Source organism: Narcine bancroftii, chromosome 2 (genome assembly GCF_036971445.1).
Source record: "Narcine bancroftii isolate sNarBan1 chromosome 2, sNarBan1.hap1, whole genome shotgun sequence".
Lineage (NCBI taxonomy): Eukaryota > Metazoa > Chordata > Chondrichthyes > Torpediniformes > Narcinidae > Narcine > Narcine bancroftii.
Genome location: NC_091470.1, coordinates 95,164,960 through 95,237,048, shown reverse-complemented (window position 1 = coordinate 95,237,048; position 72,089 = coordinate 95,164,960). Strand labels below are relative to the sequence as shown.

The 72,089-nt window shown below is 41.7% G+C and overlaps 2 long non-coding RNA genes across 2 annotated transcripts in view; one reads left to right on the top strand and one right to left on the bottom strand.

Moving 5' to 3' along the window:
• Window positions 1-13,557: 13,557 nt before the first annotated feature.
• LOC138752416 (uncharacterized) lies at window positions 13,558-48,923 on the top strand. The gene is made up of 2 exons (XR_011350625.1): window positions 13,558-13,811; window positions 48,623-48,923. It is a non-coding gene; the product is annotated as an uncharacterized lncRNA (long non-coding RNA).
• Window positions 48,924-66,919: 17,996 nt separating this feature from the next.
• The window catches only part of LOC138752415 (uncharacterized), a 9,651-nt gene continuing 4,481 nt past the window's right edge, over window positions 66,920-72,089 (bottom strand). The window contains exons 2-3 of the long non-coding RNA XR_011350624.1: window positions 69,027-69,210; window positions 66,920-67,756 (exon numbers count right to left, since the gene is read on the bottom strand). This is a non-coding gene — a long non-coding RNA (uncharacterized lncRNA). The remainder of the gene's footprint in view (window positions 67,757-69,026; window positions 69,211-72,089) is intronic.

Sequence of the window (72,089 nt, the reverse complement as noted above, 5' to 3'; positions counted from 1 at the left end):
ATAAAGCCCACCCCCTGATTAAGTCCACAACTTTCCTGTTATCGGTGGAAGCCCAAGCTGCATTCTACCAGATCTGAGAAGACATCATAAAGGCCACGAGTCCATCCCCTTCCAGGTGGAGAGAAATGCCTCTGATTTCGCACTGGCCGCCACTCTTAACCAGGCTGGCAGGCCAATAGCATTTTCTCCTGCACCCTGCACGGTCCTGAGGCATGTCACTCCTCGGTCGAGAAGGAGGTCCAAGCGATCGTTGAGGCGGTGCGCCACTGGCGATATTACCTGGCCGGTAAATGTTTTACCCTGCTGACAGACCAGAGGGCCGTGGCCTTCATGTTTATACCAAACAGCGGGTTAAAATTAAAAATGACAAGATTCTTAGGTGGAGGATCGAGCTCTCCACCTATAATTATGTCATCTTGTACCGACCAGGTAAACTCAACGATTCCCCCAGATGCCCTATCCTGGGGGATGTGCACCAGCATGCATCTCAACCACCTCCAGACCCTCCATGACAGTCTGTGCCACCCCAGAGTCTCAAGGTTATACCACTTCATCAAGACTCAGAACCTTCCATATTCCATTGAAGACGACCAGACGCTGCCAGATCTGTGCTGAATGTAAGCCGCAGTTTTTCCGGCCAGAAAAGGCACATCTCATCAAGGCCACACGCACTTTTGAATGGCTCAGTGTCAATTTCAAGGGCTACCTACCCACTACAAGTAGGAATGCCTACTTCCTGACAGTGGTGGACGAGTTCTCCAGGTTCCCATTTGCTATTCCCTGCCTGGATATGACCTCGGCGATGGTAATCAAGCCTCTGCGCAGTATCTTCACCCTGTTCAGGTACCTCAAATACATCCACAGCGATTGGGGGACCTCATTCATGAGTGAGGAACTGCAACAGTACTTCCTGGCCAGAGGCAGAGCCAACAGCAGGACCACCAGCTATAACCCCAGGGGTAATGGCCAGGTGGAAAGGGAGAACGCCACCATCCCTGGTCCTTAGGTCCAAAATCATGTCGGTGTCCCACTAGCAGGAGATTTTGCCCAAAGCGCTCCACGCTATCTGATCGCTCCTGTGCACCGCGACTAACACCATCCTGCATGAACGTTTGTTTGCTTTCCCTAGGAGATTGGCGAATGTTTCCTCCATTCCTCCTTGGCTGGCAACCCCAGGGCTGATCCTGCTATGGAGACACATGAGGGGCCATAAGATGGATCCACTGGTGGAAGCGGTACACCTCATACATGCCAAACCACAATACGCATTTGTGAGATACCCTAATGGTCACGAGGATACTGTGTCTATCTGAGACCTGGTGAGGGCCGGGGATCCCGAACCTGCCACAGTCCATCCATGGAGCAGTCCACTTTTCACGGGAGCGCAATACTGGAGACCAAGCCACCCAGCTCTCCTCTGCAGGAGTCGGTCCTCTGGGAGGCATGAAACCCCCCCTTCCTCCTGGGAGCCCTCAAGCATCACCCCGACCCAGTCAGTTCCCTCCCCTGCCCCCCTCCCCGGGATCGCTTCCCCTCCCAAACATCAGAGCATGGACACGCCTGCCCCTCCCAGCAGTCCCACAGAAGGAGGAAGTCACCGGTGCGGCTAAACCTCCAGTTAGATTTTAAAAATCTCTTGTTGTGTCGAAAGAGGGGGGGGGTTCTGTTTAAAAAGAGGGGGTGAATATAATGGTATGGATTGTATGTACTCATTGGTCGGTAAAGGCTTGGGCTGGCCTGTCCCCTGATGACACTCTCCCCTGGACTCCTCCCCTGGGATCCAGGCCATAAAGGTCAGGCCACCTCTCCCTTCCCTGCACTTCCCTAGCTTGGATCTGGGCCAGCTCAAGTCTTCTGTACAATAAAGCCTATCGTTCCCCTCAGTCTTTGTCCTTATAATTATTGGGGCAACTGGTAGTGCCCAACAGTCAAGAACTTCAAATTTGTGGGTGTCAACATCTCCGAAGATCTGTCCTGGATCCTCCATGTTGATGCAATCACAACGAATCATAGAACCATAGAATGTTACAGCACAGAAAAAACAGGCCATTCGACCCTTCTGGTCTGTGCTGACCAATGAAACTAGCTAGTTCCACTGACCTGTTCTCATATCATAACTCTCCAGACCTCCCCGATCCATGTACTTATCCAATTTATTTTTAAAAGATTGAATCTACATCAGATGGCAGCTCATTCCACACTCTGAGTGAAAAACTTTCCTCTAATGTTCCCCTTGTACCTCTCCACTTTTGGCCTAAAGCTATGACCTCTCGTATTTATCTCCCTGAATCTAAGTGGAAACATCCTACTCACATCTACTCTGTCTATACCCCTCATAATCTTATAAATCTCTATCAAGTCTCCCCTCATTCTTCTACACTCCAAGCAATAAAGTCCTAACCATTCCCGATAGCTCAACTCCTGAAGACCCGACAACATCTTAGTAAATCTTCTCTGCACTCTTTCAATCTTATTGATATCTTTCCTGCTGCTGGGTGGCTAGACTGCACACAATATTCTAAGTGTGGCCTCATCAATGACTTGAATAACTTCAACATAACATCCCAACTTCAAATCTCAATACTTTGAATTATAAAGGCTAACATGTGAAAAGCTTTCTTTACAGCCCTATCCACCTGTGACACCACCTTCAAGATGTCGTATTTGTATACCCAGATCTCTCTGTTCCTCCACACTCCCCAATGGCCTACCATTTACTATGTATGTCCTACCCTGGTTTGCTCTTCCAAAGTGCAACTTATCTGCATTAAATTCCTTCAGCCATTTACTGGCCAAATTTCTCAGCTGATCCAGATCCCTCTGCAACCTTTGAAAATCTTCCTCACTGTCTATGACGCCTCCTATTTTTGTGTCATCAGTAAACTAGGTAATTTATATAGTTAACAAACACAGATCCTTGAGGCACATCACTCGACACAGGCCTCCAGTTTGAGAAGCAACCATCCACCACCACTCTTCCACCAAGCCAATTTTGAATCCAGTTTGCAACCTGTCTTTGTATACTGTGACAGAGTATTCAGAGGCGTTTGGGAGGAATTGTTAGAGCAGGTTGCACACAAACATTTTAAAACACAGAACCTTTGCAGGACTTTTGCAGAATGCTTTTTGCAGAAAGCAACAAAGTAGCAACATACAGCTTGCCTGGGATCATGTGATCTTTGCAGGCAGCATAGAACAGTTTTGCTCTCAGAGAGGGAGGGAGTGAAACAGAGAGGAGAGACACAGAAATTGGTTCCAGAAGGACAAAGCTGGCAAACTTTGGAAGGCTGTCTGGTGAAAAGAGAAGGCTGGCAGTCTGAAACATGACCTGAAAAAAAGAGGATCATCTGGAGAATCCTGAAGAGGGCAAGTTTCGTCAGCAAGACTGATTGAGAAGGAATCAGTTGCGGATATCCTGGAAAAGGAATCCCTCTCTGAAAACCAACAAGAACCCTCCTCAGTGGTAACCATTTGCCTGTTAAGCACCAAAGATTGGTGAACTTTGTTAATGCTAACTTCTGTGCACAGTACAAGAATTGCCTGCAGCCAGTGAGATTGGGCTGTGACCCAAAGAACTTTTCTAATCTTAAATATACATTGCACACACCAGCGCTTAGTATTAGAGGGGGGAATTAAGTAGTTAGGTAGGTTAAGTAATAAGTTATAGTTTAATTCTGTTTTCTTGTTCAAATATAATTAAAAACTACTTTTGTTTAAGTAACCCTGTGTTGTGGTGCATATCTATTGCTGCTTGTTTTTGGGGGCCTCTGGACTCCGTAACAATGCCTAGAGTCCTAACGTTCTGAACTAACCTCTCATGTGAAGCCTTGTCAAAGGCCTTACTAAAGTTCATATAAACAAAATCCACAGCCTTTCCCTCATCAATCTTCTTGGTTCCTTCCTCAAAAAACTCTACAAGATTTATTAAACATGACCTACCACACTTAAATTCATACTGACTGTCCTTAATTAGCTGATGATGGTCCAAATAACTATATATATCCTATCTCTCAGAAATCCTTCAATTAATTTACATGCTACTGATTATAGATGACTCTTTCCTTATTCTAATATATCCTCATTTCAAAGCATCATCTTCCAAAAGCATGAGCTATGATATTCTGAACGTTGGTCTCGTTAATCCAATAAATCCAATACTGTGACTGTTACTTTAATTTGTTGTTAAAACAGATAAACATTTTGCATAACTTCTCATTAAGATTTTTATAACGATGAATAACAAAGCATTTTCTGTATGATAGAGATATTAAAAAGCTCAAACTTTAAAGGGATACATAACGTTATTTAAAGAGATACACAGAAAAATTCAAAGAAAAATGTTTCATGCTCACGCTTCCTTCACACGTTGCTGAATAATGAGCAAGCCATTAGTTTGGGTTGATATTATGACATATTACATCATAGCCACTATGGTAACACTATTAACAATAGTCTCTTAAAGAGGTAGGCACAAAATTAACTAAGAGTTAAAAACACAAGGTTTTAACCTTTATACTGATGTCAGGCTCACTGGCCTATAATTGCCTGGTTTACTCTTAGAGCCTTTCTTAAACATCAGGACAACATGAGCCACTCTCCAATCCTCCAGCACCTCCCCCGTGACTAAGGACATATTTAAAATAAATTTTATTTAATTGTTTGCATCATTACAGGAGAAAATGAATAAAACATTAATCAAATATTCATAGCCAAGTATACAAAAAAAGTACTTTTATATATTTTCTCCCCAACCCCCCCCCCACCCAAAAGTAAGAAAAGGAAAGGAAAGAAAGAAACACCTACCATTTATTAGACAATTATTAATTGTTATTAAAAACTACTAATTAAGAGGAGTAGATAAGATGGAAGAGATGGACAGAAAATTATCCATAAAATACATTTATTGTTTCCAAATACTATAAAAATTTTCAACTCGATTCCTTAAACTATACATAATTTTTTCCAAAGGAATACAATTTTGCATTTCATTATACCATCCACTTAATAACACTTCTCTATCATCTTTCCATGATATCTCTATACATTTCTTTGCAGTCGCTATTGCAATACTGAAAAATGTTTCTTGGTATTTGTCCAATTTCAGTTTAATATCGTTTTCATAAATATCTCCAAGTAAAAATATTCTTGGATCCTTTGGTACCTTTATCTTCATAATGTGGCCTAATAATAAACTTAGTTCATTCTAAAACCTTTCCACTTTTTCACAAGACCACACTGAATGCAAAAAAGTCTCTATTTCTTTTGCACATCGAAAACACTTATTTGAATAATTAGGACTTGATATCTAATATTTACTGTATTCAAAACACTTTCATAACAAAATTTTGATCAAATCTCCTCCTGAATTTGTATATTTAAATCTTTCTCCCATCGAATTTTTGATTTATACAAATTTTTTTTCTTTACAGTCTCTTGTAATTTTATATACATATTAGTAATAAATATGTTATATCTGTTATTATATCTTTGTATTGGCTTTGTTTATGGAGTCTCAAATCTACTCCCAGTCTATTTTTCAAATACATTTTAATTGATAATATGCAAAAATTGTATTATTATGTATATTGTGTTTATCTTTTAATTGATCAAACATTAAGAAATAAAAATCCTAAGAAACAATCTTTTATTCTCTGTATACCTTTACTATACCAATTAGCAAATAAATAATTATTCAAAATAAAAGGAAAGAAGTTGATTTTGTTTTAACAACATTTTAGGTAATTGATAATTTTTAATTCTTCTCTCAATATGAATTTTATTCTGTATGTTTAAAATATGTTTCAATGGGGAAAAATCTTTAGTTCCTTTAAATGACTCACTGTACCATTTATACAAAATTAACTCCAGAATTGTTTCCCCAATTTTATTCATTTCTATTTGAATCCAAGCTGGTTTTCATCCCATTGATAACAGGAGGACAAAAACCTCAATTGAGCTGCTTTAAAATAATTCTTAAAGTTTGGTAGTCTTGGTCCATCCTGGTCAAATTTCCACATTAATTTTTCTAAACCCCAATTCTTGACATCTTACCTATCCAAAGGAATTTATGTATTATTTTATTCAAGTTTTGAAAGAAAAATTCTGGGACTTGAATGGGCAATGATTGAAACAAATATTGTATTTTTTGGAAAATATTCCTTTTAATACAATTCACTCGTCTTATTAACATTATTGGTATATCCTTCCATCTTTTCAAATCCTCTTCTAATTTTTTTAACAGTGGCAAATAATTTAAACAATTTACTTATATTTCAACTCATTTTAATTCCTGTATTTAATTGCTTCATTTTTCCATTTAAATTTTGTCAATCTTTTACATTGACAGTAATCCATACCCACCATACACATTACTTCACTTTTATCAACATTCACATTAATAACTCAATATTAATCCATATTCTTTTAATCTCTCATTCAACTTATTTAAAGATATTTCTGGTCTCATTAAATATACTATAACATCATCAGCAAATAAACTAATTTTATGTTCTTTTTTTAAACTTTATTTATTCATTCAAAAAACAAATAATATGACATTTACAACAATTAACCATAAACATGAATGTTACTTTTTATATATATAAAAAAAGAGAAAAGAAAAGAACCCCCCCCCCCCCCACTTCAGCCAACTCTCCTAAGGAGAGCCATAAAGAAAGAAAAAAGAAAAAACTATTAAAGAAAAATTAAATATACATATTAAGATCTAATCAATGTAAATTGAAATGTAAATATTCTGAATATAATGTCCACTTATTAATAAAAAAATTATAATTATCACGTGAAACATATGTAATTTTTCCATTATTAAACAATATTTCATCTTATTATGTCATCTATTAATATCAATCATATTTATATCTTTCCACATACTAGCAATACATTTTTTCGCTACAGATAAAGCTAAATATACAAAAGCAAGCTGAAACTTATCTCATCCCAAGCCTTTCAAAGGTTGTAAACTACCCAATAAAAATACTGTTGGATCTAAAACTATTTTAATCTGATACAGATATTCTAAAAATGATTGAATTTTCTTCCAAAAAGATTGTATATGTATACATGACCAAATGGCATGAAAAAAAAACATCTAAAACACAAGTCTGATTCATGAAAACCATACTTTTTTAATTTTTCAGGTGTTAAATATAATTGATGTAAAAAATTATAGTTAATCATTGCATAACGGGCATTTATCAATCTAGTTACACTATCATAACAAATATCTAACCAAACATCCTCAGAAAAAATAAAACCAGTATCCGCTTCCCATTTACTTTTAGATCTATCCCAACCCTTTTTATCCATACCATCTTGTAATATTTGATACTTCTTTCTTTGGCTTGGCTTCGCGGACGAAGATTTATGGAGGGGGTAAAAAGTCCACGTCAGCTGCAGGCTCGTTTGTGGCTGACAAGTCCGATGCGGGACAGGCAGACACGATTGCAGCGGTTGCAGGGGAAAATTGGTTGGTTGGGGTTGGGTGTTGGGTTTTTCCTCCTTTGCCTTTTGTCAGTGAGGTGGGCTCTGCGGTCTTCTTCAAAGGAGGTTGCTGCGCGCCAAACTGTGAGGCGCCAAGATGCACGGTTTGAGGCGTTATCAGCCCACTGGCGGTGGTCAATGTGGCAGGCACCAAGAGATTTCTTTAGGCAGTCCTTGTACCTTTTCTTTGGTGCACCTCTGTCACGATGGCCAGTGGAGAGATCGCCATATAACACGATCTTGGGAAGGCGATGGTCCTCCATTCTGGAGACGTGACCCATCCAGCGCAGCTGGATCTTCAGCAGCGTGGACTCGATGCTGTCGACCTCTGCCATCTCGAGTACTTCGACGTTAGGGGTGTAAGCGCTCCAATGGATGTTGAGGATGGAGCGGAGACAACGCTGGTGGAAGCGTTCTAGGAGCCGTAGGTGGTGCCGGTAGAGGACCCATGATTCGGAGCCGAACAGGAGTGTGGGTATGACAACGGCTCTGAATACGCTTATCTTTGTGAGGTTTTTCAGTTGGTTGTTTTTCCAGACTCTTTTGTGTAGTCTTCCAAAGGTGCTATTTGCCTTGGCGAGTCTGTTGTCTATCTCATTGTCGATCCTTGCATCTGATGAAATGGTGCAGCCGAGACTTCTCCTCCAGGAAAAACAAGGACTGGTTTGACGAAAACAGCCAGGAAATCCAGGAGCTGCTGGCAAAGAAGCGAGCTGCCCACCAGGCTCACCTTACAAAGCCGTCCTGTCCAGAGAAGAAACAAGCCTTCCGTCGCGCATGCAGCCATCTTCAGCGCAAACTCCGGGAGATCCAAAATGAGTGGTGGACTAGCCTCGCCAAACGAACCCAGCTCAGCGCGGACATTGGCGACTTCAGGGGTTTCTACGAGGCTCTAAAGGCTGTGTACGGCCCCTCACCCCAAGTCCAAAGCCCGCTGCGCAGCTCAGATGGCAAAGTCCTCCTCAGCGACAAGATCTCCATCCTCAACCGATGGTCAGAACACTTCCAATCTCTTTTCAGTGCCAACCGCTCAGTCCAAGATTCTGCCCTGCTCCAGCTCCCTCAACAGCCCCTAAGGCTAGAGCTGGATGAGGTTCCCACCCTGGATGAGACATATAAGGCAATCGAACAACTGAAAAGTGGCAAAGCAGCAGGTATGGATGGAATCCCCCCAGAAGTCTGGAAGGCTGGCGGCAAAACTCTGCATGCCAAACTGCATGAGTTTTTCAAGCTTTGTTGGGACCAAGGTAAACTGCCTCAGGATCTTCGTGATGCCACCATCATCACCCTGTACAAAAACAAAGGCGAGAAATCAGACTGCTCAAACTACAGGGGAATCACGTTGCTCTCCATTGCAGGTAAAATCTTCGCTAGGATTCTACTAAATAGAATAATACCTAGTGTCGCCGAGAATATTCTCCCAGAATCACAGTGTGGCTTTCGCGCAAACAGAGGAACCACTGACATGGTCTTTGCCCTCAGACAGCTCCAAGAAAAGTGCAGAGAACAAAACAAAGGGCTCTACATCACCTTTGTTGACCTCACCAAAGCCTTCGACACCGTGAGCAGGAAAGGGCTTTAGCAAATACTAGAGCGCATCGGATGTCCCCCAAAGTTCCTCAACAATATTTGATACATAGATGAAATATAACCCTTCTCTGTTATCTTCATAAGAAAAGTCTCAAATTTAGTCATTTTAGGTAAAATCATATCTCTACCAAACATACCAAAGATCGAATTTGATAATATAAAAACAAAGAATTCTTATCAATACCAAAACCTTCCCCCATCTGATTAAAAGATAAAAAGTTACCCTCTTTAAAACAATCTCCCAAATTTTTCACACCTTTAAATCTCCAATGCAATAAACTTCGATTATGTATTGAATAAGTTGATTATTATACAATGGAGTCAAAGCCGATAATTTACCCCTAGAGCCTGTCATTTTATTTTTCTTTATCCATAACTTCATTAAATGTTTTAATATAGGCACATTATATTGTTGTAACAAATTTATATTCCATCTAAACAAAAATTGATGTATTTCAAATTCAGAAATATTTGCCATCTCAATTTTGGCCCAACTAGGAGGCTGTACCAAATCCATCAATGAACTAATAAATTTAAGTTGGGCTGCTTCATAATAATTTTGAAAATGTGGTAAACGTAATCCCCCTAACTCATATTTCCAAGTTAATTTATTCAAAGCCACTCTTGAAAATTTACCTCTCCATAAAAACTCCCTAACCATTTTATTAAAATCTCGAAAAAAAATTATCAAGTAAATACGGAATAGATTGAAACAAATATTGTATATACAGAAAGATATTCATCTTAATTGTATTTATCCTACCCATTAAATTAATAGGTAAATCTTTCCATTTGATCAAATCAGTTTTACTTTTTTTCATTAATGGAACATAATTTAATTTATATAAAGATTGATAATTAACATTCAATATTATACCCAAATATTTAATTCGATCAGTTCATTTCAAATTAATAATATTCTTATAAACTGAATAATCTCCTTCACTTACCGATAATATTTCACTTTTTTCCCAATTAACTTTATATCCAGAAAGACATCCATATTGTATTAAACATTCCTTCAAGTGCAAAAGTGACTGAGCAGGATTTATTAAATACACCAATACATCATTGGCAAATAAATTAATTTTATACTCCTCATCTAAAACTTTCATACTTTGTGTCTGTGTATTTTGTCTTATCAACTGTGCTAAAGGTTCAATCACTAACGCAAACAAAGCCAGTGATAAAGGACAACCTTGACGAGTTGATCAAGGGTTCCAAAATCAAAACATTCGTCAATACTCTAGCTACCGGTTTACAATATAGAACCCTAATCCAACCAATAAAAAAAGGACCAAACTTGAATTTCTCCAAAACTTTAAACAAAAGGTTCCATTCAACTCTATCAAATGCCTTTTCTGCATCTAGAGATATCACCATCAGATGATCTGGAGATTGTCGAAATCTATTAATCAAACTAATCACTCACAAAATGTTATCTGAAGAATATATATTCTTTATAAAACCTGTTTGATCCATATGAATCAACTTAGGTAAAAATTTAGCCAATCTATACACTAATATTTTAGCTATTATTTTATAATCTAAATTTAACAACAAAATTGGTCTATATGAAGATACCTTCAAAGGATCTCTATCTTTTTTTGGAATTACTGTAATTGAAGCACTAGAACAAGACTCAGGTAATTCATAATGTTCTCCAACGATGTAATACATCCCCAAACACTGCAGATAAATCATCATAAAAAATTTTATAAAATTCAACCGAAAATCCATCATCACCAGGCGATTTACTGTTCGGCATTTCCAGCATAGCCATTTTAATTTCCGAATCAGTAAATGGTTCTTCTAACTCCTGTATATCTACATCCTCTAATATCAGTAAATTCAACTGTGATAAAAAAAGATCAATCGATCCAGTTTCTTGTTTTCCTTCAGATGTATATAACTTTTTATAAAATGAGTAAAATTCATCATTAATCTCATGAGGTTTATAAGTAATAAGGGAATTCCATCTAACAGGATTAATAGTCCTCGAAATCTGATCTTTCTTTAATTGCCACATCAGTACCTTATGTGCTTTCTCTCCCCATTCATAATACCTTTGCTTAGTCCTATTAATCACACATTCAAATTGATAAGATTGCAAAGTATTATATTCCAATTTCAACCTAGATAATTCTATTTTCTGATCTTCTGTAGCATCTTTCTGTAATTCCTTTTCTAACTCATCAATCCGTTTCTCTAATTCAAAACTCTGATTTAATCGATTCTTCTTTATTTTAGAAGTATAAATAATTATTTGTCCACTCAAATAGACTTTCATAGCATCCCATAATACAAAATTACTTTGAACAGAATTAGAATTTTCCTTAAAAAAAATTAATTTGTTTTTTCAAAAAATCAATAAATTCCATATTTTTTAACATTGTATTAAACCTCCAACGATAGGCCACTTGGATTTTCTCAGAAGTTGCATATGTAAAATATAACAAAGAAATATCTGAAATCATCCTACTTTTATATTCCACTTGTTGTATTTTCCCTTGTAAATGTGCCGATATTAAAAAGAAGTCAATCCTTGAAAACGATTCATGTCGAGATGAATAAAAAGAGAAATCTTTGTCGGATTAAGACATCTCCAAATATCTACTAAATTAAGATCTTTCATCAACACTTGAACCTGAACTGCCATCTTGGATTTCTTAACTTTCTTCGGAGATTTATCTAATAAAGGTTCCAAAACACAATTAAAATCACAACCAACTAAAACATTAGCCTGACCCAAACATAAAAATGCATCTGAAATAAATATTTCATCATCTACATTTGGGGAATAAATATTAAGTAAAGTCCAAAATTCACTAAAAATCTTACAATTCAATTTAAGAATACATCCTGCCTATTCCTCCATTGATTGTAATTCAAAAGATAAATTTTTATGTATCAAAATTGCTACACCTTTAGCCCTAGAATTAAATGAGGAAGAATATACATGGCCTACCCAGTCCCTCTTTAATTTCATACTTTCCTTCACATTCAAATGTGTTTCTTGTAAAAAAGCAACATCAATTTTCATTTTCTTAATATATGCCAAAACTTGCTTATGCTTAATTGGACTGTTTAATCCTCGAACATTAAAAGTAGCGAACCTCAACTTTGACATATCTACTATTGTTACTAAATACCAATAATATCTTGAAAACTCAAATCAACGTATATAGGCCCTCCAATAGGAGAAAAAATAATCACAAATTAAAAATTAACTAAAGTGAAAATAAAAAAATTAAGAAAAAAAAGAAAATCCCCCCCCCAAAAAACTACCAAAAGGTAGTAATCCCCTAAACAAAAATTGAGTGTGGGTCACCTACCAGTGGCTGATGACTAGTAAAGAACTTAGAGAAAATCTCTCCCTCCCCAGCCAAACAATCAATAACATCAAAATATCATAATAACAAAAAAAATAGAGTAAGAAAAATAAATTCTTCTTTTCATCCAAGAGATTCCAAACTCAGAGATCCCATTTCTGAGAAGTTGGACTCTTTCCATTCCCGTTTTTCCCATTTCTCCCATTTCTTCCGTTTCCAGAACAACCAGATTTTTCTTTAGGAGATAATGGTGGACTACATCTTTGTCCTCTTACATCTGGCAATGAATCAGCAAAAATCATTGCTTCATGATCATTCTCAAAAAAACGAAATTGATAGTCTCCATAAAACACCTTCAACACTGCAGGGTAGCGAAAAGTAGACTTATAACCTTTATGTCACAAAACTTCTTTAACTGGATTAAATCGATGTCGACGTGAAAACTCTGCTATTCTGAATCAATAACGGAGTTTGTCATTGTCTCGCATTCTGCACTGCAAGTCGAAGTATTGCTTCTCTGTCCAAATAATTCAAACATCGAATTTTACCGGTCTCGGTGGTTGACCAGCTGAGGGTGTTCTTCTTAAACTCTATGGGCTCTTTCCAGTACCAATCCCCCAGAAAAAAAATCTTGCCCTAATACTTACGGGATCCAGTCTTTAAAGAAACAAAGAGGATCTTGTCCTTCTATACCTTCTGGCAAACCAACAGTTTTCACATTATTCCTTCTGCTTTGATTCTCCAAGCAGTCTATTTTCCTCTCTCGCTCCTTCTCGTGTTCTCCCAATTCTATGACTGATTTTTCAACCTTCAGCACTTTTTCTATGTTAGAAGCCACTTGCTGTTTACAGTCCAAAAAAGCAGTCTGAATTTTTTTAAATACTTCATAAGATATACCCACTTGTGTCTTAACCATATTTAATTCTGAACTTATACCAGCAGTCATTTGAGCCATTTCATTCATTTGAGATGTCAAAGGGTTAATAACAGCTTGAACAACATTATTTAATTGAATACACTGTAGGTCAGAAAAGCTCAGCTCTGCTCTCTCTGATGTAGTGACAGAACAAGGTAACTGCAGCTCCTGCTGCAACTCAACAGAAGGCATTTTAAAAGTTTTACTGCGGGTCTGGACTCCCAGTGACGGCACTCCAACTTCCTCAGGAAGTCGCCGCTGGTCTCCCCCACATCTCGTTGTTGTTTCATGAAATCACGAAGAAAAGCAATTTCTTCAGATTGAAGTACTTCCTGATGCATTTCCAACAATGGAGTCATCTTCCTGTGTGCTCCCTCTGTTGAAATCAAAAGGCTTTCCAAATCAGGATCCACTTCTTGGGAACATGCACCTTCTTCCAGAGAATGAGTAATTCCAGCACCATCCTTCACTTGGTGAGTAATAGACATTTTTTTTCAACTCCCATGGGCAGTCTTTGAGGTTTAGACACTGAAGAGACTAAGCCTGAGGCTGTATCAAGTCGTCTAGGCCCTAAATCTTCAGCACTTTGAAAATGTAACTTCTTCTGTACTTGAGGTTTAATCTTTTTACCATTAGTGGCCATAATAATTCCTTGATACTTTAAACTAAAATTTAAAAAGTTTAAACTTGAAAACAAAGTGTTAAAAAACAGGTACTTCAAAGTCTGGCCAGAGAGGTTAAGATTACACGTCTAGACTCTACGCCATCTTGCCACACCCTTCTTTTTTTATGTTCTTTATTACCTACTTCAAATCCTTTATTTCATTATTACTTCTAATGACTTCTGCTGTTAATTCAATCGTTAATGCAAATAAAAAGGGTGATAATGGACAACCTTGTCTAGAAGACCTTTCAAGCAAAATTTGTTTATTCATAATCATTTTTGCTTTTGGTCAATCATACAATGCCTTTATCCAGTTTATAAAAGTATTTGAAATCCCAAAAGCATGAAGTGTCTCAAATAAAAAAATCCCATTCCAATTGATAAAATGCTTTCTCTGCATCTAATGCTACCTCTACCACAGGAATCTTCCTATTTTGTGCTATATTTACCAAACTTAAAAATTTAACTATGTTATCTGCTGCTTTTCTATTTTTAATAAAACCAGTATAATGTAAATTTATTAATTTTGCCAAAAATTCAACTACCCTTTTAGTGAACAATTTTATATTCTGTATTCAAAAATGTTATTGGTCTGTATGAAGAAGGCTGTAAACAATCTTGCCCATTTTTTTGGAATTACAGATATTAATGCTGTTTTAAAAGATTCAGGTGGATCATAAACCTCTTTCATTTGACCTAATACAGGAATTAATAGCTCCTTAAACTCTTTATAAAATTTTGGTGGGAAACCTGGTGCCTTATTATTCTGTAGAGACATTTAAGTCTAATAAACCTCTTTTTCTGAAAGATTCTCAGACAAATCTATATTTTTGTCCTCATTTAACACCAGTAATTTAATTTGTCTCAAATAATCTCTTACTTTATTATCATCTCTCTCGGGCTCTGAATGATAAAATTTAGTATTAAAGTCTTTAAAATTGTCATTTATTTCCTGCATTTTATAAATTATCTGTCCTGATAATTTCTTAGTTGTTCTAAAAATTTGTTCCATTTTTAATTGCCATGCAAAACCTTTATGGGTCCTTTCACTCAACTCGTAATATTTTTGTCGTGTTCTCATTATATCTCTATCCACTCTCCAAGATTAAGTCTTAATTTCTTCAACTCTAACAATTTTCTCTTCTGCTCATCTTTATGTACTTGAATTTCTTTCTCCAATTTCATTATTTCTTTATCTAATTGAGTTACTTCTTTCATATATTCTTCATTTATTTTTGAAGTATAACTTATTATTTGACTTCTCAAATATGCCTTCATTGAATCCCATAATACAAACTTACTCGCAACTGAATCCTTATTAGTATCTAGAAAAAAATGTCATTTGTTGCCTCATAAAATCACAAAATTACCTTTTCTTCAAAAAAATAACATTTAAACTCCATCTATAACCTATCTTTTGTTCTTCTTCCAATGAAATAGACAAAATTAAAAATGAATGATCTGATAAAACCTGTACTTGATATTCTACTCTTTGTGCTCTACATTGAAGTTGTGCAGAAATTAAAAACATACCTATCCATTAATATGTTTTAAATCGAAAAGAATAAAAAGAATAATATTTCATTTGGGTGGATTTTTCTCCACTTCTTTCATGAAGTCTGCTGCCATTTTTTCTACCTTATTTTTCATCATTCTATCTCCCGATCTATCTAAATTAGGGTCTAATGCAAAATTAAAATCCCTTCCCTTGGCATTTGATAAATTCATAAAGACATCTTGCATAAATTTTCCATCATCTACATTTGGTGCATACATATTTATTAAGGTCCATTATTTGGAATAAATCTGACAATTCACCATAACGTATCTCCCTGCTACATCTATATTAATATCCAATATTTTAACTGGTAATTTTTAATTATTTAACATTGCTGTACCTCTAGCCTTAGAATTAAAACATGATGCTATTACTGTTCCTACCCAATCTCTTTTTAATTTTTGATGTTCTTTTTCCATCAAATGTGTTTCCTGTAAAAAAGCTATGTCTGTTTTAATTTTTTTCATATCAACTAATAATTTTTTTTCCACTTTATTTGATTCTGCATCCCATTAATATTAATACATAAAATTCAATTTATCAGCCATCTAAACTCTCATAAAATCCAAAACCATTCAACTTTCCATCTCCACTCCTCCTACATCCAAAATACTAACTAAATATTTTATAATACAATTATTAAATATAGGTGTTTTAAAGAGAAAAAAAAGAAAGGAATCAAAGAAAAGAACAGAAACCCTACCCCCCCCCCCCCCCCCCCTTACCGACTAAAGACATTTTGAATATATCTACCAGGGGCCCTGCAATTTCAGCACTTATCTCCCTCATGGTGTGGGGGAATATCATATCCAGTCGAGGGGATTTTTCTACCTTTATTCATTGCAAGGCACCAGGCTCCTCCATCTCCTTAAACTCCATATGTTCCATGCCACTTCTACTTGTTTCCCTTGCATCCTTATTCATGATGCCAGTTTCCTGAGTAAATAGTGATGCAAAAAAATTGTTCAAGATCTCCCCCATTTCGTGAGGCTCCACACATAGTTGACCACTCTGATTTTTCGAGGGGTCCAATTTTTGAGGGGTCCAATTTTGACCCTTACTATACTTTTACTTTTAATATACTTGAAGAAATCTTTGGATCTTCCTTCACATTATCTGCCATGTCTTCTTTTTGCCTTCCTAATTTCCTTCTTCTCTTACATTTTATATACTCTGCATATATTGCCCCCTCCTTTTCTTAACTAGCTCTCCAATATCCTTTGAAAACCAAGCTTCCCTGTGTCTGTTAACTTTGCCCTTATTCCTGGTAGGAACATGCAATCTCTGTCCTCTCAAAATTTCATCCTTTAAGCCCTTCCACCAGAAAATAACATTCTAATTGACTCTTCTGAGTTCCTTCCTCAAAATTGGCCTTTCTCCAATTCAGAACCTCAACTCGAAGACCAGATCTATCCTTCTCAATAATTAACTTGAAAGTAATGATATTATGGTCATTGGACCCAAAATGCTCACCTACATATACTTCTGCCACCTGACCTACCTGGTTCCCTGAAAGAAGATAACTTCTCTTGTAATTTCTCTTGTTGGTACCTCTACATATTGATGTAGAAAACTTTTCTGTACACATTTGACAAACTCCAACCCATCCAGTCCTTTTACTGTCTGAGAGTCCAAGTCTGTGTGAAAAGTTAAAATCTCCTACTATCACAACTTTATGTTTCTTACACCAGTCTGCTATCTCCATACAGATTTGCTGCTCCAATTCTGTCAGACTATTGGGCAGTCAATAATACAGCCCTATTAGCATGTTCATGCCCTTCCCATTCCTCAGCTCCACCCTTTTGGCCTCTGCAGATGAGTTCTCAGAGCTGTCCTGTCTATGCACAGTGGTGCTATTTTCCCTTGCCCTCTATCCTGTCTGAAACAATGGAACTCTGGAACATTCAGCTACCAATCCTGCCCCTCCTGCAACCAAGTCTCACTAACAGCAATAATGTCATAATCCCACATGGCAATCCTCGCTCTAAGCTCATCCGCCTTACCAAGAATACTCCTCGCATTGAAATAGATGCATGTGAGACCATTTCTTTCCTGTCCAATCCTGTCCTTACATGACTCTCATTGTCCTCCACCTTACTAAATGCTCTAACACTCTGGTTCCCCACACCCTGGAAATCTAGTTTAAACCCACCCACGCAACACTAGCAAAACTACTCACAAGGATGTTAGTCCCTCTCCAGTTCAGGTGCAAACCGTCCCACCAGACAGGTCCCACCTTCCCTGGAGCGGAGCCCAATGATCCAGAAGCCTGAACCCCTCCCTCTTGTACCATTGCTTTAGCCACGGGTTAAGCAGGATTTTCTGTGTTCCTCGCCTCACTATAATGAGGTGTGGGTAACAACCCTGAGATGGCAACCCTGGAGGTCCTTTCTTTCAACTTTGCTCCTAACTCCTTAAACTCTCCTATAAAGACCTCCTCACTCATCCTGCCCATGTCCTTAGTCCCTACGTGGACTATGACATGTGGTTGCTCACCCTCCCTTCTGAGAAGCCTTGCCAGCGACTAAATTTTGTGAAGATTTTAAGAAGATTCAGTATGTCATCGAAGACTCTCAAAAACTTCTACAGGTGTAGCATTGGAGACCATTCTGGCTGGTTGCATCACTGCCAGGTATGGGGGTGCCTACGCTCAGGACAAGAATAAGGTCCAGAAGGTTGTTAACTTGGCCGCAGATGACATCATGGGATGGCATTTGATGCTCGTGCCCCCCCAAATGAGTTACTGTGCCTCCCCCACCCAACACGCTAGAAGGTTGTGGACCACATAGGGTGATGCCATCAGAGAGGGTGTCACCAAAATGATCAAATGGTTTCATCTCCACACACTATAAGCACGCACGTTTGTCTGAAACGCCAGACGGAGGGGGAAGTGTGACAGCACGGTGGACAGAGGAGATCCATGGCAGGTATGGCACTCAGTTACTCCCCCCACCAACTGAGTGAGTTCTTGAACAGAAGTCTGTCATCCATTCCCACCCCCCAACGGTTACCCTAAAGACCCCCAATTAGATCTCTTCTGACATTGACTCTGCAAAATCACGGGCACCAGACTTCATTCCATCGAGGACATCTACATAAGGTTCTTTCTTTGGCTTGGCTTCGCGGACGAAGATTTATGGAGGGGGTAAAAAGTTCACGTCAGCTGCAGGCTCGTTTGTGGCTGACAAGTCCGATGCGGGACAGGCAGACACGATTGCAGCGGTTGCAAGGGAAAATTGGTTGGTTGGGGTTGGGTGTTGGGTTTTTCCTCCTTTGCCTTTTGTCAGTGAGGTGGGCTCTGCGGTCTTCTTCAAAGGAGGTTGCTGCCCGCCAAACTGTGAGGCGCCAAGATGCATGGTTTGAGGCGTTATCAGCCCACTGGCGGTGGTCAATGTGGCAGGCACCAAGAGATTTCTTTAGGCAGTCCTTGTACCTTTTCTTTGGTGCACCTCTGTCACGGTGGCCAGTGGAGAGCTCGCCATATAACACGAGCTTGGGAAGGCGATGGTCCTCCATTCTGGAGACGTGACCCATCCAGCGCAGCTGGATCTTCAGCAGCGTGGACTCGATGCTGTCGACCTCTGCCATCTCGAGTACTTCGACGTTAGGGGTGTAAGTGCTCCAATGGATGTTGAGGATGGAGCGGAGACAACGCTGGTGGAAGCGTTCTAGGAGCCGTAGGTGGTGCCGGTAGAGGACCCATGATTCGGAGCCGAACAGGAGTGTGGGTATGACAACGGCTCTGTATACGCTTATCTTTGTGAGGTTTTTCAGTTGGTTGTTTTTCCAGACTCTTTTGTGTAGTCTTCCAAAGGCGCTATTTGCCTTGGCGAGTCTGTTGTTATCTCATTGTCGATCCTTGCATCTGAAGAAATGGTGCAGCCGAGATAGGTAAACTGGTTGACCGTTTTGAGTTTTGTGTGCCCGATGGAGATGTGGGGGGGCTGGTAGTCATGATGGGGAGCTGGCTGATGGAGGACCTCAGTTTTCTTCAGGCTGACTTCCAGGCCAAACATTTTGGCAGTTTCCGCAAAGCAGGACGTCAAGCGCTGAAGAGCTGGCTCTGAATGGGCAACTAAAGCGGCATCATCTGCAAAGAGTAGTTCATGGACAAGTTTCTCTTGTGTCTTGGTGTGAGCTTGCAGGCGCCTCAGATTGAAGAGACTGCCATCCGTGCGGTATCGGATGTAAACAGCGTCTTCATTGTTGGGGTCTTTCATGGCTTGGTTCAGCATCATGCTGAAGAAGATTGAAAAGAGGGTTGGTGCGAGAACACAGCCTTGCTTCACGCCATTGTTAATGGAGAAGGGTTCAGAGAGCTCATTGCTGTATCTGACCCGACCTTGTTGGTTTTCGTGCAGTTGGATAATCATGTTGAGGAATCACCCTCTAATCTCAAGGACCTCCACCACCCAGGCCATGCCCTCCACTCTGCTACCATTAGGAAAAAGGTATAGGAGCCTGAAGACGAGCACTCATCAACACAAGGGCAGGATCTTCCCCGCTGCCAACAGATTCATGAATGGACAATGAAGCACAGACACTGCTCACTTTCACCTTCTCTTGCACTATTTTGATTTATGTTTTTTAAGTGGTTTATATAGATGTTCGCACAGTGAAACTGCTACTGCCAAACAACGAATTTCATGACTTGCTCAAGACAATAAATTCTGATTCTGAACTGTCTACCAACACATTGAAGGTTCTAGGACCTTTTAAGTGTGAATCTGGAAAGGGTAGATATTTACATTTTTTTCCAGGATGGGAAGGATTAATACTAGGCAGGCAGCCTAGCTTTAAGCTGAGAAGCAAGTGATAGGGGCCTGAAATGCATTGCCCGGGAGATGGTGGTGACCTTTAAATAGCATTAGGAAAGTCATATAAAGAGGCAAGAAGCAGAAGAATATCCCCCCGTGCAGACAGATGGGATTAGTTAGATTAACATCATGATTGTTGTGGACATCAGGGCTGACAGATTTGTTCCTGCCTGATCCTGTTCTATGTTGTTTGAAATGGATTTTTCTTTCCTTTACAATAAAATTCTGATTATCCGGCACCAATTGGACTTTAATGATGCCGGACTATTTTCTGGATTATTGGATGTTATTCTGTTGATAACTAAATGCATTTTAATTTCATTATGCTTTAAATTTAATTTTAGACATACAGCACGGTAACAGGCCCATGAGTCCATGCTGCCCAATTGACCTACAACAGGTGTACGTTCTGAAAGGTGGAAGGAAACCAGAACACACAGGGGAAACCTACACAGACATGAGGAGAACCTTACTGAATTCGAACCCTGGTCACTGGAGCTGTACAGCCTTGCGCTAACTGCTACACTAACCTTGGGGCCCAAGCGACACGGTAGAATAATCAATCTTCCCCAGAATCTAGTGAGTTTAACGGGAACAAGACATATACAGCTCCTCATCCTGGGTTCCAGCCATAATGTAGCAGGTGTTTTGGACTCAGACCCTAGCTCCAAGTGTGCACCCACGCTTCAGAATCAGATTCAGGATTTATTGTCATGAACAAGTCATGAAATTCAGTGTTTTGCGGCAGCGTCATAGAGCAAACATTCATATTATAACCATCTTACAACATTACTATATTAAAAAAAATAATAGTGCATGAAAAGTAAGGCAGCTTCTGTGGTTCATTGATTATTCAGGAATCTGGTGGCAGCGGGGAAGAAGCCGTCCTTGAGCCACTGAGTGCTCGTCTTCAGGCTCCTGTAACTTTTTCCCGATGGTAGGAGGGTGAAGAGGGCATGGCCTGGGTGATGGGGTCTTTGAGGATAGAGGCTGCTTTTTTAAGAAACTACCTCATGAAGCGTCCTCGATGGTGAAATCCGGTGCCTGTCATGTCACAGGCCGAGTTAACAATCTTTTGGAGTGTATTCTTGTTCTGAGAGTTGGTGTCTCCATACCAGACAATGTCGAAACCGGCCAGAATGCCCTCGACAGAACACCCATAGAGGTTTACGAGAGTTTTCTGTGACATACTGAATCTCCTCAGACACCTCACAAAGTATAGCCGCTGGCGAGCCTTCTTTGTGATTGCATCAACAGGACAGATCCTCGGAGATGTTGACACCCAGAAATTTGAAGTTTCTGGAAGTCTTGAAAGAATTTAGAATTTGAAGGAACTTCACACCACTGGCTGTGACTGCTCAACCCATATGTACTCTGGGCTCTGCCTCACATTCCAGAGGAATGACTGAACTAAATGGTGGACAGTTAGGTTTTCTGAACAATTGGAGGCTGGATGATTGGAATTTGTAGTTGGAATGATGCAGAGGTCTAATGGAGTGCCCTAACAGTTTGAGAAGCTGGCTGATAAATTCCTGCCCTTACATTTTGACCCATACTTTGCAGCCAATATAGGTGATCACCTGAAGAAAATGGTGTGTGATCATGAGCAGAGGATGTGAGAGTTAACAGCAAGGGAGAGGGAGATTTGGAATAGTTCGGGAGGGTGTTATGCCAGAGATCCCATGACTCTGGTGAGGAGCTGACCTGATATCTTGCTCCATTCTCTGCCAGCCCCAATGAGGGTTCCTACTGTTCACTGGCAACACCAACTAAACTATTTCATTTCTGCTACTTTATAAAAGGTAATGCCAGTTCTTTTCAAATTTAGTTTCCTGAAATGTATTAAAAAATGTCTGTTGCAAAGCCTTGCATTGTTGCCTCGCTTAGCACTGGAAGTTCCTGCATTGTATGGATTTTCACAGTGAGCCTTTCTCTGTTACTGTGTTGATAACGTCTCATTGCCTCATTATAATGTGCCGTCATCAATAATAAACTTCCTGGTGCCTTTGTGAAGGCAGTCAGATATTTCACAAGGCACTGGATATTAACGTGATGAGATCAACCTGGTTTGCAGAGTTGACTTGGCTGCTACTCTGTAGAGATCATAGACTGCATTCTCGGCTGACTGCCGTCTTTTCCTGAGAGAGAAGGAAGTATCCCAATGACTCTTGGGGATCCATGGTTCCCAACTGTTTGATGTTAGAACCTCAGTCGTGCACCGGGATAGCTCAGAGCTTTGTGTAAGTGGAGAAAGGAGCATACTGCATCGCAAACCACACACCCCTGACTGTGGAAGAGTTTGCAGTCCCTTATTATCTGCCTCAGAACCTGCAAAAGGCATCCCTAACCCTGAGAGTCACCATGAGATGAAGACTGAAGGAGGGTGGATCAGCCCTATGACACCACAGATGCTGCCTGGGTCACTGAGTTCCTGCACAAAGCTTATTGTTTTTCTCTTTGAATGAAAAGGAAGTGAACACAGATTCACCAGACTGGTTCCCACTGAGTAGGTTTGGCTTCTATTCCCTAGAATTTAAAGAATGAGAGGTAACTTCATTAGAAACATGTTAATTCTCAGAGGGCTTGACTGAGTGGTTTGCCCTGGTTAAGGATTATGGAACTAGGATTCAAAATCAAAATGAGGGTTTGGGCATTTTTGAACTGAGGTGAGAACAAAATGTCTTCATGCAGAGGATTGAATCTGTGGAATTCTCTGTTCAGGACAGTAGTGGAGGTTAGGTAAATGATTACATTCAAAACAGATTTCTGGACATTGGAAAATGGAGGGAAACAAGGAAACTACAGGAGAAAGCAGTGAGGTGAAAGATTGGCCATGGTCTTGTTGAATGATAAGGCCGGCTTGAGAGACTGAATGGCCTGCTCCTACTTCTGTTTCCTTTGTTCGTAAGTTTTCAGTTGGTTCGGCAGCAATGCAGAAAAATATACATCTCAGGCTAATTTGGACCAGCCAAGGAAAGTGCTGTCACAGATAATGAGTCACCACAGGGCAACCCACAGATTTTATTTAAATTTTAAAATGTAGACATTCACCATGGTAACAGGCCCTTTCAGCCCAGGAGCCCATGTAGCCCAATTACACCCAATTGACCTACAACCTCCGGTACATTTTGAAGGGTGGGAGGAAACCGGAGCACTCAGAGGAAGCCCACGCAGACACGGGGAAATCGTAGAAACTCCTTACAGACAGCGCCAGATTCGAACCCCGGTCACTGGTGCCGTAACAGCGTTAAGCTAACCCGTTACGCAAACCGTGCCACCCTCTAATCGGGAGGAGGGATCTGATTACACAATTTCACAAAGGGATAACATCACAAATTAATGGTTATGATGAAGGAAATTTACCAGGAGTGGCCTCTGTAACCACAGCCCTAAACAATTCAGGCTTTCCATTCTCATCGAGTTCAGCATTCTGGTTCTCAGCCAAGACTGTGCAGCAAGCTTTTTCTCTCATTTTTCTTGCAGAATTTGTCAGCCTCTTCTGTGGGCTAAATGTTGACCATTGGCTACAATAATCTTTGGATTTTTTGGGGATGATAAATGGTGCAGAAATTCCACTTCACTAGCAGCTACATGTAACGTAGACATAGGCACATCACTCAGAAGTTTATTTTTAATGCACATCTTCAACAATTCTTAGTTGAAAGGACATACAATGAGACTCAATAAAAGATGTATTTATTTAGCAGCTGGAACAAGAAAGCTTGAAAATCACATTCCAGAAATGCACATTGAAATCGTAACCAGGAAAATCTGGCCATGCTCACTTCAACAATGCTGCTCTTCCTCCTTTCTGCAGTGGTCCTTAAAACAAAATACTCAGCCAAGTGGAGCATGGGTGAGATACAGAGAAAAGCTCCCTTCTCACCAGCTCTTCGTCGCACCCTGAACAGGTTCCCTGTGGCCTGATGGAAGATGGGGATCCAGTTTCTTAAGCTTACATGGGGATTTGGTCAAAGGCCAAAGGCAGAGTTAGAATGGGATGGAGAATTGAAGCCACAGGTGGCTGGAAACCCTGGGTCACCCTGTGAACCCTGGAAGTCAGTCACCTGATTAGAAATCTGGTCTCTCCACTGTAGAGGAAACCAGTTTGTGAGCACCGACTACAAGTGAGTCACTGCTTTATTTGGAAGGAATGTTGGGGTTCCTGAATGGTGGGAAGGGATGAAATAAAAGGGCAGGTGTTGCATTTGACAGGAAGTTGACAGTAAGGTCTCTTAAGGGACATTACTATAATTTCTGAATGCCTGTGGATGAAATCTTCTTGGGAACCTCCCTAATGCAGCACTGAACAACTGTTGACAGCAAACCCCACCCTGTTGTGACTTAATTGCCCACATCTGATATTTTCAGCTATAACATCTTCAGTATCTGTGAGGACTGGGTCTGAATTCATTGACATTAATGTCGATGATATTTGTGATCTTCTGGAGGGCCGGATACAAATCTCTGGCTGGTTTTGGGGGTTCTCTCTGCCAGGCTTGTACAGTATCTGCCGACTGAAGTCACAGAACCTCAACTCCTGCAATACAACATAAATTGCCAGGCTCTGGCTGGCCCCCTGGATCTCAGGATGGAATGGAATCTTGTGGGGTTGGACACATCAGATGAAATGGGCAAAGACTGCGCAAATGATGACTGAAGTCAAGGACTATCCTTCATTGGTAACATGGTTGGGAAAACACTAGCATATTTACAAATACTGACAGAATATACAGAGATTCACAAGATATAGGAGCAAAAGTAGGCCAATCGGCCCATTGGGTCTGCTCTGCTATTCTATCATGAGCTGACCCATCCTCCCATTCAGCCTCACTCCCCGGCTTTCTCCCCATAACCCTTGATGCCCTGACTAATCAAATATCTGTCAATCTCTGCCTTAAACACACCCAATGACCTTGCTTCCACAGCCGCCTATGGCAACAAATTTCATAGACTCACCACCCTTTGACTAAAGAAAATTTTCCGCGGCTCTGTTTTAAATTGACGCCCTTTTATCCTGAAGTTGTGCCCTCTTGGCCTAGACTCCCCTACCATGGGAAATATCCTTGCTGCATCTACTCCGTCCAGGTTTTCCCAGTTCAAAATCCATTAGCTCTGGTGAATATAAAACAGAAAGCATGCAGGACTAGTTCTAACAACAATAAAGCATGCACCAAATTCAAGCCAGATTTACCAAATCCCTCAGTAATGCCAAACACCAGCTACTTAGGCAGGCCAAGGCCCACTGCTGCCTCTCCCCAACACCCCCCCTCCCGCCAACTTGATTCTTGTCAAATAAGCATTTGTTAGAGAAACATGAGGTAAAGCCACCAAGGCCTCTGGGCTTGTTGGATCCAAACTCCTCACTGTAACGAGCCCAGAGAACTCCAAAAACCAGGAACAGAAATTCACCAAGACTGGTTACATACTCAAAAACGTCTTTAATTTTCTTCAAGCATAATAAGATCTATATTTAACTTATTATTTTGAACTTAACCCCCTTCTAATTCTAAGCGTTCGTGTACGTGATGCGTATGTGTTCAGGAAAGTTCTTTGTTTCACTGTCCAATCATTCACTTCCCACTTTTCCAAATTCACTGGGATCAGGCAATTTTCAAACTGTGCACAGAATTGAATATTTATGATCTTCACCAGGCTTTGGTGCTTTAACTTTAAATTGTTACTGCAAAGCTTACATTTTTACCTCCCCCTTCTCCAAAGGCCAGAGCAGATTTACGGGTCGGTACGAGAGAAGTACGGCAGAAACCAATTAAACTGCTTCACAGGGAAGGGTACCCATAATTTCCAATCAGTGTCCTAAGGAGGTCATCGCCAAAAATTGGCTTGTGCAAAGGGTGATTCATTGCTGGATGTGCTGTGGTGAGTGGTACTCAACCTTTTTTTTAATCCACTCACATACCACCTTAAGTATAGGATACCAAAGGTGCTCTGTGGTTAGTAAGGGATTACTTAAGGTGGTATAGAAATAAAGGTTGAGATCCACTGCTCTAGCGACACAGAGTGAGCAGTGTTATCATTGGACACAGAGGGCAAATATTGGAAAACAATCAAAAGTTGATGTCGCCTCTACAATTCAGTGTGGGGCAGTTACTCTGCCTGCAACCCCACTGCACTATAGGTTAATAGTCATGGAATGGAAATAAAACTCAGCAATTTAGGCAACAACTGCAGAGTTAACATAGATCAGAGACCCTTGTCAGAACTGGGTTCGTCCAAAGGAGATCAGTGAGCACTTCGTCACACCAATACCCCCAAAACAAACTGCTGTGGCCAACACCTGTGGCAGAGGTTTTGACTGGCTAATAGTCAGCAAATCAATGGATGCAAATACAGTTACATCTCAATGGACAGTCTTCTTGTCTCTGTGGAAACCCTCAAAGGTTTACCTTATGAACTCCATCTTCCAGTGGGAAATATCTGGAGTCTGCAGAATTCTGGAAATGTCAGAATTTCCTGAAGAAAAACCATTCCAAGATATTTTGGCTGGACCTGGCAAATGGGAACCTCATCCCAAGAACAGTCAGGGACTAAGATGAGTAGTCTACACCTTGTGCACAGGCACGGACTCACCTTCTTAATTCTGGACCAATGAATCACCCTTTGCACAAGCCATTCTCAACCATTTTTGGCGATGATCCCCTTAGGACTCTGATCGGAAATTATGGGTATTTCAAATCAAGAATGATGGAATTTGGAAAGGTTCAATTTCACTAGAATTAATTTCCAAGTGGCAGTGTTTTAAATCTGCAGTTTTTTGTGTGTGTGGTGGGGAAGAGAGGAAGTGAAAATGAATGGGAACTTCCCAAAATACATTCACGGGGTCCATTTCCTGCTGGGAACCTGTGGTGTCCTAGAGCATGCCTGATTGTCAAGGCTACAAGATGTTTGTGGGCTGAATGGCCTTCTCATATGGGATTGGATCTGTGGCTCAGACTACAACGAGTATCAGGTGGACTGCAACATCACACTTCATCAGGCTAATGGGTAGAAGAATTACAGGGAAGCACTGAGGATCTGGTCAAGACAGATACCTCTTGAATCTGTCCTTTGCTGGACAGGCAGAAGCTGATGATGACTTTAAAGTGAAACACAGTGGGTGAGGAACATTGAGCTCACCAGCCAAAGGTGAGCCAATGGATACACCACACCAACATTATTCCTGCCATCAGCCCAGGTCTCGTTGATTTTCTGATATTGGTTGTTCCGCAGCTGGCTCTCAGACCTCCTTCCACTTAAAACCGAACCCAAGAACATCCCTCCTGCGACTCCTGCAACCCCAGCTGCCGCGATCTTTGCTTTGTTGGAGAGGCCCTTCTTGGGCTTGATCCCAGACTTGGGCTGAAATCCGAATCTGGGCCGACCCTTGTTTCTGGAGCTCCCGGCCACAAGGAGAAGGTCACTCAGTGTCCCAGTCAGTAGAAGAACCACAAAGGCAGCAGCCACATCCTGCCTCATGATGGATTATCTGCCTAAATCAGAAAGGAGAGAGAAAAATAGACAGTCACCGCCTTGAATCAAGTCTTTTGGGTTTGGGGAAATGGGTTTCTTTCAAAGCACAAGATACCCCCATCCTTGAGTTCTCAGTTTTTGCTCAGTACAACAACACCATCTACAAATTTGCTGACAATACCATGGGAGGAGGTTGTATAAAAAGAGGCGATGACTGGTGGACCAACAACAACCTCACACTTAACATCACCAAAACCAAGGAGCTGATTGTTGATTCAGGAAGGGAAAATCAGAGGTGTCCAATCCAGTGATCATTGGGGATCAGAGGAGGAGATGATGAGCAAATTTAAGTTCTTTGGAGTCAACTAATGGCATCATGAAGAAAGCTCATCAGCACCTCTGCTTCCTCAGGGGTATGACAATGGAAACCCTGGCAAATTTCAATACATGTGCGTTGGAAAGTGTGCTGATCAGCTGCATTTGGTATGGGAAACCAATACCCCTGAGCATAAAGCCCTGCCCAGGACATCACAGACAAAACCCTCCCCACCATCGAGAACATCTATGGGGAACGTTGCTGCCGGAGAGCAGCAGCAATCATCAAGGATTCACACCACCCAGCACACACTCTGTTCTCACTGCTGCCATCTGGAAAGAGGTGTCGGTGCCACAAGACTCACCCCACCAGGTTCAGGAACAGCTGTTCCCCTCCACCATCAGACTCCTCAACAATAAACTCAATTAGGGACTCATTTAAGGACTCTGACTTGAGCACTTTATTCAAAATTTTCTCTCTGTATTGCATAGTCAGATTTTTTACATTTCTTTATTTGTTTACATGTGTACATTGAGTCATTTATTTCTGCACTGGCAATAAGTGATAATTTTGCCTCGCCCACAGGAAAAAGAATCTCAAGGTTATATGTGATGTCATGTATGTACTCTGACAATAAATGTAAATCCGAAATAATAGAAGGGGAAATATAACTATAATTTCTCTACAATTGGAGAGTTGCTTGCAGTGTAAACACCATGATATCATAGCTTTTATTCGATGGTTAAGTAACCTGCTCCAGCATGCTAAAATGTTGTGACTGCAAGCAGGAAAGACAAATGCCAGCAAAAGTGGGGCGGTACTTTGTATTATCTGTTAACTTGGCAACCCATGGCTGAATGTATCTGGGCTGTAGGAATGATACTGGAATCTACGATGACTATTAGTAACTGGACTCATGGAAAATAGCAGGAATTAGCATCGATTTGTGAATTTCTAAATCACATTAGACAAATCTGTTAAAGTGTTTTGGAGGCCATAACTGCAAAATTGGTAAGGATAAACCATTTTGATGTAGAAAATGTAGACTTCACTAAAATGCTACACAAGAGATTATTATTTCCCACTCATCCTTCCCCACCTATCAACCCCCCCCCACCCACTCAGCACTTTCCCCCGTGGAAGTTCCATACTTGCACCCACACCTCCTCCCTCACCACCAATTAGGGTCCAAAACAGTCCTTTCAAGTGAAGCAACACTCACTTGAGTATCCTTGGGAGTGATCTCCTGCTCCCTTTGTGGCCTTCTCTACATCGGAGAGACTGGGCGCAGACTGGGAGATCACTTCGCTGAGCACCTCACACTGTTTGCATCAGTGACAGTGGCTAGCCACTTCAATTTCGCATCCAACTCGTGTGCTCACATGTCTGTCTATGGCCTCGTGCTATCCCAGCAAGATCACCCGCAAAAAGAGGAACATCACGATTATCTGTCTAGATGGGATTAACATCAACTCTTCTGGTTTCTGGAGGAGGAGTCACGTGATGGAGTAGTGGCCGGACGGTGAACTCCAGCCCTCTCCAGAAAAGTCGGGAAAAACAAGAGAAAATACAAAGGCACAGAAATACAAGTTAAAGAAAAGTGAATATAAAGGTGGAAAGAAGATGGAGACAAAAGGAGAAAAATCAAAATCAACGGAAAGAAGAGAGGAAGAGAAGACAACGGAGGAAAAAGGTGAAGGCCTTACCTGTCCGAAGAGGCCCGCTGTGGAGAGAAGACCCCACTACCTCAGGTCGGTAGAAAGAGAACTACAACAATGGCTCACAGAGCCGAGTAAAAGTGCGCAACCGCGCATGCGCGACTCCTCGCGCATGCGCGATGCGCATACAAAAAAACACACCGACGGGAGGGGGGACCAGCTGGGGAGTCGATCTCCACAGCCGGCAACGACAGCTGCAGAACACCTGCAGCAAGAAGACACCACAGAAGACAATGGAAACAAGAAAGAAGAGGAGGAAAGGGCAGCAAAGAAACAACAGATGGTCAACCTAGAGGAAGAAGAAGAGGAAGAGGAAGAGTACAGGGAAATAGAAGAAGAAAAGATAGGCAAGGTAAAGGAGGTACTTGCTCTTGTTAGAGGATACATGGAGTCATTTAAAGAATGGCAAACACAGGAATTCAATGATTTAAGAAGAAGAATAAACAACACAGAAAAGAAAATAAATAAAATGGATATGACCTTAACAGAAATGGGGAAAAAAATGGACAAGATGGAAGAACGGGCAATAGCAGCAGAAATGGAGGTAGAAGACTTAAAAAAGAAATTGGAGGAATCTAATAAAAAAACTAAAGAGACACAAGAATTACTAGCCCAAAAAATAGATATAATGGAAAATTATAACAGAAGAAATAACATAAAGATAGTGGGCCTTAAGGAAGATGTAGAAGGCAAGAATATGAGGGAGTTTATAAAAGAATGGATCCCTAAGGCCCTAGGATGTCCAGAACTACAGCAAGAAATGGAAATAGAAAGGGCACATAGAGCATTGGCCCCTAAACCACAACCACAACAAAAACCAAGATCTATTGTAGTAAAATTCCTAAGATATACTACAAGAGAAAAGGTACTGGAGAAGACAATGGAAAAAGTAAGAGAGGGCAACAAACCACTGGAGTATAAAGGGCAAAAAATCTTCATTTATCCAGATATAAGCTTTGAACTCCTAAAGAAGAGAAAAGAGTTCAATGCAGCAAAAGCGATTTTATGGAAGAAAGGATATAAATTTACACTGAAGCATCCTGCGGTATTGAAAATATTTATTCCAGGACAACAAAACAGACTATTCTCGGATCCAGAAGAAGCACGAAAATTTGCAGAACAATTACAAAAATAGACTGAGGGATGAAGACGGGTAATGAGAGCAAAAATTATCACGATTGATATGTATGTGGGTAAAGACAAAAATAGACTGAGGGATGAAGACGGGTAAGGAGGGTAAAAATGACCACGATTGATATGTATGCGGGTAAAGAGGTATAAGAGTGAATAGAGACAACGGGCATATGTGAAAGTATCTGTAATTAGAGGAAAACATAGAAAGTATAGACAAGAATTAATAAGGGAAGGTAATGGAATAGAGAGAATAAGGAGGGAACTAAAAGAGTGACCTTTGTGACATATAAAAAACGAAATCTTTTCTGGGGGGGGCTGGGTGGGGGAAAAGAGCGGTCACTGCAAAATCAGTTGACGCTTGCGAGTGGATTCGCAAATCCAAATGGAGAGGGGAGATGTGGTTGTCCGACAAGGGATAAAGGGCAACTCAGGAGGGGAAGGGGAGATTGGGGATAAAGAAGATAGAAATAGGAGAATAAGGAAAATGTTGGATGTTGTAGGAATGTTGTCTGGTAAAGAGTTGTCTGGTAAAGAGTTGAAAATAAGAAAACAGAAATGGAAAAGGAGGAAAGGTAATGATGGAAAAACGGAAAGAGAAGATAAACAAAATATAAAATGGCTACGCTGAACTATATGACTCTAAATATTAATGGAATACATAACCAAATTAAAAGGAAGAAACTACTAAATTTACTGAAAAAGGAAAAAATAGATATAGCATTTGTCCAAGAAACACATTTAACTGAATTGGAGCACAAGAAATTAAAGAGAGATTGGGTAGGACATGTAACAGCAGCATCGTATAATTCAAAAGCAAGAGGAGTGGCTATATTAATTAGCAAAAATGTGCCATTTAAAATAGAAGAGGAAATAATAGATCCAGCAGGGAGATATGTTATGATAAAATGTCAGATATATTCAGAGCTTTGGAATCTACTTAATATATATTCACCTAACGAAGAAGATCAAAAGTTTATGCAAGATATCTTTTTGAAGGTAGCTAATACGCAAGGGAACATACTAATAGGAGGGGATTTCAATCTGAATTTGGATCCAAATATGGATAAAACGGGGAAAAAAATTAACAGGAAGAACAAAGTAACCAAATTTATAATTAAATCAATGCAAGAAATGAAACTTGTGGACATATGGAGGAAACAAAACCCAAAAGAAAAGGAATACTCATACTACTCGACTAGACATAAAACATACTCAAGGATAGACCTATTCCTGTTATCAGCCCACATACAAGGGAGAGTTAGGAAAACGGAATATAAAGCTAGACTATTATCGGACCACTCACCCCTGTTATTGGCAATAGAGCTAGAAGACATCCCTCCAAGAATGTATAGATGGAGATTAAACCCCATGCTACTTAAAAGACAGGATTTTAGAGAATTTATTGAAAAACAATTAAAAATGTACTTTGAAGTAAATACGGAATCAGTGGAAGATAAGTTTATACTATGGGACGCAATGAAAGCATTCATTAGAGGGCAAATAATAAGTTATGCAACCAAGATGAAGAAGGACTATAATCAGGAAACAGAGCAGTTGGAAAGGGAAATAATAAACATAGAAAAAAAATTAGCAATAAAGGAAGATACAACCAAAAGAAGAGAATTGGCGGATAAAAAAATAAAATATGAAACATTACAAACATATAAGGTGGAGAAGAATATAATGAAGACAAAACAGAAATATTATGAACTAGGGGAAAAAACACACAAAATCCTAGCATGGCAGCTTAAGACAGAGCAAACTAAGAAAACGGTATTGGCAACAAGGAAAAAAGACAAACAAATTACATATAATCCAAAAGAAATTAAGGAAAACTTCAGAGAATTCTATGAACAATTATACCGAACCGAAAACGAAGGGAAAGAAGGGAAAATAGAAGAATTTTTGACTAAAATTGAACTACCAAAACTACAAATAGAGGAACAAAATAAATTAACAGAACCATTTGGAACAGTAGAAATACAAGAGATAATAAAAAATTTACCAAATAATAAGACACCAGGAGAGGATGGACTCCCAATAGAATTCTACAAAACATTTAAAGACCTAATAATACCGCCCCTCCTGGATGTAATCAACCAGATTGATGAGACACAAAACTTACCAGATTCATGTAAAACAGCAATAATTACAGTGATACTAAAACAAGGGAAAGATCCACTCTCACCAGCGTCATATAGACCAATATCTTTGCTAAACACAGATTATAAGATAATAGCTAAACTATTAGCGAACAGATTAGCAGAACAGGTACCGAAAATGGTAAATTTAGACCAAACTGGATTTATCAAAAAAAGACGCACAACAGACAATATTTGTAAATTTATTAACTTAATTCATGCAGTAGAAGGAAATAAAGCACCGGCAGTAGCAGTTGCTTTAGACGCAGAGAAGGCCTTCGACAGAGTAGAATGGAATTACTTGTTCAAAGTATTGCAAAAATTCAGTTTACCGGAGAAGTATATTAATTGGATTAAAGCATTATATAAGGGACCGTTAGCGAAAGTGACAGTAAATGGACATGTATCAAAGCAATTTAACTTAAGCAGGTCAACGCGGCAGGGATGCCCACTATCACCATTATTGTTTGCGCTAGCTATAGAACCACTAGCAGAATCGATAAGAAGAGATAATAATATAAAAGGAATAAAAATAAAAGACAGGGAATATAAAATCAGTCTGTTTGCGGATGATGTGATAGTGTACTTAACAGAACCAGAACTATCAATAAAAGAACTATATAAGAAATTGAAGGAATATGGAGAAGTGTCGGGATACAAGATAAACGTAAATAAAAGTGAAGCAATGCCTATGAATAACGCGGATTTCTCAAAATTTAAGGAGGAATCCCCATTCAGATGGCAAACGCAGGCAATAAGATACCTAGGTGTGCAAATAAACAAAAATCTAGGCCAATTATATAAACTCAATTACAATCCACTAATGAAAAAACTACAGGACGATTTAGAGCATTGGAAAGAGCTACCACTAACACTGATAGGAAGGATAAACTGTATTAAAATGAACATTTTTCCAAGGATACTATACTTATTTCAGGCATTGCCAATACAACTGACAGAAAAATTCTTCAAAGAGTTAAAGAAAATAATAAGGAGATTTTTATGGAGAGGGGGGAAACCGAGGATAGCACTAGACAAATTAACAGAATGGTATAAACAAGGAGGCTTACAATTGCCAAACTTCAAAAATTATTATAGAGCCGCACAATTAAGGTACCTATCAGATTTTTATCAAACAAGGGAAAAACCAGACTGGACGAGACTAGAATTAGATAAAATAGGGGAAAAGATACCTGAACACATATTATATAAATGGGACGAAAAATTGGTACAACATAGAACTTCTCCAGTATTACACCATCTCCTCAATATATGGAAGAAGATACATCTAGAAAGAAATAAAATAAATTACCAAATACCAAAACTAATATTGACGCAAAATAAGCTACTCCCTTTTACAATAGACAACCTGGCCTTTAGAAAATGGGAAAAAAAAGGGATTAAAAGAATAGAAAATTGTTTTTCAGGAAGTAGATTCTTATCCTTTGAACAAATGAGAGATAAGTACAATATAACGGGAGATACAGCGCTGGCATATTACCAACTGAGATCCTACTTGAAAGATAAATTAGGAAGCAACTTGAGTTTACCAGAGGGAAGTAACCTTGAATATGTGATTACAGATACAATGTTAATCAAAAGATTTATAAAAAATATGTATATTAAACTGCAAGAAAAGGAAAATGAGGAAACAAATGGTAAAACTAAACAAAAATGGGAACAAGATTTAAATATAAAGATAAAAAAGGAAACATGGGAGAAGTTATGCTCTGGAACGATGAGAAATACAATAAATACGAGGCTGCGTATGATACAATATAATTGGTTACACAGACTATACATTACACCGCAAAAGTTAAATAAATGGGACCCAACAGTATCTGATAGATGTTTTCGATGTAAAAAAGAAAGGGGAACAACAATTCATGCAATCTGGACATGTGAGAGAGTAGAAAAATTTTGGGATGATCTCAATCAGATATTAAATAAAATAACAGAAAACAATATACCAAAGAATCCAGAGATCTTTCTCCTAAGTAACATAAAAAATAAAGAATTTGGAATTGACTTGGAGGATGCACAAAAAAGATTTGTTAAGATAGCCCTAGCTGTAGCAAAAAAATGTATTATGTCAACCTGGAAATTGGAAGATAATTTGAAAATACAACAATGGTATATAGAAATGAATAAATGTATTCCATTAGAAAAAATAACATATAGTTTAAGAAATAATATTGAAATATTCGAACAAGTATGGGAGCCTTACATTAAATACAATAGCGAAAACCTACCGGGAACAAACATTACCTAAGTTGATGGAAGGAGAAGAGAAGAAAAAAATGGACTCAGTAGAATTTCTGGTGTATTTTTGTTGAATGACAACATTGTCTAACTGAATTAATGCAACCTAGATTGTATAACTAAAATGGATGAGAGGGGGGAGGGATGGGGGGGTGGCTTGGGAGGAGGGAGGGGGGAGGGAGAAAAAGTCACTGTAAATGTGTGGAAAAGAAAAAGTGTATATCATGGCTATTGTGATTTATGGTGTGAAAAATAAAAAATTTAAAAAAAAAAAAAAAAAAAAAAAAAAAAAAAAAAAAAAAAACTCTTCTGGTTTCTGCTAGCCTACTCCCCATTCTCCCCCTCTCCCCCATCCCTCTGTCTCCTTTCCTCCAGCTCTTCACAACCTTCCCCTCCCCCTGGTTTGCTGGTGTGTCCTCCCTCCCTTATCCACCTATTACCTCCTACCTGTGGGCATCATGCTCCTCCCCCAGCCCCTCCCTCCCTCCCATCATTTTGTTCAGGCACCTGCCTACATGTTGCTCATACCTTGATGAAGGACTCAAGCCCGAACTGTTGGTTATGTGTGTTTAGGACACTGACCAACTCAGTTTCTCCAGCATTGTTTTTACTTCAACCAAGGTGTCTGCAGACTTATATGATTTTTTTTTGGATTATTGCCCAGTGTTGGGGTAATACAATAGATGGGTTAAGAAATAGGTAATGAATTTAAAAACCAATATGAATATGCACATTATTTTTGAGATTGGTAAAGAGTGATCATTGGGAACTGAAGGGGACACTGCAGTATTAGGCCTGGAGAGAATGTAGAGGGATATAGACGGGTATATGAATGGGCATGATCGTTGGAATATTATGTGGAAAAAATGTGAGGTTATTGTAGAGCTTGTCGAAAGAATCAAAGACTTGTTGATCCAAACCAAGGCTTTTATTAGCAAAAGACAGAAGCTCTTCATAGGTGGCCGACCAGTCCGGAATGATCTGACCTGGCTAGGGACACAACCCTTTAAAGCCCAGACAATAGGCATGGCTTAGCTCTCAGCCAATCGCTGTAAGCACAGTCTAGATACTGTAACTATATACACTATATACATTGGTGATAGATCTGTACTATCACAGTTATACATGTGCGCTATGCAGTGTGGAGTAAGAACGACATACACACAGTCGAGTTAAGGTCGAAGACTGATTTATTGCTCTGCCAGCTATGTTTAAACTCACTTCCTGCCTATGAGGAATGGAGTGACATCATCGCAACTGGCCGGTATTCCACTACCCACTGTTTCCCGCCATGCGGGAGGTCACGTAGGACGATGGCTGGTGGTCCCTGCAGGGCCTTCATGATTGTTGCATTTGCTGGCCATTTTGTGAGCCAGGTCGCGACTTGGATTGCAGGCCACATGAACCCCCACCCCCAAAAATGGCCCTCAGTGAGAATGTGGTGCCTTACCCATGCTTTGGTTCTGCAGAGGAGAATTATGGCACCACGTGTGCAGGTGTTGTCGGACGGTGTGATTGAGTGGGGAGCAGGAGGTTTGACATTCCCCCAGGGGCATCGTTTGAAAAGTTCCGGTGTGCACCAAATGCCACCCTTTTAAGTTTACCAGCAGGCAGTGGGCATGCAGGAAATTGGCTCCCAGGAGCTGTTGCTCCACTGCTGCAACAGTAAAAATCACTTAAGTGGTGGCCAGCAAATCATAGGGTCATGGTGAGGGTACATTAAGTTCGTATAGAGGTGCTGTTCGCTGCCCTCGGTGCTGGGCCCATCTTGGCTTTCTGGGTGTCATAGGCTGTGGTGGGGGTGGGGGAAGGACACTTATTTGGGCATTGGTGTCCATGAGGAAGCACCTTCCCAACAGAGTCCCACATGTGGAGGAGGCTGTCACGTTGGTGAACCACTACAGCCATTAATGATGGTTGGCCATGGCATTTCCTGGAAATACAGAGAGTGAGCGGCATTAACAGGCTTCCACACCCCAATGTTGATAATACTACCAATATTGGTTAGGGGGCCCACTTGCCTCTCCATTTGCAGTGCCCTTGTTGCCAGATGGGGTCAGGGCTTGGTAATCTGTTCCACCGAGGCGCATTTTTCTTTCTTCGCTCTCCACCGCACGTCCGCCCAAGCTGCGACTTTCCTTGGGTCTCGTAAGTCCTCATCGGTGAGCAAGAGTCAGATATGCTCAGGCAGCTGCTCCAGGAAAATCTGCTCAAAGAGCAGGCAAGGCATGTGCCCCTTGACGAGTGCAAGCATCTCACTCATGAGGGCAGTTGGGGCCTTGTCCCCCCCAAACTGTCCAAGTGTGGCAGATGGGCAGCACGCTCATGCCATGATAGCCTGAAAGAGCGAGTTAGTAGCTCTTTGCCTTGCTCCAGAGGCTACTGCAGAAAATAAACAACCCTCACAGCCATGTCCTATTTGAGCAAGATCACTACGTAGTAGTAGCAGGTGTCGGCAGCAATCTGTTGAGGTGGAACTGGGTATTGGCCTGTTCGAACCACACATGGTTGCAATGCCCAGAACATTGGCAGCTTTAGCGAGATCAACTAGAGAGCTTCTTGGTTCGTCATCTTTGGGTCCAACTACTGGTTGGACCTGTCGGGGTCACCAATATAGCGCGGTGTGGAGTAAGATCGACACACACACACACAGTCGAGTCAAGATTGAAGACCAATTTATTGCTCTGCCAGCTCTGTGTACATTCACTCCCTGCCTCTGACAACATGAGTGATGTCATTGCAGTGCTGGCCTCTGACTGCCTGGCGGTCCCGCCGCTCCCCACTGTTTCCCACTGTGCAGGAGGTCCTTCCCTGCGGGGCCCTCGTGATTGCTGCATTCGCCGGCCATTTTGTGAATCAGGTCACGACTGGGTTCACAGGCCGCTACAAGGTCACCCACTCTGGAGATGGATTAGGAACATCTTTTTTTAAACTTTTGGAATTGAAAAATGCATGTGTATTCTTCTATACAAAAGCCAACAGATTTAGAAAGCAATTGGCATGGCTAACATGAAAGTTTGAAAACAAAATGAGGCGACGTCCGGAATTTTGTGAACATGTCTGTTCTCACCACTTGTGCAAGGATAGAGGGAAGGGGGTGAAATGTTCATTCCTAAGATGGTGGGTGTAATGGTATGAATTGTGTGTGCTAATTGGCTTGGGCTGGCACTCTTACCTGGACTCCTCCCCTGGGACCCAGGCCATAAAGGTCGGGCCACATCTCCCTTCCCTGCACTTCCCTAGTTTGGATCCGGGCCAGCTCAAGTCTTCTGTACAATAAAGCCTATAGTTTCCCTCAGTCTTTGTCCTTGTGATTATTGGGGCAACTGGTAATGCCCAACAATTTATTGTACAGAATTTTTAACGTCTCCAGTAATGGAGAAGCTGCTGCATCCCGATCAGCTAGAGGTGGATCCCCAAGTCCCGGGTGCATCAGAACTCTGAGCAGTAGGTCAATTGCTTCAACAACTTTCTGGAGGCCACTGCTGGAGTGGTCGATTCGGATGAGAAGAGGCTGAAAGTCCTACAGGCAAGGTCAGCCAGTGGGCTTTTCAGGCCATCAGAAGCTGCACGACCTACACAGAGGCAATGGCTGAGCTAAGGGCGCTATACATGCCCAAGATCAATGAGGTCTACTTCCATTATCTCCTGGCGTCCAGAAAAAAGCATCTTGGTGAGTCGGTAGAAGAGTTCGTTCGAGCCCTGATCACACTGGGAAAAGACTGTTTGGGGAACCCCACGGTCCCTGTGCCGGGGGCCCAGTGCATGGAAGACCTGGTCCAGGACGTTTGCGTGTCAGGATTGAGGTCAGTCTATATCCAACAGTGTCTCCTTGAGGAGGATCAACTCCCACTGAAATGGGCTATCCAATTGGCCAGGACCTTAGACTCGGCCCAACGCCACGTGGAGTCGATTGCGAGCAGAAGCGGGCCTACCCAGTATGTGTTGCCAAGAGGACCGCCATCCTGGGAGTCGGCGTCAGGGACGGCTGACCTGACTGTGGCTGCAGTAGCACTGGGATCGTTGAGGTGCAACTTCTGTGGGCAGGCAAGACATCTGCGACGTCTCTGCCCCGCGAAATGAGCTACCTGCTCAGGCTGCGGGAAAAAGTGCCACTACCAGCATGTTTGCAGGTCCAGAGCAGTGCAACATGTATGGCTGAGGAGCTTCCAGTGCCGGCTGTGTGCGCTTTACCCACTCCCACCGCCATCCTCTGCGCAGCAGCAATCCTCACCATCGACATCACTTCCACCCATGATGTCAACTCTGCCTTCTTCACCAGCGTAGGCAGCATAGTCAACATGGAGGTCACCATCTTGGGCATCGGACCTCCCCACCAACAACGAAGACGATGCACCCATCTTGGCTTCGATCACCTTGGACCAAGTCAGCCCTCAACTGATCACAAACTCTATGATGCAGATCAAAGCGAATGGGCACAAATCAAACTGCCTCTTCGATAGTGGCAGTACTGAAAGTTTTATCCACCTCAAGGTGGCCTGTAGATTCTTGATACCCATTTGGCTGATGACCGGGTCCGTGTCAATAGTGGCGAAAGACCAATGGACTTGAATCCGGGGTTACTGTGTGGCTTCTCTGATGGTGGGGTGGGGGGGGGAGGGAATGTTATGATGACTTTTTATTGTTGGTCATGCCCCAGCTCTGTGTGCCGATCCTCCTGGGCCTCGACTTCCAGAGTCAGTTCAGGAGTGTGACGATGGCAATTGGGGGGCCCCAAACTCTGCTCACCATTTACAACCCACAGCTTATGGATACCCTCCCCAATCAAGCACCCAGCCTCCGGAACCGACCTGCACCCTGCAGGTGGCCCCTCCATCACTATTCGCGAACCTCACCCTGGACTGTAAACCAATCACCACCGAGAGTAGGCACTACAGCAACTGAGGATATGGTATTCATCCAGGCCGAGGTTCAGCAACTCTTGGCAGAGGGGATCATAGCCCCTAGCTCCAGTCCCTGGAGGGCGCATGCCCTCGTGGTCAGAGGGGAAGACAAGCCCCAGATGGTGATTGATTATAGCCAAATCATCAACCACTTCACCCAGATGGATGTCTACCCTCTACTCCGGATAGCCGACTTGGTCAATAATGTTGCACAATAGAGTCTTCTCGCTCGGCCTATCATCAACTTCCCCTTAGCCCGAGCGATCGGCTCTACAAGGGATTTGAGGCTGATGGCAAACTGTTTCACTTCCTGAGGGTGCCTTTCGGTGTTACTAACGGTGTCTCTGCTTTTCAGAGGGTCATGGAACGGATGATGGAGGAGCACAAGCTGACGGTGATGTTCCATATCTTGACAATGTCACCATCTGTGGCCACAAGCAGCAGGACCACGATGCGAACCTCGCAAGGTTCTTATGTACAGCCAAGTCTCTCAACTTGACGTACAATAAGGACAAGTGTGTGTTCAACACAGACCACCTGGCCCTTCTCAGTTAGTTCGTGGCATTGCTCTGGACCCCGACCGCATGCGTTCCCTTATGGAGCTCCCAGTCTTAAACACCCTAATGGCACTGAAAAGGTGCCTGGGGCTGTTTTCCTATTATGCACAATGGGTGCCCAGTTATGCCGATAAAGCCCACCCCCAATTAAGTCCACAACTTTCCTGTTATCGGCGCAGGCTCAAACTGCATTCTACCAGATCCAAGGAAACACTGCATGCAGTGGACGAATCGATCCCATTTCAGGTGGAGAGCGACACCTCTGATTTCGCACTGGCCGCCACTTTTAACCAGGCAGGCAGGCCAATACCTTTTTTCTCCCGCACCGTGCATGGTCCTGAGGTATGTCACTCCTCGGTTGAGAAGGAGGCCCAAGCGATCGTTGAGGCAGTGCACCACTGGTGACATTTCCTGGCCAGTAAACATTTACCTTGCTGACAGACCAGAGGGATAAAATCAAGAATGACAAGATTCTTAGGTGGAGGATCAAGCTCTCCAACTCAATCATCCCTCAGTCAATCATCCCTCAGACACCCTATCTCGGGGGATGTGCATCAAAGCGCATCTTGACCGTCTCCAGACCCTCCACAACATTCTGTGCCACCCCGGAGTCACAAGGTTATGTCACTTCATCAAGACTCGGAACCTTCCGTATTCCGTTGAGGATGTCCGGTCCACGACCAGACGCTGCCAGATCTGCACTGAATGTAAGCCACAGTTCTACTGGCCCGAGAAGGCACATCTCATCAAGGCCACATGCCCTTTTTAATGGTTCAGTGTCGATTTCAAGGGCCCCCTACCCACTACAAATAGGAATGCCTACTTTCTAGCGGTGATGGATGAGTTCTCCAAATTCCCCTTTGCTATTCCCTGCCCGGATATGACCTCGGCGACGGTAATCAAGGCACTTCGCTGTATCCTCAACCTGTTTGGGTGCCCTGGGTACATCCACAGTGATCGAGGGACCTCGTTCATGAGTGAGGAACTGCAATAGTACTTCTTGGCCAGAAGCAGAGCCACCAGCTATAACCCCAGAGGTAAAGGCCAGGTGGAAAGAGAGAACACCACCATCTGGAAGGCAGTGCTCCTGGCCCTTAGGTCCAAAAACATGCCGCTGTCCCGCTGGCAGGACATTTTGCCCAAAATGCTTCACGTCATCCGGTCGCTCCTGTGCACCGCGACTAACACCACCCCACATGAATGTTTGTTTGCTTTCCCTAGATCAGCGAATGGTGCCTCTATTCCTCCTTGGTTAGCAACCCAGGGCTGGTCCTGCTATGGAGACATGTGAGGGACTATAAGACGGATTCACTAGTGGAAACGGTACACCTCATACATGTCAACCCACAATATGCGTTTGTGAGGTACCCCATGGCCACGAGGACACTGTGCCTATCTGAGACCTGGCAAGGGCCGGGGATCGCAAAATCGCCCATCCCGCGGAGCAGACCACTCCACACGGGAGCGCAATGCTGGAGGCCGAGCCACCTGGCTCCCCTCTCCAGGAATTAGTCCTCCAGGAGGCATCAAATTCCCCTTCCTCCCGGGAGCCCTCAAACGTCACCCCAACCCAGACTGTTCCCTCCCCTGCCCCCCCCCGGGACCACTTCCCCTCCCAAATAGCAGAGCTTAGACACACCTGCCCTCCGGCAGACCCACAGAAGGAGGAAGTTGCTGGTGTGGCTAAACCTCTAGCAAATCTTTTTCCTTCTCTCTCCCCTCTTGTTGTGTCGAAGGGAGGTGGGTTCTGTTTAAAAAGAGGGGTGAATGTAATGGTATGGAATGTGTGTGCAAATTGGCTCGGGCTGGCCCACCCCCTAATGACCCTCTCACCTGGACTCCTCCCCTGGGATTCAGGCCATAAAGGTTAGGCCACCTCTGCGCTTCCCTAGCTTGGATCTGGGCCAGCTCAAGTCTTCTTACAATAAAGCCTATCATTTCCCTCAGTCTTTGTCCTTGTGATTATTGGGGCAACTGGTAGTGCCCAAGAGTAGGTTTGTGGCCCAAGGAGACATGAGGCAGAGCAATGAGAGATGATCTCATTCAAACACAAAATCCTTGCAGGGATTGACAAGATGCAGAATGGTGTTCCCCTTGTCTGGGGTTGCTGAGAACAGGGTTGGCCTTTCAGGATGGAGATGAAAAGAAATTTCCTCACCCAGAGGTGGTCGAATCTGTGAAATTCATTCATCATCCAAGAAGCTCAGTCTGAAGATTCAAGGAACAGCTCAGCTAATGAATGAATTTTTTTTTTAAATCCAGGAGTTTTAGAACAATATTGCACAGACTATATCGAGTCTGTGCCAAACTAATTTCCTCCCTAGTCTCACTGACCTGCACTAGTTTATAGCCCTCTGTACCCCTCCCATGGACCGGGTTGTTGGTTTAGGAGAATATCAAGACAATAAATGGTGGGACAAGGGGTAGAATTTCTTTCTCCGTCTTCTGTTTATAATAACTGCCTTGGCAGCTACCTTATTTTCTGAGCAATTATGAATGAAAGTGAATTAAAAAGACCTGAGTTCATTAAATATATTAGGGAACAAATTACTTTTTATTTACAAATGAATCAGGATTCAGTACAAAGTAAATTTGTTTTATGGGATGCTTTAAAAGCATATTTGAGAGGTCAGATCATTAGTTATACAGCTAGAGTTAAAAGATTGAAAGTCATAATTTGGAAAAAGAAATTGAAAAGTTAGAGAAAGAATTTCAGAAGAATTCTACTGAAGATAGTAAGATCCATTTATCTAAATTAAAATAACAATATAATATATTGATATCATATAAATATGAAAAAATGATTCAAAGATCGAAAGCGTTATTATGAGCTAGGCAAAAGCGCACATAAGGTTTTAGCTTGGCAATCAAAAACAGAACAAGCATCAAGAACAATTAATGGTATTAGGAAAGATTCGGAGATTACTTATAAACCTCAAGAAATTAATGAGAATTTTTTTAGATTTTATAATGAACTGTATACATCTGAAAGTAGACAAAATACTGAGCAAATTGATTTGATTTTGGCTAATTAAAATTTCCCATAATTGACTGGGAAAGATATTAACGATTTAGATTGTCCTTTTACAAAATTGGAATGAAAAAAAGCATTGCAATTAATATCAGGAGGAAAGTCCCCAGGTGAAGATGGGTTTACAGTGGAATTTTTAAAAGAATTTAATGATTTGTTGTTTCCGGTTGATATGGAAGTTTTGAAGCAGGCAACTGAGGTGGGTTCATTTCCAGAATAATTTTCGATGGCGTTGATTACTGTTATTCCAAAGAAAGATAGAGATCCATGAAAAGTCTCTTCTTATCGTCCAATCTCGTTATTAAATGTAGATTATAAAATTGTTGCAAAAGTATTAGCTAACAGATTGACCAATTATTTGCCAAAATTAGAACATGTTGATCAAGCTAGATTTATAAAGGGTCGATACTCAATGGTAATGTTACTAAATTGATGCTGCTAATAATTAATGCTGCTAGAAAACAAGCTAATCAACCAATGATAGTGGTCTTAGATGTGGAAAAGGCTTTTGATAGGGCTGAGTGGAAATTTTTATTTAAGGTTTTAGAAAAATCTCAATTTCGACCGATTTTCACTACTTGGGTTAAAGCTTTATATATTAATCCTACAGCACAAATAATGATGAATGGTCTGATTTCATTGGCTTTTACACTATCTCGATCAACTAGGCAAGGCTGTCCTCTTTTACCAATGTTGTTTGTATTGGTAATAGAACCTTTAGCTCAAGCTGTTTGGCAAAATTTGGATATTAAAGGTATTAAAGTAGGTGAACAAGAATACAAGATTAATTTGTTTGCCAGTGATGTTTTAATATATTTAACATATTCTAAAGAATCTTTGAGGATACTGCAAAATTTATTACATCGATACGGTATATTGTCAGGTTATAAGGTGAACTGGGAGAAGAGTGAAATATTGCTGATATTAAATGAAGATTATTTAGATTGTAGACAGGTTACTAAATTTAAATGATCTGATAAGATTAAATATTTAGGAGTTATAGTTAATAAAGATTACCATGACTTATATGTATTAAATTATATGCCTTTGTTGAATAAGATTAAAATTGATTTACAGAAATGGAAAGAATTGCCATTAACTTTAATTGGGATAGTAAATTGCATAAAAATGAATCCTCATATACAATATCTTTTTCAATCTATTCCATGTAGGATTCTGAAATTTTTTTTTAAAGAATTAAATAAAGCAATTCAATTATTTTTATGGAAGGGTAAATTATCTAGGGTCTCTATGCATAAATTAACATGGTGGTATGAATGGTGAGGACTTCAGTTACCAAATTTTCAAAATTATTATGAGGCGGCTCAATTGAAATTTATTAATAGGTTCAACAATCACCGGTTTGGGCACAATTGAAATTTATTAATAGGTTCAACAATCACCGGTTTGGGCTCAATTGAAATTTATTAATAGGTTCAACAATCACCGGTTTGGGCTAAAGTTGAGTTGGATCAAATTCTTGAAAAAGAAATGAGTCAATTTTTTTACAAATTGTTGTTACAATAACTTAATTTACCAGTATTAAGACATATATTGGATATTTGGTATATCAGGATCAGCTTATAGGTTCTAAAGGGAAAATTTCGATTAAATCACCATTGTAGCAGAATAAATTAATTGTTTTCTTTAAATAATCCTGATTTGAAAAATTGGAAATTGAAAGGAATTAGTATTATACAGGATTGTTTTGAGGTGGGTAAATTTTCTACATTTAAAAGATTACAAGAGAAATTTGGTATTTCTGCAAATTCTATTTTAGCCTATTATCAAGTTCGAGATTTTTTGCGAATACATTTGGGTAAGGAATTAGTTTTACCAAGTCAATCTAAGTTTGAGATTATAATGGTTGGCAAGGACACAAAAGGATTTATATCGGATATGTATAGATTGTTGCAAGAAAAGATGGATAAAGTTGGGATAGATAGTATAAAAGAGAAATGGGAGAAAGATTTAGATATTAAATTATCTTGGGAGGAATGGTCAAATATGTGTATGGACAGTGTTACAAAATTAATTAATGGTTATAATTTTATTATAATTTTATTCATCATTATATTTGACTCCTGAGAAATTGAAGAAATATGGATTTAGACCAACAGATTGGTGTTTTAGATGCGGAGTAAAGACAGGTACTTTTGTGCATTGTGTATGGACATGTAAGAAAGTTAAATTTTTTTGGGAAAAAGTTATTAAATTTTTGAGAGATTTATTTACGATTGATTTGCAAATTGATTCAATGATGTGTTTACTGGGATATATCAATGCTGTCACTTTGAGATTGGTTGATAAACCACAGTTGGCAATCCTGTGGTTAGGGTTAGCGGTTGCAAGAAAATGCAGAGCGATAACTTGGAATTGAATATACAAAGATGACATAATGAATTGCAATCGTGTTTATATTTGGAAAAAAATAACTTACAATTTGCAAAATAATTCTTCTTTTTTTATTAAAATGTGGAGTTTATATTTGGATTGTATGAGTATTGATCTTAAGTAAGAGTTAAGTAAAGAATTGGCACATTGATTAATTAATTTTAAATGTATATTCTTTTAAGGCTCTGAGGGGTGAGGGAGGGAGTTAAGATATAGTAGTTAGTAGTGGGAGGGAGGGTGTGGGGTTATTATTATTATTATCAGTATTATTTTTTATGCTTTTTCTTCTTTTTATATTGCATTTTGGAATCCAAGAGTGATTTTGGTGTTATCCAGGAGTATAGTAGAAACAGTGTTTGTCAGCCCAATACTGTATGAGGGAATTGTATTTTCTTTTTTTTGTAATATTTTGTAAAATTCTTAAATAAAATTTTCAAAACAAACTGAATGGAACTGAACCTTGCGATTCTCAGAATTGTAGGTGATGTCATGTATGTACTCTGACAATAAATCGGAAATCTAAATCCAAATATATTAAAATTCCCTCATTCAGTATTGGGCTGACAAACACTGTTTCTACTATACTCCTGGATAACACCAAAATCACTCTTGGATTCCAAAATGCAATGGTTAATATAGCACAAGGTAATTTGGTCCAACAGCTCCATGCTGGCTCCCAGCAGAGCTCCCATTCCCTCTCTCCTTATTTTCACACAAGGTATTCTCTTCCACATGCCCATCAGTTCCACTTTGATTCTCTTGCCACTTTTCAGGTTGTACTTATTCCAGTAGCCAATGAACCACTGAAAAAAAACACTGCACCAATCCAATATTCTAGTGCAAAACTAAACATTCCACTAAATAACCAACTGATTCAATTGGTAAAGGAAAGATTAATTTTAAATGAAATTCTTTTCAACAGAATCACCTCCCAGCAAGGCAGATTCTCCAAAGATTTTTCTTTAGACATATATCATGGCCCACAAGGCTGTGCTAGCCAATTGCACCCGGTACATTTTTGAAGGGCAGGAGGAATCCGGAGAACTTGGAGGAAACCCATGCAGACATGGGGAGAATGTACAAAAAGACTGCATTCCGAATTCGAACCCCGGTTGCTGATGTTGTAATAACGTTGCGCTAACCGCTACGTTAACTGTGCTACCACGACCAGTGTTGGAAGCTGGCATGGGTTCAATGGGACTGAATTGCCTTCTGTACTGTAATGATTCTAAAAACTTAAGCGTAGAAATTTGCACTGGGATAATCTGGCAAGCCTTTTAAATGTTCTATGGAAAAGTCAGAGGTCAAAACAACAAAATAATCCAAGTTTGTGCTATGTAGTCATTGGATTTTGCATGTTTGAGATTCAGAAACTACATATACTGCTGTACATCAGTGTTACATTAATGAGGAGCAGCAAAGGTGTTTGTCTTTTATCTCCTCAATCCTTGAACTTCATCTAGGATATACAACCTCTTCTATATCTGTGTTCTCAATACTTCACTTAATTTCAGCACAGACAACTTGGCCAAATTAGTGTATGAGAACTGATGGACGACACGAACTTCTCCCACCCTCTGCACGTTCTAGTCCTTTTGTTCTCCACACCAAATTAGTGTATGAGAACTAATGGACGGCACGAACTTCTCCCACCCTCTGCACGTTCTAGTCCTTTTGTTCTCCACACCAAATTAGTGTATGAGAACTGATGGACGGCGTGAACTTCTCCCACCCTCTGCATGTTCTAGTCCTTTTGTTCTCCACACCAAATTAGTGTATGAGAACTGATGGACGGCGTGAACTTCTCCCACCCTCTGCACGTTCTAGTCCTTTTGTTCTCCACACCAAGTTAGTGTATGAGAACTGATGGACGGCACGAACTTCTCCCACCCTCTGCACATTCTATTCCTTTTGTTCTCCACATCTTCCCTAAACCTCCATTACTTGCTTCATCCAAGTTCTGGAGTCGTACCTTGGATAATGAAATTTCTCTCAAACCCATTTAAACGCTGAAAATGCTGCAAATACTCAGCACATCAATCAGCTGTGGAGAGAGGAAAAGTGACAGGTTGATAACATTACCCAATCCTAAGGACTGTACCTTGTTGGATTTATTGGTGATGATCAAGTATGTTGATTGCCTCAGATTCAAGTCTCCAATAAGGAATTCAGTTGCAGAGAAACTACCAGACCCCCAGATCCTTTAGTTTGATCACATGCACAGTAAGCTCCTACAAATGACCTACCAGGATTGTTGTCTGAAGAAGGCAAGCAAAATCATCGAGGACCCCTTTCACCCCGCACATTTCATCTTTCAGCTGCTCCCGTCGAGGAAGAGATACAGGCGTATCAGAGCCAGCACCACCAGGCTGAGGAGCAGCTCCTTCCCACGGGCAGTGAGAATGCTGAATGACCAAAGGAACTGCTCACACTAACCATCTGAGAGTCTCATAATCATGAAACAATATTTATTTATTTGTATATATGAATGCGTCCTGTATATGAAGTGTTTGTCGGTTGCATGTCTGCATATTTTTTGCAACAAGGAACGGAGAACATTGTTTCATCGGGTTGTACTTGTGCAATCAGATGACAATAAACGATGATTTTAAACAGTGAGATGATCCAGTAACTTTTTCTTCTTCTTCCACCCCCCCCCCACCCCCCACCCTGATGATCCAGTAACTTAGGATAGAAATATTGGTTGGCGGAGGTAATGAGAGTGCACCAGGAAGGACTCCACTGCCCTCCAAGGGAGGGTCTCATGTCCATCCAAGAAACCCTCACCTGAAAGTCAAGTGTATAGTATTCCCTCACAGGCCAGTTTCTGGACTTGACCAGGTGCTCTGTTTAGGTTTCGACCAATTCACCCCACCACATACAGAAGGGAGTGAATAGACTCCATCGTTCTTCTCAGATCACCATCAACTTCAACCACTAGGGAACTATCAGCAATGTTACTTAGCAACACCCAGCTCCCTGCTGCTCCTCTAGGCAACAGAAATCAGAGATTGGATGGAGTGCCTTGGCTGGTGTTAGGGGAGAGTGCTTGATAAATGCATCTGAGACATTCCACAGTGTAATCAGTTTGGCTGAATAGCAATCTCAGAAGATCAGGTAGCAGGCTTTTTCCAACTTGTTTCTGATTATGCCTTGATAAATTATTCAGTGGTATATTTGATAATACTGTAGTTGATATTACTGGTGACGTTGGTTTCTTTACTTTTTAAAACTGTTTCCATCACCTCATTTTGATGGATAAAGCACATAGGACACCAGAAAAATGAAACAACCATGAAGAAATTGCCCAAATTAACCTTCCATCTCACGCTAGAAAAGGGAAAGGCAAATGACCAAACTGCTGGGGCTTTTTTTCTGACCCCCATCAGGGACTGCTTTCTTCCACCATTAAATGTTCCCCAATGCAAGGGCCTACATTTCCACAGCAGTTATTTGAAGTAAATACAGCTCATGAAATATTCAAGTGTGGTTACTGCTGACATGTAGGAAAACAAGCTGCCAGTTTATACATCAAAGACCTGTGGATAGTGACATGAAAATTACTAGATGGACGTTGCCAACAACACTGACAGGAGTGGTACACGAACATCTGCAGACACTGACTGTAGCAAAAACACAGAAATGCTGGAGGAACTCAACTTGCATCCGCATGTCCTCCCTCACCACCCATCAGGGCCCCAAACAGTCCTCCCAAATGAAATAGCATTTTATTTGTGAATCTGCAGGGGTCATTGACTGCTCCCATTGTAGTCTTCTCTACACCAGAGAGACTGGGAGATCGGTTTGTTCAGCACCTCAGCTTTATCCACCGCTATAGCATGGATTTCCCAATGGCCACCCATTTCAATTCCCCATCCCATTACCTTGCTGACATGTCTATCCATAGTCTCATGCACTGCCAGACTGAGACTACCTACAAATTAGATAAATCATCTTCCATATGGGCATCGTTCAATGGGTGGCATTAACAGAGTTTTCCGGCTGCTGTTAAACTGTGCCCCCTCCCCTTCTTCTTCCCCATTGCCTTTTCCCCCCAGCTATCTTCCCTTTTCCCTCTGTCTCTTTTCACAGAGCCAAAATTAATTCTCACCTCACCTATTATCACCTTTTGTTGGTCTGGTCTTTATTGAGATGACTTTCTGTTCTTTGCTTGTACCTTAAAGAAGGGCTCAGGCCTGAAAAGTCAGTAAATATACCTTGACCTCCTATGGATGGTGTGAGACCGGTTAAGTTCCTCCAGCATTTCTGTGAGTTTTTACTACAAGCCCACTGGAAAACTCCAACACCCTTCTTGGAAATAGTAACTTACCTCACCATCTTCTGTCAAGCAACACTCCCTCAGCACTGGCTCCTTCCCACGGCACCAGTCCCCTTCCCACAGTGCTCCCTCGGCACGGGCCCCCTCCTGCGATGCTCACCCTGAACAGCATGGGAAATATCAACCTTTGTTGGCACACTCATCTCTGGAGTGGACCTTAACCCCTGACATTTTGGATCGTGTGTACCTGTAGCTCCAGCACTCGCTTGCTGAGCTTCACGTTACACTCCTACATCCCCTCTGGAATTCGTTCTGTCTATGGAAGTCATCTTAGGCTCTTGCAAAAGCCTCACCTTCGGCTTTCTTCAACAACCTGCACTGAATGACAATCTAGGCTTGTCAATCTAGGCCTGACAATCTAGGCTTATCCTGCAGGATGCTATTGGCTCGCAACTACCACAGCGCCCATCTTCAAAACACCAACTGTCCATTTCCAAAACTATGGTCCTCTCCTCCCACCCATGTGTCTCTGACCTCCCTACCCACCCTTCCTTGAGCACTGAGACTGCAACTGCCAATGTTGTGGTTGTAGCTCCTGGTGTTTGGGGCATGATTCACTCACTTTATTTGTTTAAATGCATACGTTTAGTACAGTTTATTTGGGTGACCATTACATGGTCATTCTGCCTCGCCAGCAGGGAAAAGTATCTCCGGGTTGTATGTGATGTCATGTATGCACTCTGACAAGAAATCTGAAATCACACCACTTTCCTATCACTAGCCTGCAATGACGTTGACTGCATTCTTGATGGATACATTCACCACCCAAGAAAATAGTACATTTAAAAATACAAGTGGTACTATTTGGTTAACCGCCACTGTGACATTCAACCTGGAAAAAGCAGTGATAGCTAAGTAGAGGCCAATCAGACTATATATCTGTGACGATCGCCTTCAAAAAGGGAATCAATCCACCCCTTGCAATAAATTCTCCCACAGAGATCAGCCCCACTTCACACAACTGCCTTAGCCATCCTCTCTGGTGCAATTCACACAGACCACTCTTGACCCTTCCTCGCCCTGCACCCCTTCCCCTCACCTCTCCCCCTTCCACCAACTCCCTCTCATGGTCTACCCTGTGGGAACTCCTCATCCAGCAGCAAAGCTGATGGAGCAGGATACAAGCCCAGTTTGTCCATTTGCAGTAAACTAGCACGGTCAGTCAGAACGCTATTGCTGTCTCCATCAACACCGAGGGTTCCCAGCATTTTCTGTGACATGGCCGGGCGAGGGGATACTCCTCACCAAAACCAAACCCAGCCACACACCAAGCCCAGCAAGTTCACGGACCACCTGCACATCCCAGCGAGAGGCGGCCGCACAGCGTTCGATGCTGCCCAGACCCTCATCGCCCGCGCCCAGGTTTACCTGGCTGCGTTCGCGGACTCGTCACCCCCTCCAGCAACCTTCGGCTCTTGCAATATCGCCGCTACTCCTTCTCTCGCCGCTATTTAACCAGCCTTCAGCAACGATCGGCCAATGGCAGGCGACATCCGGGGTGGCCGTGTCGTGGGTGGGGAATCGTTCTGCTGATGGGGCTGGGCTGATGGTTAAGAGTTCAGCTGTGATCAGGCAGTAAACGTTGCCAATGAGGAGATTGATACATTGGACACTTCCTTGACCCACATTCTGGCGATCCATCCCATGGAATGATAATGGTTCCTTTCATTCAGTTTGTGGGGGTTGAGATGAGGATACCCCTCCTCAGAAAAGAACAACATGTGTGTGTGTGAATGGATTTAGGTGAGTAGGGGGGTTGCACAGGTCCAGATCCATCCTCTCAATATCCCCTCCTGAATCCAGTGGCCTGCTGAGGTCCAAGATGGCTGAAGAAGTTCTGTTGCAGTGAATGGCCAGACCGAGCTTCAATGCAAGGGATGCCCTTTCCGCGCTTTACGTCACATGTTTACTAGATGACCGTCGACCCTACGAGAGGGTTTGTCCGCCCCTTGATAGGTCTTGCTTTTCATCCTGCAGGTTGTCGAGGCACCCTCCGCACCAGGCAAGCCTAGGGGGTGGGGGGGGGGGGGAGCCGGTGTAGTTGCTGACCACATTTGCTGACAAGTAGTACTGGGTTACATGGTACCAGTAGCACCCCAAAAGTGATAACTGACAGGATCTGATGGCGATCTCCAGACATCAGACAGAGAATCTTTGGAGCATTCAAAATTCTTAATTCCTCCAAACTACCTTGCAAAATAAAAATTTTTAAAGTGCAAGGAAAAATCAAAGTTAGTGAAACACAAAAGTCTGCATCAGGTAAAAAGTACAGGAGCCTGCAGATGAACTCTCAGTGGCACAAGGACAGCTTCTTCCCTCTGCCATCAGATTCCTGAATGGTCAATGAACCACAGACACTACCTCAATTCGACTTACTTTGACCATACAACCTCCTCTGCCATTTCCACTGTGTTTGTAGGAAATCAGCTGGTCATTCACTGGCACAAGGACAACTTCTCCCTCTGCCATCAAATTCCAGATTGATCGATGAACAACAGACACTACCTCAATTCGACTTACTTTGACCATACATCCTCCTCTGCCATTTCCACTGTGTTTGTAGGAACTCAGCCAGTCTTTCACTGGCACAAGGACAGCTTCTTCCCTCTGCCATTAGATTCCTGAACATTTCTTCAAGGAATAAGAAGAATGAGAAAAAAAAGGTAATCTCAGACTGTGCTGGCTGGGGGAAGAGTCAAGATCAATAATTGGATATGATAAGGGGAGAGGTGAAAATTGATTATGTCTGTGGGAACGAAAATAGGGAAAAGGGGGAGAGACAGAGCTGGGAGAAGGCAAAGGGGAATGAAGTGAGTGGGATGGGGTGAGTTTAATGAATTCCAGAGAAGCCAGTTAATGCTATCTGGTTGGAGGGGGGGGGGGGTGACCAGTCAGATAATGATGTGCTGTTCCTCCAATTTGCACGTGGTCTCAGTCTGGTAGTACATGAGACCGTGGGCAAACATTTCTGCAAGGGAATGGGATAGGGAATTGAAATGGGTGGCCACTGGGAGATCCATGCTACTGCAGTAGTCAGAGCTGAGGTGCTCAACAAAGTGATCCCCCAGTCTGAGCCCAATCTCTCTGATGTAGAGGAGACAAAAAGGGGTGCACCAAATGTAGTAGATGATCCCTGCAGATTCACAAGTGAAGTGTTGCTTCACTTGGAAGGACTGTTTGGGGCCCTAAATGGTGGTGAGGGAGAAGCAAGGGGAGCATCTCCTGCAGTCACAGGGGTAGGAACCAAGGGATGACAAGGGAGGAGTGGAGAAGGAACAGTCCATGCAGAAGGCAGAGAGGAGAGGTGAGGAGAATATGTGTCTAGTGGCGGGATCACATAGTAGCTGGCGAAAATGGTGGAGGAGGATGTGTTAGTCAAAGAAAGGCAGTATCTTTGGTTCATTGTTCATTCAAGAATCTGATGGCAGAGGGGAAGAAGCTGTCCTTGTGCCACTGAGAGCTCATCTTTAGGGTCCTGAAACCATTTTTCTGATGGTAGCAGAGTGAAGAGGACATGGCCTGAGTGGTGGAGAATCCTTGAGGATAGAGGCTGCTTTTTTGTCCCCACCCTTGTAAATGTCCTCAATGGAGGGTAAAGGCTGGTGCTTTTGATGTTACAGGCTGAGTTAAGAACCCTGTGGAGATTTTTCTTGTTCTAAGCATTGGCACCTCCAGACCAGACAGTGATGCAACCAGCAAGGATGCTCTCCATGTAGAAAATTTTGAGTCTTTTGTGATGTACTGAATATCCTCAAACACCTCACAAAATGTATCTAGTGGCAAGACTTATTCATAATGGCATTGACATGGAGGCTCCAGGACAGATCCTCAGAGATGTTGACACCCAGGAATTTGAAGTTCTTGACCCTCTCCACTGCTGTGCTCTTGATGAGGACTGGGTCATGTTCTCCTGACTTCCTCCACAATAATCTCCTTGGTTTTGCTCATGTTGAGTGCAAGGTTGTTATTGTGACACCACTCAATGAGCTGAACTATCTCTTGCCTGTATACTTTTGTGATTATGTCAACAATCGTGGTGTCATCAGCAATTTTGTAGATAGCAGTGGAAATGTGTCTTGCCACACAATCATGGGTGTATAATGAGTACTGTAGAGCATGCATCCTTGAGGTATGACTGTGTTGATCATCAGTGAAGTGGAGACGTTGTTTTCAATTCATACTCACTGTGGCCTTCCGATGAGGATGCCAAGAATCCATCTGTAGAGGGGGATGTAGAGGTCCAGGGTTTGGAGCTTGTTGACCAGCACTGAAGGAATAATGGTGCTGAAGGCTGACCTGTAATTGATGAAGAGCAGCTGTACCTATGCTGTTTTCAAGGTGATCCAGAGCTGAGTGGAGAACCAGTGATTGTGACAATAGGCCATTTGCAGTGGATTCAGTCCTCTGCTTAGATACCAGGGGTGCAGTGCTGCTGGAGCTCACTGGAGCACTGCTCCAGTACTTCACTGGGCTGCTCCGACACCTCATCGGGCCACTTCAGGGCCCGCTTAGAGCTGTGGCAGCAGCCCCTGCTCCCTTGGCCACCGCTGAGCACTATTCTCTATTCTGGGCATACTTGTTTCTTCCACAATGGGTTGTTCTACTTCATAGTCCTACAGTTCACTGCCAATTATACAATGCCAAATAAAACATGGTGGCCACCAAGGCCAGGTCTCACGAGACCTCCTTATTTCTGTTCCTGGTGAGCTTCAACACCTATAAACTTAGCACTGCAATCCTGTTACGTATGTGTTAATTCTGGCCATGATTTATCTCCTCACAATCCTTAAAACAGAAAAATGCTGGAAACACTCAGAACTTCATGTAGCATCTATGGAGAGGGAAACACAATTTTTATTTAAGATATGAGAACCTTCTCCAGTTTTGATCAAGGTAAAGAGTCAGGAGCATCCAGATGAGACCCACATAGACACAGGGAGAATATACAAACTCTTTATATTCAAACCCCAGTTGTTGGCACTGTAAGAGCATTAGCACTAACCACTAATTTTTAAATTTTATTTTAAATTATCTATAATTTTTAATTATCTATAATGCTATTATTCATCTTTTGGGCGGCTCTCTGGAGGGGGAGGAACCTGCAGATGCAGTGATGGTTAAATGTTTTCAAAGAATGTGACTGAAAATAAAGTAAAATACTTTAAGGTTTATATTTTCATGGAAGTGACATTTGTTCAGTGCAAGTAGAGTGTAGTATTTTTCTTATAAACTGTTTGTTTAATGGAGGTGTATTGGTTAGGTAAGTCACAAGCAATCAGAAAATTCGGTCTCTACCAATCCCTGTAGATGCCGGACTCCAGGGTTTTTAATTGTATGCAGCATCTAACATCTTCAGTCTTTGATTCTCATTAACATCTCTTTTACTTCTAAAAAATACACTTTATTCCAAAAATTGTTTTGTCTATTCAATACGGCAAAAGTATCATTACATTTGCCTAAAAATGCATGATATAGTATATGTGTACATATCATTAATGTTTTAGTCCCATCAGTAATATCGTTCAGGGTCCATTCTCTCCTTATCCATTATACTACAGAATCCTGGCAACTGTACCAACCTCAGTATCTCTCATGGAATGTCTTCCTGCTCTTTGTGATGCGCCAGTCACAGATGCCTTCCTGAACTAGAACCCAGCACATTGCCTGCACTGGTTTGATCATCTTTTAAGGATTTGTCCTTATATGGCTTGGAGTCAAAGATGATATTGCTTAAAGCATAGGTGCTATTAAAATGAGGGAAATAGGGCGCCAATCACAGAGAAAGGAGAATTATCCAATTCTGCTTCAAAATGGTGCAGTTGGAACTATTAGATTTGTTAACAAGATTTTGTGGGATCAATTGATTCAGGTGGCATTTCCATTGCTGAGTCCGGAATTACAAATAATGGAAATGGGTAAAGTCAAGTTTATTGTCATCTGACTGTACAAGTACATCCCGACAAAACACTGTTCTATGGTCCTCTGTGCAAAACACGCAGACACACAACCAGACATAACACTCATACAGACAAAAAATACATATGCAGGACAAGAATTCATATATACAAATAGATAAATATTGTTTCATAAATATGAGAATTTTGAGTGGTTTGTGTGAGCAATTCCTTTGGTTGATCAGCATTCTCACTGCCCATGGGAAGAAAATTACTCAGCCTGGTGGTGCTGGCTCTGATCCTCCTGAATTGCTTTCCCGATGGGAGCAGCTGAACGATGATGTGTATGGGTTGGAAGGGGTCCGCAATGATTTTGTGCACCCTCTTCAGACAATGATCCTGGTAGATCATGTCAATGGGGGAACGAGTGGGAGGGAGACTTCAGTGATCCTCTCTGCCTCTCTTATGGTCCTGTGGATTGACCTCTGATCCATTTCTTTGCAGCAGATTTCCTTCCCCAAAGAACCCAATGATTTCTGGCACAATCCAATAGTTTTATGATCACCATCATTGATCTTTACTTTCTCACCAGGCTATTTAGTTAACAGAATTTAAATTTGCTGGCTGCCATGTTTCATGATTTCATGGCTGTGGAATATTAGACCTGTCATTCATCATTGGCTGTAGAGGAACTCCTGGCAGTTTTCTCACGGCAATATCCAGCCACTTCATTTATGATTTCCCCATATTTACAATTCAGAACAAGATGTAGATGCATTTGCAACTTCCTAGGTGATGAAGCAGTCTGCCCATGGCAGACCAAGACAACATTCGCTGGCAAGTAATGTGCTATGAGAGTATCAGATAATGACCAGCAAAACGGACTGTTCTCGGATCCGGAGAAAGCTCGGGAATTTGCAGAACGCCTACAAGACAGAAAGAGAGATGAAGAGATGTAACAAGAACAAAGAATGACAACAAACTACATATAAAGAAGTAAAAATAATGTATAAGTAAGAACTAAAGGAGGGAAGAAAAAGGAAGTAAGGGAGAAGGGGGAAAAAAGGGGAGGGGTTAAAAAAAAAAATAATAATAAATAAATAAATAAATAAGAAAAAGGAAAAGAGGGGGAGCTTTGCTGTAATGTGAAGATAAAAGTCTTTTCTGGAGGGGGTTAGGTGGGAGAGAATAACAGTCACTGCGAAATCAGTTGACACTTGCGAACGGGTTCACATTCCGAATGGAGAGGGGAGTTGTGGTTGCCCGGTAAGGGACAAGGGGCGACTCAGAGAGTGGGGGGGGGGACACTTGGGGTTAAGGGAATTTTAGATCTGGGAATGGTTGAAATATTTTATGTTTTAGAAGTGTTGTCATACAGTGCGTTCAAAAAAAGAAAACTGAGAAATGGAAATGGGGAAAAGGGGAAAGGTGGTGGTGAGGAAGCAGAAATGAGATGTAAACAAAGAATGAGATGGCCATGTTGAACTATATGACTATAAATATTAATGGAATACATAACCAAATCAAAAGGAAGAGGCTATTAAATTTACTGAAAAAAGAAAAAAATAAATATAGCATTCGTGCAGGAAACACATCTAACTGAAGTGGAACATAATAAATTAAGGAGAGACTGGGTAGGGCAGGTAACGGCACCATCATATAACTCAAAAGCCAGAGGAGTAGCTATATTAATCAATAAAAATGTACCAATCAAAATAGAGGAGGAAATAATAGATCCAGCAGGGAGATACGTAATGTTAAAATATCAGATATATTCAGAAATCTGGAATTTGATCAATATATATGCACCTAATGAAGAGGATCAAAAGTTTATGCAAGATATTTTTTTGAAGATTGTAGATACGCAGGAGAATATATTGATAGGAGGGGACTTTAACCTTAATTTGGACTCAAAGATGGATAACACTGGACAAAAGACTAGCAGAAAGAACAAAGTAGCCAAATTTATGGTTAAATTGATGCAGGAAATGCAACTTATGGATATACGGAGGAGACAACACCCAAAGGAGAAGGAATACTCATATTATTTGAGTAGATATAAAACATACACAAGGATTGACCTGTTCCTGTTGTCAGCCCATATCCAAGGGAGAGTTAGGAAAACAGAATATAAAGCTAGATTGTTATCTGATCACTCACCCCTGTAATTAGCAATAGAACTGGAGGACATCCCACCAAGAACATATAGATGGAGATTAAACTCCATGCTACTTAAAAGACAGGATTTTAGAGAATTTATTGAGCGCCAAATTAAAATGTACTTTGAAATAAATACGAAATCAGTGAAAGACAAATTTAAATTATGGGATACAATGAAAGCCTTCATCAGTGGGCAGATAATAAGTTATGTAACTAAGATGAAAAAAGGACTATAATCGAAAAATAGAACAGCTGGAAAGGGAAATAGTAAGTTCAGAAAAAGAACTAGCAACAAGGGAAGATACAACAAAAAGAAAAGAATTGGCAGACAAAAAAATATGAAACATTACAAACGCATAAGGTGGAGAAGAACATAATGAAAATAAAGCAGAAGTATTACGAGCTAGGAGAAAAAATGCACAAAATACTGGCTTAGCAGCTTAAAACAGAACAAGCTAAAAGAACAGTATTGGCATCAAGGAAAAAGGACAAGAGGAGTCACGTGATGGAGTAGTGGCCGGACGGTGAACTCCAGCCCTCTCCAGAAAAGTCGGGAAAAACAAGAGAAAACACAAAGGCACAGAAATAAAAGTTACAGAAAAGTGAGTATAAAGGTGGAAAGAAGATGGCGACAAAAAAAGAAAAGTCGAAAGCAACGGTAAGAAGAGAGGAAGAGAAGACAAAGGAGGAAAAAGGTGAAGGCCTTACCTGTCCGAAGAGGCCCGCTGCGGAGAGAGAAACCCGCTCCCTCAGGTCGGTAAATAATGGACTACAAAAATGGCTCGCAGAGCCGAACAAAAGTGCGCAACCGCGCATGCGCGAAGTTTCGCGCATGCGCGATGCGAATGACAAAAAACACACCGACGGGAGGGGGGACCAGCTGGGGAGTCGATCTCCACAGCCGGCAACGACAGCTGCAGAACACCTGCAGCAAGAAGAGACCACAGAAGACAATAGAAACAAGATAGAAGAGGAGGAAAGGGCAACAAAGAAACAACAGATGGTCAACCCAGAGGAAGAAGAAGAGGAAGAGTATGGTGAAATAGAAGAAGAAAAGAGAGGCAAGGTAAAGGATATACTTGCTCTTATTAGAGGATACATGGAATCATTTAAAGAATGGCAAACACAGGAATTTAAGGATTTAAGAAAAAGAATAAACAACACAGAGGAGAAAATAATTAAAATGGAGATGACCTTAACAGAAATGGGAAAAAAAATGGACAAGATGGAAGAGCGGGCAGTAGCAGCAGAAATGGAGGTAGAAGACTTAAAAAAGAAATTGGAGAAATCTAATAAAAAAACTAAAGAGACACAAGAACTACTAGCTCAAAAAATAGATACAATGGAAAACCATAACAGAAGAAATAACATAAAGATAGTGGGCCTTAAGGAAGATGAAGAAGGCAAGAATATGAGGGAGTTTATAAAAGAGTGGATCCCTAAGACCCTAGGATGTCCAGAACTACAGCATGAAATGGAAATAGAAAGGGCACATAGAGTATTGGCCTCTAAACCACAACCACAACAAAAACCAAGATCTATTGTAGTAAAATTCCTAAGATATACTACAAGAGAAAAGGTACTGGAGAAGACAATGGAAAAAGTAAAAGAGGGCAACAAACCACTGGAGTATAAAGGGCAAAAAATCTTCATTTATCCAGATATAAGTTTTGAACTCCTAAAGAAGAGAAAAGAGTTCAATACAGCAAAGGCGATTTTATGGAAGAAAGGGTATAAATTTATACTAAAGCATCCAGCGGTATTGAAAATATTTATTCCAGGACAGCAAAACAGACTATTCTCGGATCCAGAAGAAGCACGAAAATTTGCAGAACAATTACAAAAATAGACTGAGGGAGGAAGACGGGTAATGAGAGTTAAAATGATCACGACTGATATGTATGTGGGTAAAGACAAAAATAGACTGAGGGATGAAGACGGGTAATGAGAGTAAAAATGATCACGATTGATATGTATGCAGGTAAAGAGGTATAAGAGTGAATAGAGACAATGAGCATACATGAATGTATCTGTACTTAGAGGAAAATATAGATAGTATAGACAAGAATTAATAAGGGAAGGTAATGGAATAGAGAGAATAAGGAGGGAATTAAAAGAGGGACCTTTGTGACATATGAAAAGTGAAATCTTTTCTGGGGGAGGCGGGGTGGGGGGCAATAGCGGTCACTGCACAATCAGTTGACGCTTGCGAGTGGATTCGCAAATCCAAATGGAGAGGGGAGATGTGGTTGTCCGACAAGGGATAAAGGACAACTCAGGAGGTGAAGGGGAGATTGGGGATAAATAAGATAGAAATAGGAGAATAAGGAAAATGTTAGATGTTGTAGGAATGTTGTCTTATGAAGAGTTGAAAATAAGAAAACAGAAATGGAAAAGGAGGAAAGGTAATGATGGAAAAACGGAAAGAGAAGATAAACAAAATATAAAAGGGCTACGCTGAACTATATGTCTTTAAATATTAATGGAATACATAACCAAATTAAAAGGAAGAAACTACCAAATTTAAATGAATAAATGTATTCCATTAGGAAAAAAAATAACATATTGGTTAAGAAATAATATTGAAATATTCGAACAAGTATAGGAGCCTTACATTAAATACAATAGCGAAAACCTACCGGGGACAAACATTACCTAAGTTGATAGAAGGAGAAGGAAAGAAAAGAATGGACTCAATAGAATTTCTGGTGTAATTTTGTTGAATGACAACATTGTCTGACTGGATTAATGCAACCTAGATTGTATACCTAAAATGGATGAGAGGGGGGGGTGGGGGGGTGGTTTGGGAGGAAAGGGGGGGGGGGAGAAAAAGTCACTGTATATGTGTGAAAAGAAATAGTGTATATCATGGCTAATGTGATTTATGGTGTGAAAAATAAAAAAATTTAAAAAAAAAAAAAAAAAAAAGGAAAAAGGACAAACAAATTACATATAACCCAAGAGAGATCAATGAAAACTTTAAGGAATTCGATGAGCAATTATACCGAACTGAGAACGAAGGGAAAGAAGACAAAATAGATGAGTTTCTAGCTAAAATTGAACTACTGAAATTGCAAGGAGGAGCAAAACAAATTGATAAAATCATTTGAAATAGAGAAAATACAAGATATGTTAAAAAAAAAAGCTATCGAACAATAAAACACCTGGGGAGGACGGACTCACAATAGAATTCTATAAAACATTTAAAGAGTTACTAATTCCTCCTCTCCTGGAAGTAATGAACCAGATAGAAGAAACACAAAATATGCCAGATTCATGTTCTTCTTTGGCTTGGCTTTGCGGACGAAGATTTATGGAGGGTTAAAGTCCACGTCAGCTGCAGGCTCGTTTGCGGCTGACAAGTCCGATGTGGGACAGGCAGACACGGTTGCAGCGGTTGCAAGGGAAAATTGGTTGGTTGGGGTTGGGTGTTGAGTTTTTCCTCCTTTGTCTTTTGACAGTGAGGTGGGCTCTGCGGTCTTCTTCAAAGGAGGTTGCTGCTGTGAGGCGCCAAGATGCACGGTTTGAGGCGATATCAGCCCACTGGTGGTGGTCAATATGGCAGGCACCAAGAGCTTTCTTTAGGCAGTCCTCGTACCTCTTCTTTGGTGCACTCTGTCTCGGTGGCCAGTGGAGAGCTCGCCATATAACACAATCTTGGGAAGGCGATGGTCCATTCTGGAGACGTGACCTACCCAGCGCAGTTTGATCTTCAGCAGCGTGGATTCGATGCTGTCGGCCTCTGCCGTCTCGAGTACTTCGATGTTGGAGCAATAATTCTTCTTCTTTGGCTTGGCTTCGCGGACGAAGATTTATGGAGGGGGTAAAAAGTCCACGTCAGCTGCAGGCTCGTTTGTGGCTGACAAGTCCGATGCGGGACAGGCAGACACGATTGCAGCGGTTGCAAGGGAAAATTGGTTGGTTGGGGTTGGGTTTTGGGTTTTTTCTCCTTTGCCTTTTGTCAGTGAGGTGGGCTCTGCGGTCTTCTTCAAAGGAGGTTGCTGCCCGCCAAACTGTGAGGCGCCAAGATGCACGGTTTGAGGCGTTATCAGCCCACTGGCGGTGGTCAATGTGGCAGGCACCAAGAGATTTCTTTAGGCAGTCCTTGTACCTTTTCTTTGGTGCACCTCTGTCACGGTGGCCAGTGGAGAGCTCGCCATATAACACAATATAATATAATATAATATAATATAACACAATATAATATAATATAATATAACACAATATAATATAATATAATATAATATAACACAATATAATATAATATAATATAAAGCAATAATTACAGTATTACCAAAGACGGGGAAAGATCCACTAACACCAGCATCGTATAGACCAGTATCTCTACCTAACTCAGATTGTAAGATAATAGCAAAACTATTAGCAAACAGATTGGCCGACTGTGTACCAAAAATAGTAAAACTAGATCAAACTGGATTAATTAAGAAAAGGCGAACAACGGACAATGTCTGTAAGTTCATTAACTTAATCCATGCAGTACAAGGAAATAAGACGCCAATAGTGGCTGTTGCTTTAGACGCAGAGAAAGCCTTTGACAGGGTAGAATGGAATTATTTATTCAATGTATTACAGAGGTTGAACCTACCAGAGAAATATATTAATTGGATTAAAGCATTATATAAGGGTCCAATGGCGAAGGTGACAGTAAATGGATATATATCGAACCAATTTCAATTAAGCAGGTCAACTAGACAGGGATGTCCACCATCTCCCTCACTGTTCGCTTTAGCAATAAAGCCATTGGCAGAACTGATAAGAACAGAAAATAAAATAAAAGGGCTAAAAATAAAAGAGAAGGAATATAAAATCTGTCGATTTGCAGATGACATCATAGTATACTTAACAGAACCAGAATTATCAATAAAAGGATTACATAAGAAATTGAAGGAACATGGAGAAATAGTGGGGTACAAGATCAACGCAAATAAAAGGAAAGTGATGCCAATGAATAATATGGATTTCACAAAGTTTAAAAAATAATCACTATTTAAATGGCAAACACAAGCAATCCAATACCTAGGTATTAGACTAGATAATAATCTAGGCCATCTATGCAAATTAAATTATCAGCCATTAATGAATAAATTACAAGATGACTTAGAATATATTGGAAAGATTTACCACTAACACTGATAAGAAGGGTAAATTGCATTAAAATGAATATCTTCCCAAGAATACAATACCTATTTCAATCATTATCAATTCCCTTAACAGAGAAATTCTTCAATGAGCTAAAGAAAATAATAAGGAAATTCTTATGGAAAGGGGGGAAACCGAGGATAGTGCTAGATAAATTAACAGAATGGTACAAACAAGGTGGTTTGCAGCTACCAAACTTTAAGAATTGTTATAGAGCAGCACAATCTATCAGATTTTTATCAAACAAGGGAAAAACCAGATTGGACCAGGATAGAGCTAGATAAAATAGGGGAGAAGGTACCAGAACATATACTTTATAAGTGGGATGAAAAACTGGTGCAATATAGAAGTTCACCAGAACTGCACCATCTGCTCAACATTTGGAAGAAGATTCACTTAGAAAGGAAAAAAACAAATTACCAACTACCAGAATTATTATTGATGCAAAATCAACTAATCCCTTTCCCAACAGATAACCTTTCCTTTAGAGAATGGGAGATAAAAGGGATTAAAAGAATAGAAAATTGCTTTTTGGGAAATAATTTATTATCATTTGAATGAATGAAGTACAAATATGGAATAACTCATGGTACAATGCTTGCATATCACCAACTGAAAACCTACTTAAAGGACAAATTGGGAAGCAGGTTGAGGTTACCAGAAGGAAGCAGCTTTGAATATGTGATTACAGACACAATGATAATTAAAAGATTTATAACAAACATGTACATCAAGCTGCAAGAGAAAGAAAATTATGAAATAAGCTATAAACCCAAACAAAAGTGTGAACAAGATCTAAACATAAAGATAAAAAATGAAATATGGGAAAAGCTATGCTCCGGAACTATGAGAAATATAATAAACACGAGGTTACACAATATAATAGGTTACACAGGTTATATATTACGTCCCAAAAGTTAAATAAATGGGATCCAACATTATCAGATAGATATTAAGGAAACAGGAACAACAGTACATGCAATTTGGACATGTGAGAAAGTGGAAAAGTTTTGGGAAGATCTAAATTAGGTATTAAATAAAATCACAAAAAGCAACATACCAAAAACTCCAGAGATCTTTCTTCTAAGTAATATAAGAAGTAAAGAATTAGGCCTCAAACTGAATGAAGCACAAAAAAGATTTATTATGATAGCCTTAGCTATAGCAAAAAAATGTATAATGTCAACTTGGAAATCAGAAGAGAGCCTGAGAGTACAGCAATAGTACATAGAAATGAATAAATGTATTCCATTGGAAAAAATAACACATAATTTAATAAATAGTCACATGATTTGAACAAATTTGGGAACCATACATGGAACACAACAGAGAGAGTCTACCACGGACTTCCACCCCCTAAAATGATAGAATGAGAAGAAGATGAAATGAACTGACCCAGTGTGTACAAGTAGATGACACAATTTTCTTGTTTATTTTCATTGTGTGATGACATTGTTTAATGGGTTTATTGTAGAGTATCAGATAATGACCATCTCTAACAACACTGCTCATCCGTCTATCTTTCACATTACCATCACCAACACTCAACATTAACATCCAAGGGGTCGCCATTGAAGAAAACCTGGTGCAGATTATTTGCATAAATATTGTGACTACAGCTGGCCAGAGCTGGGTATCCTATCGTATGTGATTCAAGCTCCCAACTTTCCAAAGTCTTTCAAATACTGTACGCAGAAGATTTCAGATTTATTGTCAGAGTACATACATGACATCACAAACAACCCCGAGATTCCTTTTCCTGGAGGCGAAGTAGAATTGCCACTCATTGGTTGTGCAAAAAACTGTACTCAACGCACACATGTAAACAAACAAAAGAAATGTAAACAAACTGATCGTGCAATACAGAGAGAAAAACAAATCAATAAAGTGCAAAAGAAAGAGTCCTTAAATGAGTCTCTGATTGAGTTTGTCATTGAAGGGTCTGATGGTGGAGGGGGAACAGCTGTTCCTGAATCTGATGGTGCAGGTCTTATGGCACCTATACCTCTTTCCTGATGGTAACAGTGAGAACAGAGCATGTGCTGAGAGATGTGACTCCTTGATGATTGCTGCTGCTCTCCAACAGTAGCATTCCCCGTAAATGTTCATGAGGGTTTTTCCCGTGATGTCCACTACTTTTTGCAGGGGTGTACGCTGAGTGGTATTGGTTCCCATACCAGACCATGATGCAGCTGGTCAGCACACTTTTCACCACACATCTGTAGAAATCTGCAAACTTCTGAGGTAGTAGAGGGACTCTACATAATGCCATTAGTGTGTTGGTTCCAGGAAAGATCCACCGAGATAGTGACTCCAAAGTACATAAAGCACAAATGTGATGGATGGACTCACATACTCGAATGTGCCCAGTCCCACAATGCCATTCAGGAAAAAAGATCTTACTGGATTGGCCCTCAGCCTTGAACTTTAATATTCACTCCTTTCTTTGCCATCATATATGGCCAATGTTGATTCTGTACAATACAATGGAGAGCCCACCAGTTTACTTCAGCCTCTAAATGGTTGAACATTATGATTTACGAAGGAAGTTCATGATATGTCACCACTTACATTTCCCTCATGTCACACAGCAAACCGATACGCAGAGATATAACCATTCCCTGCAACTTTAAAATCACCAGGGCAGCACCTTTATCATAGATTGCAGTGGTTCTAGAAGTCCATCTAGACAATTATATGAATGGAATAATCAATGTGCTCCTTTTCAGTGATGTGTACAGGAGAATAAATAAAGCAAAATATCCTTAAATAATCTATTTGTGTATTTCAGTTTCTCTGGTGTTCCTATGTATAATTAACGAGCTGCTACAATGTTTGAATTGGTGTATCAGATGGCATCAGCGTCTGACAAAGAAACATTCACAAGATATAGAAGTAGGCCCATCAGCCCATCGAGTCTGGTCCATCATTCTATCACTTCCCGGCCTTCTCCCTGTAAGCCTTGATGTCCTGACTAATGATTACCTATCAATCTCTGCCTTAAATACACCCAACAACTTAAGGTGCACTGAGGAAGCAGCAAGCAAACACAAAACTCAAAAGACTGTACAACAGGTTTTATTCCAGTAAAAGTCTGAACACCAGTTCATGCCTTGGTGGCTCCCGTGTGACTGGCTCAGGAGGGGCCAGTTCAGGTCTAAATTCTGATCGGCTGATTAACAGCTAGCCAGGTGGAGTCAGCCCCCTAGGGGGTCTTTTCAGGTCAGCTGATTGATAGAACGCCAGGTGGAGTTCACCCCTTAGGTGGTCTTCCTGCAGGTACAGAGATCGCCCTCTGCAGTAGGCTGGTGGTCGTATCACCACATTCACCCCCTTCTTAAAATTGTCCGGGGAGGTGTGTGGAATGATGTCGGGTCCTATTTACAAATTTATACAGTCCGGCGGTTGTCGAAATCTCTGGGACCTTCGCAGGGTTGGCTCCTGGTCAAAGGGTGTGGTTGCTGCCTGAGAGCTGGCTAGGTCCTGTTTATCCGTGGTGGGCCTCAGTGTGGGCAGTGAAGTGTCTACCACCACGTCAGTCCACGGGGGGGTAGCTGGGTAGGTGTGGTCCGACAGGAATGGGGATCACTGGAGGGGCGGAGGGAGTGATTCTGCTGCCGGATCTTGGGTGGGCCAAGGATACACACAGTGGGGAGGTTGGGTCAGGTTGAAGTGATGCTGGGTGGGGGGGGGGGGGCCCTACTGGTGCCAGATTCCTGGTCGAAACAATGTCCTCACAGCCACTGGGGTACCTGATGTAGGTGTAGTTGTGGTTGGTGTGGAGGAGGAGCACCTGCTCGACCAGCGGGTCGGCCTTGTGGGCCTGCACGTGTTTGCGTAGGAGCACCGGTCCCAGAGATGTGAGCCAAGCTGGGAGTGAGATTCCAGTTGCTGATTTCCTGGGGAATGAGAAAAGGCGCTCGTGAGGGATCTGATTGGTAGCCGTGCACAAGAGCAACCTAATGGCATACGCCTCGGGGAGGGCCTCTTGCCAATAGTCAACGGACCAGCCTTTGGACCTTAGAGCCAGTAGGACTGCCTTCCAGACTACCCCATTTTCATGCTTCACCTGCCTGTTGCCCCTTGGGTTGTAACTAGTTGTGCAACTAGTCGCAATGCCTCATGCTACCAGGTGCTGGCACAGCTCCTCACTCATGAAGCCGGACCCCCACTCACTGTGGATGAATGCCAGGTATCCGAACATGGTAAAAATCTGTGTCAGTGCCCTGATAACAGTGGCTGTGGAGGCGAAGGGAAAACGGGAATATTCATCTGCAAGGAAGTAAATGTTCTTGTTTGTGGAAGGCAGGGGGCCCTTGAAGTCGATGCTAAGCCGTTCGAATGGCCGAGTGGCCTTTACAACGAGGGCCTGTGGTGGGCGGATGAAGCACTCTGCACAGATATGGTCCAGACTTCCTGGACGGTGAAGGGGTGGTTTCAGGACTTGATGAAATAGTACTGGCGTGTGACACCCAGGTGACAAAGGGTGTCGTGTAGCGCCTGCAGTTGGTCAGACTGCACAGTGGTGCAGGTCTGGGAGAGGGTGTTGGGAGAATCGTTGAACTTCCCCAGTCTGTACTGGATGTCATAGCTGAACGTGGCCAGCTCGACTCTCCTGCGCAAAATCTTATCGTTCTTGATCTTGCCCTTATGGGTGGTACTGAACACGAAAGCCATTGTGCACTGGTCGATGAGGAGGGTGAACCTCCTGCCTGCCAAGTAGTGGCACCAGTGGTAAACTGCTTCTATGATTGCCTGGGCCTCCTTTTCAATGGTGGAATGTCCAAGCTCGGAACCGTGAAGTGTCCAGGAGAAAAAGGCCACGGGTTGCCCCCCTCCCCTGCTTGGTTGAGGATGGCTGCGAGGGCAACATTAGATGCATTGCACTCCATCTGGAATGGGGTGTCCTCATCCACAGCATGCATCATGTCATCAGCGATGTCCTGCCTGATGTGAGCGAAAGCTGCTTGCACCTCAGTGGGGAGAGAAAAGGTGGTGGCTTGGGCCAGTGGGCAGACTTTGTCCGACAAATGGGGGACCCACTGGGAGTATTAGGAGAATAGTCTAAGGCACCTGTGGAGGGCCTTGAGCATGTGGGGGAGGGGCGGCTCCATTAGTGGACGTATGTGTTCTGGATCAGGACTGATGACACAATGTTCCATGACATACCCTAGGATGATGAGGCGGGTGGTGCTGGACACGCACTTCTCTTTGTTGTAGGTGAGGTTCAGCTCCTCAGCCGTCCAGAGAAATCTCTCCAGGTTGTCATTGTAGTCCTTCTGGTTGTAGCCACAGATAGTGACATTGTCCAAGTACGGGAAAGTCGCTCATAGGTTGTGCGGTCAATCTCCCGCTGAAAAACAGAGACCCCATTAGTAACCCCAAACGGAACCCAGCAGAACTGGTAGAGGTGCCCATCTGCCTCGAAAGTGGTATATGGCTTATCCCGTGTATGGATAGAGAGCTGATGGTAGGCCGACTTTAGATCAATTGTCGAGAAAACCTTGTCGGCTATTCAGGTTATGGGGAAGGTGTCCAGTTGGGTGTACCGGTTTATGGTCTGGCTATAATCGATGACCATCCTTGGTTTGCTACCCCCTTTTACCACCAGGACTTGGGCTCTCCAGGAAATGGTGCTGGTCTCTATGATACCTTCTGCCAGAAGCCGCCTCAAGGAAGGCCCGGTTGGCTGAACAATAGCGCCTGCTCCTCGCAGCTATGGACCTGTAATATGATGTAAGGTTGTTAAAGAAGTGGGAGGGGTTATCTGTAGCATGGAGGCTACAGGTGGATTGGGGCAGTTGCAGGACTATGGAGTGTGAGCAGGGGGAGGGGCCCACCAAAAGTGAGGGTGAGACTTTGGAGGTGGCACTGGAAGTCCAGCCCAAAGAGGACTGGGACACAGAACTGGGGCATGACCAGGAGCCTGAACCCTTGGTATTTTCTCCCACTACTGTCAAATCCACTGAGCAGTGCCCGAGGGCTGTGATGGAGAGGTCCAGGGCTGTGAATGCAATAGAAAAGTTCATGGGGTAGATTTTGAGCTTTAGTGTCCGGGCCACGTTCGGGTGCATGAAGCTCTCGGTACTATTGCTATCAAACAGGCATTTTGTTACCTTCCCATTGACAGCGATGTGCATCCTTGAGCGCCCAAGTCCGTGGGGAATGTCCCTTTTTAAGGTGGTGGATGCTAGGACCATCTCGGGGTCTGAAACATCTGCTTCTCGTTCTAAAATGGGTTTGTAGGGGTGGTCTCGCCGGTTTCTGGTACCCTGTGCCAGTCTTCTGCTTTGCTGGAGTCTGAAACCCCTCGTGGCCCCATCTTGGGCCCAAATGCATAGTTGCAGGATTTTAAAATAAACCACCATCAGCTCCTTTAGCAGGCCGTTTAAAACCTGCATGGAGCCGAAAGCAGTTGGACTGGACAGCTGGATCCCACGTGGGAGTGCTGAGTCTTCACTCCCTGCGTGGTCCAACCACCCAGTCAACTGCCGTCAACTCACACAGGCTTTGAATGGCCCATTAAAGGAGCTGATGGTAGTTTATTAAAATCCCGCGTCCACAGAGTCTGCACCCAAGATGGCAGCGCCTCTGATCAGTAGCAGGCCACGAGGGGTTGTAGACTTCAGGGGAGTGGAGGACTGCTGCAGGGCACCAGAAAACGGGAAGATCATCCCACGACTAAGAAGGAGAAGTAGAGATGACCCACGGGATGGTGAACATGGCGGCGAACCAGCAAGCAGACTCTGCAGCTGAAAGAGCAATGCATGCAATGGGCTGCTGTTGACGTGAGCCGAGGAATCCACGGAGACTGTGGGGTGCTGCAGACTGATGTTGGGGCTGGGCTGCAGACTTCTGGAGACTGGCTCGAAACTGGCTGAAAGGGTACCAAGTATTGGAACCGGGTTGCGAGGGGGTACTGAAGGGTTCCTGACCATGTCAGTGGTTGGTCTCTGGAGCTTGGGTTGCCAATAGTTTGGATTGGACTCTGTGTGGCTGTGGAAGCTGTGAAAACGCTGGAGGCGAATCTACAGACACTTGATGACTCTGGGGGACTCTCTTTTGCTTCTCTTCCTCTGACTGTAAGAGGTAGTTCAGGCAATTTCTGCTGATGGCGAATCTATCTGCCTTACAGCAGGCAAAAGCAATTTCATGTAATATCACACTGTTTTATTACAATGACAATGAATTGAAGCTTGATGAACCTGTCCTGCACTCTCCCCACAACCTCCACACCCTTCCTGAAAGTGTCAACTAGAACGCTAGAAATATTCCAATGACTTGATCAATGAATGCCATTTGCCTTCTTTATTCTATCCATTTGTATGGCCACTTTCTAGTAGCTTTGGACCTGCACCCCAAGATCCAGCTTGCTCTTAAGAATCATTCCCCTTGTATTTAACCTCTAATTGTGCAACACCATATGACTGACTGGATTAAACTCCACCTGATATTTCTCTGACCATTTCTCCAACAGAGCTATGTTTTTCTGTATCTTTTCGCAATCTGCTTCATTGTCCAGATTTCAGCTAATTTTTAAAACCAGCCCACAAATATTTTCATCGAAATTATTTCTTCTTTGGCTTGGCTTCGCGGACGAAGATTTATGGAGGGGTAAATGTCCACGTTAGCTGCAGGCTCATTTGTGGCTGACAAGTCCGATGCGGGACAGGCAGACACGGTTGCAGCGGTTGCAGGGGAATATTGATTGGTTGGGGTTGGGTGTTGGGTTTTTCCTCCTTTGTCTCCAAACAACAGAGATTCCAGCCACAATCCCTGTGGAACACAACTGGTCACAGAGCAGAATAACCCTCTCCACTATTACCCTCTTCTGTCTTTCATACAAAGCCGATTTTGAATTCATTCTCCCACATCACCATGAATCCCATATGCCTTAATTTTATGAACCTGCCTACGAAGAGGGACCAAAGTCCATGTCGTCAAAACCGATTGTCTTAGCCTCATCAATTACCTTTGTCACTTCCACAAAAAAAATCAATCAAGTTTGTAAGTCGTGGCCCCTCCTCTCTCTCACCCACACACACAAACATATAACCATATAACAATTATAGTATGGCCATTGGCCCCTCTAGTCCGCACCAATTTAAGAGAACTCCACTAGTTCCACCTACCCACTCTCTGTCCATAACCCTCCAATCCCCTCACATTCATGCACTCATCCAACCTTCTCTTAAATGACAAAATTGACCCTGCTGCAACCACCTCTTCCGG